The sequence below is a fragment of the Sinohyriopsis cumingii genome, chromosome 9, assembly GCF_028554795.1.
Source record: "Sinohyriopsis cumingii isolate HCF-2022 chromosome 9, ASM2855479v2, whole genome shotgun sequence".
In the NCBI taxonomy this organism is placed as follows: domain Eukaryota; kingdom Metazoa; phylum Mollusca; class Bivalvia; order Unionida; family Unionidae; genus Sinohyriopsis; species Sinohyriopsis cumingii.
This window is the reverse complement of record NC_142969.1, coordinates 48,800,509-48,872,597: the sequence shown is the minus strand read 5'-3', so window position 1 is coordinate 48,872,597 and position 72,089 is coordinate 48,800,509. Positions and strand designations below refer to the sequence as shown.

The 72,089-nt window shown below is 35.0% G+C and overlaps 1 protein-coding gene across 1 annotated transcript; it reads right to left on the bottom strand.

The window, feature by feature from the left end:
• Positions 1–54,848: 54,848 nt before the first annotated feature.
• LOC149791772 (uncharacterized) lies at positions 54,849–68,811 on the bottom strand. The gene is made up of 8 exons (XM_089970276.1): positions 68,520–68,811; positions 66,932–67,114; positions 66,238–66,324; positions 65,275–65,451; positions 64,514–64,627; positions 63,881–63,982; positions 62,707–62,854; positions 54,849–57,903 (listed from the first exon to the last, which is right to left on the bottom strand). Exons 1-8 carry the CDS (start codon positions 68,587–68,589, stop codon positions 57,738–57,740), a joined length of 1,047 nt encoding a protein of 348 aa, XP_089826402.1. The 5' UTR covers positions 68,590–68,811; the 3' UTR covers positions 54,849–57,737.
• Positions 68,812–72,089: the final 3,278 nt, after the last annotated feature.

Genomic DNA, 72,089 nt, shown 5'->3' with positions numbered 1-72,089 from the left:
CCACAGGCATGTCAACACGTGATAAAGTCAAAACACTTGCACATCGCCATGTGATAAGCACATACTCCGACAGAAAATTAATTCTCAAATTCAGCACATTGCTTCTGATGCTGATATTCACTTTCACAAAAGGCCCGAATGGACTTTATTCTAATTAAGTCTATTAAAATTATGCATATGGCAATCAGCGTCAACCGCCTGTTAGATAAATGTAAAGATGCAACTATTGAACGGCCACCATATTGTTTACATCATCGTCCTCTGTTGAAAAGACATTCCAGGTCTGATAAACTTGGTGTAATGCTTGCTTCACTTATGTACTTTTACAATGATACAATGCTGTTATCAATTGACCTATAACTCGCGCTATCATCCTGATAGTATAGGGCACGACTTGACATCCGTAGACGTCATTGCACTGATCCATAGTTTTACGGTATCCGCAAACAGAGCTCTCTGACGTCATTCATAGATATGTAGCTCACACCCTACAATGATTAACATGTTACTTTTAGTATACAAAACTTTTGTGATAACAGGTCAGTCCATTCAGAATTATGGCAGAAAAAGGTCTAAACACATGTAAAGCTTTCTTCTTCTTTAATCTCAAAATGATACAATAAAAAATTGAGGAAACAGCACAGGACAGACCTACAAATGTCATTATGAAACTCAGTTTTTGAAATTTTAACAATATCGCCGGAACTTTTGCAATTTAAATTTGAAAAAATAAGAGTACGGTACAAGAGTGCATAATCACCAACTATTTTTTTAATGTGAAGTATGAACAGCATTAACATATTTTAGGTTATAGCTTTAATCGTTTGGTTAAGATAAAACTAAAATCCAGAAGGGCTTTCATTGCCCCAAGCTTATGTTTTACATACTCATGAAATTCGCAAAGAACGCGCCGTTTATCCATGTAAAGCGTCCCAGTGACGCTTCCCATTTATCCAAGGGGGCTCCCTCTTTTCATATTCTATCATGTTTAACATCGTCGTATGAACAACAAAAAAAATATTTTTTCAAAAGCCCTGTAAAGAGAACTTGGTTAAGAAAAGATTTGACATCTTAACATTAAATGATGCTTCATGAAGGGACTAGAACTGAAGCACTCTTTGTAAATTACTGTGCCCTCATGGCCCATAAAGAGATTCACCTACAGGCAGTCGTGGTCAAATTCTCGGAAGTCTCCAATCTATTTAGACTCACAATTAGCCTAGGAAAGACAGACGTCATTTTTCAGTCCGCCCCAAACACTGTCCCTTCATAACCCTGCATCACCATTGCCGAAACACTGCTGGAGAAGGTGGACAGCTTGAAATAGCTAGGCAGCACAATATCCAGTGATGGCTCCCTGGGCAAAGAGATCACTGCGAGGACTCAAAAAGCCATTCAAGCACTCGGACGAACCAAGGTCTTGCAGCACATGGACATACACCTACAAAGACGGTATACAATGCAGTTGTCCTCACGTCTCTCTTGTATGGCTGTGAAACGTTGACTGTGTACCGTAGGCGTATCAGTCAGTTGAAACAATTGCACCAGCGCTCCCTGAGATCCATCATGCAGATTAAGTGGCAGGACCTAATCCCCAAACTGGAAGTCCTTGATAGAGCCAACACAACAAGCATCGAAGCGAAACTAATCCAGGCCCAGCTTCGATGGACTGGCCATGTCATCCGAATGGATCAAAACAGAATCCCAAAGCAGCTGTTCTTTGGCGAACTAGCCCAGGGCAACCGAAAGAAAGGTCGACCTCGCAAGAGGTACAAAGACAATCTCAAGACGCACATAAAATAGGCAGACCTTGAACTCCACTAGCTCGAGCTCGCTGCCTCAGACAAACGTCACTGGCGAGCCTTGACCAGAAAAGCCAGTCACATCTTCGAGGCTGAACGCTGCTAGTGTCTTGCTACAGCTCGTGAGAGACGTCACAGAGCTTTGTCCCAGCCATCCCCAACCACCGGTGTCCCATGCCACACATGTAACCGCTTGTCTGCAACAGAATTCGGACTCCGGAGCCACATGCGAGTCCACCGTCGATAAGATCGCACAACTTTTCTTCAGCCCGAGAGACTACCAAGACAAAGAATTATACTGCATGAGAAAGAAGGTAATTGATTTAATTTTAATTAAATTTAAAACGTAAACACTAAATGTGCAAATCAGGACACGTTTCAACATAAAGAAAGCAATTTTTGAGAATTTAAAAGTTCTCTCAATATTATTATACAGCCTTGATCAGTTGATTGAAAGGGCGATTAATACTATCTAAATGTGTCGTTGAAATGCGCCAACTGAATGAAATGTTTTACTCAAAATCAACATATTTTTATCACAGAATGTCTATGCACGTCAGGATGACGTCACATAGTTTTAGTACGGTTAGAGTAACAGCGGACGTTTGTCAGTTTCATTTCTAAGCAGTTCAATTGTTGGATAATCATGTGAAAGGATGATTATGGATACAGATATTTCAGATTTACAGTAATGTATTTGTGACCGGATATTTGCATCCTTCGACTTGGAACACATGGACAAATTTTATTTTGGGTCGGAACTGCATTGCATTCTAAGAGCTTTTGTTGTTGTTGTTGTAGGGTTTAACGCAATTTTTCAGCACACGATTGGCTATACATGGTGGCCAGTATTAATGGTGGAGGAAGAACCAAGGAAAACCCCGGAAAGAACCACCGACCCACGAGAAGCTACTGGCAAGTTTTCTCATATACCCACATTGGCCGAATTCGAGACTTGAACCCACAAAGACAGAGGTGAGACGGCATTGAGCCAATTGGGGCCCCTCAGTTTGTAGACTGGTTTATGTCCATATTCATCTGTAAAAAGATAAGAGATTATTTACTCCTTTAGGTTAATATTCAAACTACTATCGTGTATAAGGTGAATTTAATGTTACCGATGTACCACCAGTTCCCTATCAATTGATCAGTTCCCTTAGTTTTACTTGTTGTTGTTGTTTAGGGTTCAACGCCATTTTTAAGCGCTTGATAGGATGTACATGGCTTAACGACCATCCCTCCCTTTTCTGGGTTAAAGTGGCCACATTTAGAGAGAAGTGACCTTTCTCCCCCCTTCTCGTTCCGTCAATCAGTCCGAAAAGAAATTCCTGTACTTATCAGAATAGTATAAAGTGATATTTTAACATATTTTCATATAAAAAAAAATGTGACACTGCACATAGTATACATAAAATATACTGACTATGAGATAATCATTTATAGTGTTTAAACATTTGCTTCTCTGCCAGGAAATGCACACCGTAGTATAGCTATAGCTGTGAGGCATGGCAATATTGAGAGGCGTGCCATTTACATATTTGTACTGTATTGTCTGTATTCCACACTGGATTATAATATGTTTCATGTTTGACCAAGAAAATACACAGCGTGAATATCTTGCAGATGATTCTGTCCATATGCTTCTTGAAGAAAGTGTGTAATCAGTGTGCACACATACTTGTGCAAAGTTTTAGAAATATTGTTCTACATTTATTCTAATTGTAATATTTGCTGAAACTAGTCTATGCTGGATTATATTGTGTCAAATGAAAGTAAAGGGTATGTTGCAGTCAGTTCTTGAGGGTCAGTGTGAGGTATACAAGTTGCGTTTACTTTCGTGTACTGGTTGTAGCTGACAGAATTAATGACATTAAACCTGGCAAAACGTTTAAAATGTGAACAAATGTTGAACAATTTAAGTCTTCATGGTTCCAACTTTATAATAAAAAACATACATTATTGTTCTTTAGTAAAGTTGTAACTTTAAATCTTATTGCAAGGCAATAGAATTGCAATTTCAAATATTTATACATCATTACTTAATGTTGTAACTTAGTACAGTTATTTATCTTTATGTAAGGCCAAGTCTGTTTAATATCTTTGTGTGTGTGCAAACTGTTACCCAGAATCTTCTAATTTGTTACAAACAATGGAATGAAAATATGAAAATTCATTGCTTCAGGGTGCATTATGGGACTCTTATGTAGATCAGTTTTATGATTCCATCAACCATATCAAAATAACATAAAAAGCTAGCTTGTCACTAGTTTACCTTATAAATGTAACACTAACCTACTGAAGTTACTATTATGTACACTTTGTTTACATCATACCTTTTGGATGTGTAATTTATGTTTCACGGTATTTCCATTAAGGTTACGATTATTTAGTAACATTACCTACAAATATGTCACGTCTTAATCTCAGAAGTCATGAAGACATGGTATACAAAGAGCAAACTCCATTTTTTATTCATTTATTTATTACCTAAGGTTATGTCAGATAACGTAATGTACTGATGCAGTTCTCAAGGCCAATGTCATATTTTCTTGATTGGGGTGTAGCTCAGAATCCGTTTAAATAGATTGGATGACGTGTCTTGAGCCAAAATCAATATACAGTAAGCAAAGGTAGGGACACATTTATCTCAAGCTTAATTGTAATGTTCATGTAACTTTGAAGTTATTGAATGTTGTATTATTAAACATTTTATTGTTATGAATTTCGTAATCAAAACGTATTGAAATTAAAGCATCTAAATATAGATGCAAAATTGAATGTACTTTAATCAATGCTGAGTTGAGCCTTTTATACACCATATTCTGAGTTCTTTATTCAAGGTCAAGATACTGTATAATTCTATCCAAACTATAACAGTGACGCTGTTTAAGATATTCGGGTGAACGTGTTTATTGTAACTGGTGAGTGTATGACATAGCATGTTCTAGATTATTTCTCAAGGTTAATATCAAAGCAGGAAAAACCTACATTTAACTCAGGTATATAGTCAAATTTTGATATGATATGTAATGCATTTTATAGGCCCGTAATAGGTCTCACTTAGGATGTTACAATATTGTTCATCCGTCTGTATGTATACTCCTCTATTAACACTTGCTTCTGTAGCCCAGCCCATAATTTTGCAACCGCAGGAGAGGTGTTAACAAAACTCTGCCTGTGCATAAGTAATGGTTTCACCATAGACAACCACCACCGCAAAGATAGATTCACGGCCAGGCGATATAAAATGTAAATACGTGATTTGTAAATTGTATGTATTATAACTTTTTAACAACTGAAGATATTTTATCGAAACTTTAACCAGTCATATATAATTAGAGTGTCGCATACCTCATTACCTCAGCATCGTGGGTATGATCACAGCCGGGGAAACTGTAAATCAGTGATCTCTCTCTTTGTACAGGAAAAAAATTGGAGCAAGTGAATTAAAGGTAATGCATTTGCAAGTACAATTATTGCTTTGCATGTTGCTGGTTTTTCTTTTATTTATTTTTTTTTTTGGTTTGGTTTTGCTATTATTCTGTTGTATTTTTATTGAATATCGATTAGGCTATTTTATTATCAAAAACAAATTGACATGAGAGTATCTTTATTTCCAAAATCAGATTTATTCACCACCGAAGCGAGAGTTTCGAGACCTAATATCTGGTCAGCCTTGATAAACTACCATCAAATGTATCCAGGCTAGTCATTTTACTCTGTTTGCCTTGACAATAAATACGAGTCAGAAAAAAACTATGAAAGACTGAAACGAATAACATTGCATGTCATGGACGTTAGTTTTCAAAACCAACTTATTGTCACTTTTATTAGAACTACTTCAGTTTATGCATGTAAGAAACCATTATACCCGTCTTGGTACTGTTAATACCAACAACTCTACGGACAGATTTCTCTCCATTTTCATAAACTGGACAATTGGGAATAGTTATTCCAGTTTAAGCTCGATTTAGTGGAACTTGACATTGTTACTGAATGGGAACACCATGTCAACATGTCATATATCAGAGCAATTTCACATCAACACGCATATTCCTGCAGAAAATTAATTCTCAGATTTGGAAAACTCTGCATATTGCTATTTATACTTCTACACTTGCACACTAAACCCTAACCAACTTTATTCTACTTAGGACTATCCCATACATATATAGGGTAGTCAGCAGCAACTGGCTATGAGTCGGCTGTGAGACTGCAACTATAATTAACGGCCACCTTAGGGGGCAGGGTCCAGTTTTTATGTACAAATTTAATGCCGCAATCAGCAACCTAGTATAAAAAATCATAAAAAAGCAAATACACAAGCGAGGTCAAAAAGGTCCATATTTTTAGATACCTATATTAAAACAAAGCATAAGAATAGTATTCACTTGACCAGAGAAGTCAATGGCAGTTCACAGCAGAAGAGGTTTATGCACCCCAACCCCTATTTTATACATGCATTTTTCACATCCAAATGCCATTTTTGAGAGCATGTGGTGCTCACAGTGCAAACGCAAGCCCTTTCCCTGGATGAAAATTTTGAAAAACATTGTCTACTAAATAGTTTGATGCAATTCAGAATAGTTGTCATCCAAGCCGTTTTTGAGATACTCTTGTTGCCTTGAACCCACGTGTCTACTGCTATGGGAGGCTAGCTCTTCTTCCTAGCCAACTATTGGTATTTCACTATCAACATCCTGCAGAGCAACTATGGAAGGTGTACATGCCTGACATCAATTTCAAGAACAACACAAGCCCAAAACACCTAGTTCAAAAATATATCCATATCTATAAATACTAAACAATAATAGCTGAAAAAGTCACACCATAGCCTTAAGTTAAGAAATTTGCCAGGGGCCAATTTACGAAACTGGACCCTGCCACCTTATTGCTTACATCAACGTACAGTGTTGACAACAGCTTCCTTGGGCAAATAAGTATGTTGTAATATTTGTTTCACTGATGTTTTGTTACAGAGCTATGGCCTATTACATGTGCTATCTCCCTGCTATTATTAGCAACAATAGTTGGCCTAGATTAGACATCAGACGACGTCACTGTCCTGTGCCATAAATATATATTATCTCTACACAGAACTAGGTGACGTTTGACCATAAATATATAGTTCCCACATACAAATCTTGGTGACGTCATTCATAAATATATTGTCGCACTTCGCACCTTCACACATATCTATTACTTCTCGTTCCACCATTGTAATATATGCTCCAGTAGAAAACAATATTTAAGGGTAATAACAGTAGAACATAGGAAACTCAAATTTACCAGAAAAATGAGACCAAAAAACTCACTTTCGCATTCCTAAAGGTTTTCTTATATTTTTTATAATTTTGATTGGGGATATATTTTGTCTCGAAAGCAAAAATAATACAATTTGGAGAAAATCATCATGGTATTATAATAAAATTACTCACTTGTTAGTAAAAAAATAGCCTAGTATCAGATTTAGCTTATGACCCACTTTTAAAAACATTAATGGGCAATGGGTATATGCATCCATCATAACTCATTCCTTGAGAAGTGCAGATGATCATAGACAAAAGACAAAGTTACAGGAGAAGATTTTAATTTCAATATTTTATCATTCTTAACTTTATCTTCAAAGGAACTAAATTATATAGGTCAGATTAAGTTAAATATCAAGATTCTGTTAACTGGATTATTGAAAATTGACTTTTAAAGTAAAATTGCTTTTATCATCAGATTTAAGATCATAGTACTTGCATACATAACAAATGTTGTTGTAGGATTTAATGCCATTTTTCATCACGAGATAGGTTATATATGGCGGCCAGTATAACTGGTGGAGGAAGTACCCTGGAAAACCCCGGGAAGAACCACCGACCCACAAGAAACTACTGGCAAGCTATCTCAAGTACCCACGTTAGCCAAGCCTGAGACTCAAACCCACACAGACAGAGGTGAGACGGCACGGTGATCATAAACGATGAGTACTTTAGACACTTGGCCACTCGGGGCCCCTAAAACAATTGTAATGGACGCTGATACAGCTATGAAATGTATCATACAAGTATTTGTTTCTTGTAAATATGCGCACATTACAGTAACAAAGAACCACCTAAAAAATCGGCTACAACAGCTCCTCATGGAACTTGAGATTTCATTACAGTATTCTGAACAGTGTTACTGATGTAGGTGTTCACTGTCTGTCACATTGCCATCACATATTTAGTAGCTGACTGTTTTAAGAAGAGGTTAATTTGCCTGATCGAAACCGTTACTAAGTACTTTTATGAAAACTTTACTGATTCAAAACAGGATAATTAGTGTAATGTAATTTTTATGGCAAGTAACCTTTTTGTCGTTGAGAGGTTCATTCTCTTGAGAACTGGCAGGTTATGACTTTGAGTCAAAACAATGCAAAATCAAAATGGGGTAGGATGATACTGTTATTGTATCTGCTGTTTTTAGACTGATTTCTTGTGCATAAAGCAGATTAATATAGCTGCAATATCGAAACTTATACATCATAGTGTTAGGAACGATTTAAATTACAACCTTTGAGAAGACATAATAAAATGCCCTTGAGATTTTGGAATTAATTGTTAGATGGCTCTTTAGTCTGGAAATCTGTTGAGAACCCTGCCTCTGTGTGTAAGGAGGGCATACCTTCCTTGTCAAAACAGTAGCATGATTGTTTCTATCTTGAGATTCCTTATCAATGCTTTCTACAGAATCAAATTAATAGTGCATAGTTTTTATTACATATGCAGTATTTAATGTGTTTTTATGACTAGCTTTATTTGAATCTTCAATGATGTTCATGAATTAAGTAGTTGCCCTATTGCAGACCCCATTAAGTGGTCAGTAAAGAATTAATATTTTAAAAGCACTGCTGCATTAATCTTTCCAAAATTAGAAATTAATGCTTGAATGATGGACTACTATAGCATTATGGTTGCTAACTGAGCAACATAACACTGTTACCTTAGTCCTACTGTGTCAGCTGTCGCCTCTGACATGTATATTGGGATAAGGGTTGGTAATTTGTCTTACTTCCTGAACAAACCGTGCCGGTGGCCTAATAGTTAGAGCGTCCGCCTCAGATGGCGGAGATCGTGGGTTCGAATCCCGGCCGAGTCATACCAAAGACTTATAAAAACTGTACTAACAGCTGCCTCTCTTAGTGCTCAGCATTAAGAGGTTAGTGCTAGCACTCGTTGGCCTGGTGTCAGGATGATGTGACTGCAGGGCAGGCCTTAGTCCGATTGGACTGAGTTTAAGTTCAATATCATATATAATAAAATAAGTTCAAAATCATATAAAACTTGTTTTAAAGTTTATTTTCCAATACCTTGTTCACAGGGGGTCCCGCATGTAAATCCAGGGGGCTCTGCCAAAATAATCCAAATCAGGCACCACGTTTGCTAAGGCCGGTGCTGTGTGACTGGGTTGGACAAGATGCTACATGTTTGTAGCATGATGTCCCAGTGCTAGACATCACTATAAACTCACTGCAGACAGCATTGCAATATGACAGAATACATTTTAAAGCTACATTAAAAATTGAAATCACACACACACACACACACACACACACACACATTTCCTAAACAATGTCTGCTTCATACATGTTCCATTGTTTAATTGCTTTGGTCATACGGAAGTTACCATTACGCATTTTTCCTTGTGCAAGTATATCCAGACAGAATCAAGTAATTTATTTTTTTTTAATTTTCGACCACCAAAAGTTATTAGCCACTTTGTTATAAGAAAATTTAAACTTAGTGCAAACATATTGGGCATATCTACGCTTCCAAAACTGTCAATCTACTGAAATGATAGTCAACACATTTTGAAAAACAAAACTACTTGATTTTATCTGTATATACTTCTGTAAGGAGAAAGTTATCATAGTAAATTTTGTATTATTAACACAATTAGAATCAAATTTGACCAGTTTTATCGATATGGGTTGTCTAGTATTAGAGAGATTCTTGAAAACTTGTCCTTGTTGTTGACTGCTGATAGGTTATGATATAGATCAGTAATTGTTCAGGCAGTAAATGGACCATCCACCAGTATGTGTCAGGGTTGATGCCCTACATGGTATGACTGACTGGTACCCTAGTAGCAGCTTCTTATAATGTTTCTAACTTCTGTTGCATAGTAAAAACGTGAATGGGTTGTTGATGCAACCAAAGACTGATTATCCTGACTCTTTGGAAGATACCAACATTAGGGCTGATAAATGGTCCTTTAAATAATGAAATGATGAAAAGCACAAAGTTTAGGTATAAATGACATTCAGCTTGAATAAATGGCACTCCCGTTAATTGGTTTAAATATAATCACTTTCATTTTAATAACCTCATTTTACATATTGATCATTTTTTCGTCCCATTGCAATCCAATATTTCTCATTATTATTGAAAATAGCTGGAAGGATCATGGTGTCATGGTGCTATCCAAAGTCTGTCCGATTATTCTGCAGTTTTGTTTTGTCTATTAATATGTCCTCTTGCTGATATTAAATCCATATATGCATCATAGCTAGACAGAGTATCATGTACAGCGAACTGTGTTATATATATATATATATATATATATATATATATATATATATATATATATATATATATATATATATATATATATGTAGTTTTCTTAGCTTCGGTAATATGATGATAACACTATATGCAAATATACATTATAGTTCACCATTTTCACATATTTGATAGGTCCCTTATTTAAAGGTCAGATTGTAGCAAGATATAAGACACATACCATGTTTATTTACTTTGTTATAGCATTTTGATATTGAAAACAGTTGGCAAGTATCCAGTTCCTACAGTGTATTTAATATAAAATATATCTGAAGATTTATTCTTACAGATGTTATTGAAGACCTTCCGGATGATGGTTCAGAGGAGGGAGAAGAAGAAGAATGAGCTCTGTTACAAGTCTATGCTCTTATAATAAGTAACAGAAAAGAGTGAAAAGCAATAAGCTTTGTAAAATTCAACAAATAATTTATTTCCCTAGAATGCAAAGTGAAAATGTAATTAAAAGAAACTTATGGTATTATGAATTAAATCCCAAATAATCTTAGAATTACAGACACAAGTCCTAATAATTTAAAGTCCTGAATAAGTTAAATCCAAAGCTGAGGGTGTTGATGTGTCTGTAGTAGCTTGTAGAGTTTTGATGTTCCAACAGTCTTTTGTTGAATCACAGTAATATATTTCCAGGTTTGAATTCACTATATATTCCAGTAAATGTCTCTATCCAAGAATTTTATCAGAGCACCTTTGTATTTCCAGAGAAAATAATCACTTGAATAATTTGAAGAAAATGATTCCAGCCCAAAATAAGATACCGAACACAACTTATAATTCAACTTGAAAGTGCTAGATCTTGAAGCATGACTGAGAAATCCTCTCAGTTACAAGATTGTATAGTTTTCTACTTGACTTTAAGTCACTATTAGCATTTTCTAAAACAAAACCTCATATCTAATGGACAATAACATTCTAGAATGATCATGATGTCCACAAAATAAATATGTTAGTTATTATTAGAAAGCAGAAGCTGAACTATGTGAATTACACTAAGGGAATTTCAAAACCAAACAAACATATTTACTTCTTCTGTTAATAACGATCATGATATTAAGCTCATACACATTGAGAATATTTTAGCTATGTATTATTTGTTTACAAATAAAAATTTAAAAAATGTCAATTAAGGTCAGGCAAAAGATGAACTCAATTTTGGATAAGGTCAAGTCCAACATACAATGTTACATTACAGTAGTATTTAATAAAATACAAAATTACTAAAAAAGCCACTAACAAACAGTGCAAATTAAATTTACATAACAGCGGAATTTTGTGAAGGTAATATATTAAACTTGATGCCCCTGGAGATTAGCAATTGAAATAAATTGATGTGCAACGCTTTTTAAAAAAAATTCAGATGTGATCACAAAAACCACTAAGGCTGTGAATTTCTTTCATCATGCTATATGTCTGCGGCATGATGCCCCAGTGCTAGACATCACTATAAACTGTCACACCGCAGACATCTTAGCGATATGACTAAAAATTGTTGATGGTTAGCACAAACAACCAATTGCAAGATCCCATGATAATCTGTATTGGAAAACGATCTCACATATTAAGGATACCAATTAGTAATATCTATAAGTTTAAGTTACATTATTATAACATGCTATCTAAATGTATCATACTAGATTGCTTGGGCTTTTTGTTGTATCAAAATAATTATATTGCAGAACATTAGAGCACCATCAGAAATATGTTTTTTTTTTACAAACCACAAGCTTTTCACATAAAAAAAATCACTGTTAATGTTAACATTGTAATTTTAAGATTGTTTAACAAAAATTGGTGATAACTTTATCCCACAATATTAAATTGAGTTTTATTTATGCCAAAACTAATTGTTCCAGTATATCTAAATCATATTTAGTTAATGGCGCATTATTCCATTTTTTATTTGATGTGTTCCTAGAGATGTTAACAGTTAAACTTGTTTACTTTCTTTTACTGGCTACAACTCATAAACTGTATGGCTGTGATACTGAGGTTAAAACTTTTACATTTACTGTGCTTGTAGATGGTATCATCTGGTAGCTGTTGCTGTTAAAATAAATTAATAGTATGTTACAATAATATATTTGTCAGTGTGAACTCAATATAATAATGTTTCCTATTGTCAGTATTGGTTTCTTTACATTTTTAGGGCAGTTACATTTAAACATACGTGGTACCCAGAGAAGGCAGTGTTTTAAAACTATATGCCACGGTACTTAGATTTCACACAATTCATATCAAAATCATAACAAAAAATTCTAAATTGCATCTTTGGGTGAGTAACCACTTTAAAAGTGCTTTCCCTGGATCCCATGTACGTTTTAATGAACAGCCCTTACATGGTAAACAGTTGAACAATTCCCGTTTCAAATGGTATTAATGTTTGGGGAATGTAATCTGAAAGTAAAAGGGAATATTTTGTTTTAGATAAAAACTGCAAGCCAAGTGTGAAAGCAAAAGGGAAGAAAAGACTAGAATACCATGGTCTAAGAAGGAGAACGCAGCTGTAGAAATTTATAGTAACTGCTTCACCTATTATGGCAACGTGTCCATGGAGTCAGATTAAAGTCTATTAAAAATTCATAATCTAAAGTTATGGTCATATATGCAAACCATTACGCTTTTGGCGTAATCGTTACGCTTTTTACCACTAAATTGCATCTTATGCGTAAATGTATTCGAATTACGCGTTTTCAGTCTATCCCCCTCCAAACCAATTAATAATTTGTTTTCTCATGTTTATTAACAACCCATTAATCCCACAGACGGTATTATAGAAAAGACGGCTTCTATGTAATTACGATATAAGAGTACGCATGTCCGTAGACTTACATGCACCTTCCTAATAGTATTATGTTCTATTTATAGCAGTTACCCTGTTTCCAAGATGTATGCTGGTTCTACTTTCAAAGTTTTGACCTTGGTTTCTATTTATAGCATCTGTATGGCTTAATTAGGAGAGAACAGACTGGTCCTCTAACTTGTAATCTTTGCTTGCAGATTCTTTGTTCAAACTGAGAACTGTTACAGAATCAGTCTGTAGGTATTTGGCGCTAAAAGTCCAGTCGGATTTATACTGTCGATGTGTGTGTTAGAGCAAAACTGTTTTTCAAATAATTTCACAGATGGTTTAGAAAAGATGAAAAATCGATTCAGAGATGTATACACGAACTAAATATTACAGCGTTCAATTCTAGGGCAGCTTCACGCCCCTTGCATGCTGTGTGGCAAGGATGTTAATATTGGTCATGGTGGTAAAACAAACAAACCTTGAATTAGCTTGTTTACTAACTCCAGTACTAAGTTAACTTCTTTTTTACAACAGAACTAAATTGTGGACACGAATTTCATAAATGCAGAGGCGTTATGTACCGAGTTCTTAAAAGAACACGGACTACCCCTAACAGAAGCAGACTACATTGGGCCTTTGTTCAAATGGACATTTCCTGATTCCAAAGTTGCAGAACATATGCATGTGCAAGAACAAAATCATCTAATATTGTTAGGTGTTTAGCAGAAGATACTTCACTTAAAATTGCAAAAGCCATGAAAATTGGCCGTTTAGTATTACAACAGACAGGAGTTGTGATTATGATGACAAATAAGTTGTACAAGGTCTGTGTAAGAGTGCTCTTCTTTCATTAACAGAACTAACAGCAGATTTCACTGGAGAAAACAATTTTTTGTTTGCTTGATAATGCTTTGAATAAATATAAGTTGGCAGAACTGTATGGGGTTTTCAGCTGATGCTGCATCAGTGATGACTGGAATTGATAGAGGAGTTGTATTATATATTTTGACAACTGTCTCCATCATTATTCATATCAGGTTGTCTATGTAATATGATGCACCATGCTGCAGGAAAGGCTGCTGATATTTCATGGGGACAGAGTTGGTTTTTCATCTTATGTGCCAGCTAAAAGACCCAATAACTGGAAGATATAAGTTTCATCTTCTTTGTGAGGTTATGAAAGGAATATTGGTTATTTACCATTATAATGCTGACTGTGAGAGATTGTTCAGTATTGTTAACAAAAGTAAAAACTGAATTTAGATCCAGGCTCTGTAATAACCCAGCACTTAGCGCTCTACTGGTGTGCAAAACATTTATAGTCTCAGCTGGTACAAAGTGTTTTGAAATGCAATATGATAGTCTGTTGCTTTTATAAGCTCAATGTGTTATATACGAAAACTTGAAGAAGTAATTGATGTTAAAAGTCCAGAGTGATAAATAAATCATTTTGTACATATGCTCATTGAATTTTTATCATGTTATATGTGGATTACACTTTTTCCTCGCCAGGGGTTGGCATGTATGCATGTTAAAGCTAAAATTCTAGAAACTTTACCTACAAAATTCAAACAGCGGGCCTATAAGTTTATACTTTTGGATCCGAAAGTCTGGACTTTATCTTATACTCCAAATCGGCATATATATGGATTATGTAATTCAAATCATGTTATCGTTCATCATGTACTTTTTTATTATGTACACAAATATATTTGTCTCCAAAAGTATGGAAAATAATGCGTCAAATAATTTTGGAAAGATAGCGCGTACTAAAAAATTAGCACCCAACATTGAGAAGGATTTTAATATATCTACATGATTTTCTATATTAAATTCATGTGCATCAGATACAATTGCGCTAAAACAGTATGTACTAGTAATATATGTTGTTTTAATTTGATTACATATATGTGCATTAGAAAATGACTAACCATGACAAAGAAAGGTATGACCGCTCAGGTGGCCAAGTCCGCCTCGGATGCGGGAGGTCGTGTGTTCGATCCCCGGCCGAGTCATACCAAAGACTTACAAAAATGGTACTAACAGCTCCCTCACTTGGCGCTCAGCATTAAGAGGTTAGTGTTAGGACTGGTCGGCCTGGTGTCAGGATAATATGGCTGGGAGGGACATCATGCTACATGTCTGCGGCATGATGACCCAGTGCTAGACATCACTATAAACTGTCACACTGCAGACATCATAGCGATATGACTGATAAATTATTAAAGCTACGTTAACAATCCAAATCACACACACACACACACACACACAGAAGCACAAACGACAGGTATTCCATGGCATTTTTCTTCTTGCATCTCGTGATCAAATAAAATATGCTCTGATATGAGAGAGAGGTTTGTGGACAATTGTAATATGTAGTGTTAAGTTAGTTGACAATAGTGATCATACTCCTGTACAAAGGCAATGCTACATTCCATTATCAATTGATATCACTGTGTCAACAATTCCTTCTAGTTTTAATTATGATATACATTGTCTCAAGAACAAAACAGCTTTGCTGTGCTATTTACATGCTAATTAAATACACTAATGCTTGAGTCAAGTCATTCCAGTTAAAACCTGTTTGAGGTTAATGTTCGGCAGACCAGGTCAAATCGGGAAATGAGACTACCCATAGGGTATTATGAATACAGTACCATGTAATGCCAGGTGCATACTCGTGCATGTTTCTCAACCAGTGACACATTTTGTACTATATGACAGATATGTCATTCAGACTAACCACTATCCTGAGCGAAGATGAAAACCACATGCCACTTAACTATAGGAAGTGTACATGAACTTTTATTTTTTGGGAATGGAGAGTTCATTGTGCATACAAAGAAAATTACACAATAAGATTCAATGGGCATTGTTAGTATTTCACCTAAATGGAGTCTATATGGATATAAATATTGTGAACATTTAAATTTGAAATTGAAGGATTATGGTATGTATATTTTTATACATTTACTCTTTAGTTTATTACTGTTTTCTCTTTCACAAACGTTTCAGATAAACAGGGCATTAATGTACAAAATAGCATGAAATGCGATGGAATGCACAAGCCTCTCATCAAAACAGAACCCTGGAAAAGACATTTTAGCATCAGTGATGCAATTTCCCTGTTGCCGGTAATCTGAAATATGTACCATTAATGTTGTTGAATATGGAAGTTGCCAAAGTACATTTCACACAGCATTGCGAATTTTATCGTATCTGTAAGTCATTAAATTTTCACTTCATCTGTAGCTAAAAGTAGCAAATATGTTTTAAATATTTTGTGTGAAGCGAATTTGGTACTTTTAGATACATTTGATGGTGCTGATCTGCAAATTTATGGAAAACTCACGATGGTATGTGGAACAAATAGTAGTGAAAAAGACAACATTGTAGTATTGTTCTGGCCTGTCTTATTACTCAGCATCTACTCATACATGGATGATAGATAGAAACTGAACAAAATGTGCAAATTCGACTTAAACTTCACAGTAACATATAGGCCGACAAATCGGGTAAATTGTTTACAATGTGTTCTTAGATTTCATTTTGGTTATTTGATTAATTTTAATTCAGGGCAAGGAATTTTAAATTGGTGTTCAGATTTATAGTTTTGTTATTTAAACCTTTTCATATTTTTCTTAAGCAAAACTGTTCCTGTCAGTGAAATAGTTCTTGTATATTTGTCATTCATTGAAAAAAAACATTGAAAGTATTAGCATGTTTCAAACATCTACATTTCAATATTTCCATCAGAAAACAGAGTGTTGTCTCTGAAGTAAAGATTACTCCAGTATAATTATGCATTACCGTTTCTTAACATGCTTTTTAAATTTTGCTTCTTTTTACAAATATGCTATTTCTGAACATATTTTTATATTAGACTTAAAGAAGCTTGGATTTAATTTCTTTACCCATGGCAAATTAAGACATGTATACTTTGGTAAGAAATGTACAGCAGTTTTTAAATGGGACATTGCATAACTTAAATGCAAGCCTTGTACAATTGTATTGCTCCAACCTACGTTTGTCTGAATATTCTGAAGCCAAAACTTATTAAACATCTGTCAGATATTTAAAATGTCAATCAACGAGATTATTCCACGCCCATATTCTTGACTTGTATTGTAGCATCTGTTTTTATTGTGCTCAAAAGTCTGCTACCCACTTCTAATTGTTATCAGTCTTTTGGACTAGGGGGAACACATCTAATTGGAATTATAGCATAGATAATTTAAACTTTGTTTCCTTCTGTCTCTGAATAAACAAAGATGAAATTATTTGAATTACTCAAATATATTTACACTTTACAAAGGAAATTGCCTTGCTTCTTGATGTTCCTTCCAAAACCAAATTGACAGTTTGACGTTTCATCAAGTTTGGAAGGAACTACCTTATCTGATTATAATAGAGATTGTTCATGCAGACAGTAAAGATAACTACGATGATGTTTTCATACAACAATGCAGCAGAATTGCATACGTCTTCTGTGATGGGATTTTTGTCAAAACTCCTCCACCTTAGATGGAAGTTGATGTCTTTTCGTTCATCTGTCAACACCCTTTGATTAATCTCAATGGTACATTACTTTACTTTCTTTCACTTTAATACCATTGTAACCAAATTTTTGAATATTGTTCATGAGTAGGCTCAGCATGCAGGCGGTGGCCAGCTTCTTGTATTTATCCAATAATGACATACAAAATGACTCAAATGACTTTATTTGGCTTGCATCTTTTATATTAAACATTTTTGTTGAGATGAACATTTACTGTATGCAGTGAAATATGGCATATTCATACATGCTTATATGGATGGCATAATTAAATTATAATGCAATTGAATCATTTAGTGTTTTTTTCTTTCTTTTTCTTCTGAATTTCCTACTGTTATTTACTTTTAATACTTTGGTTTGAAACATTATTGGGTAGGTGGCCATCCAATGGTCATGAGCATGCTATACTGGAGAGGAAAAATAAAGCCGGACTTCACATCACTGTTCATCAACGTCCAATACATTCTGGTGGATGCGTTCGCCTTGCTCCTCCTAGTACATTGTTCTCCGTGAATTTATCAAGATGAGCATCAATGATATGGACTTTGAGGGACATATTTCAGCCCATTGAGCTGTAGTTAATCAGTCTCAACCACATAATTTTCGGCCTTTTGATTGCCCAGAAATCCTCGAACCGCTGCAACAAAGCTGTTCCAAGCCTATTTCTCCTTACTAGTGAGCTTCTTCGGGTGTTCATTGCACGCCAGGATCTTCTTTATCTGTGGTCCAACGAAGACACCGGCTTTGACCTTAGCCGTTGAAAACTTAGATAAGAAATTCTGAAGACACTTAAAGGCTGTCGACCCCATATCTAGAGCTCTGACAAATTGTTTCATATGCCCATGTGAATGTATGTGCAGTGTTGGTATCGGCACCTTCCGGGGGTCCACCAGAGGCTCCCACTTGACGTTGATCCTCCCCACAGAGAACTCAGTTCGCTGTGGCGAGTCTCGCCTGTGGTAGTATGTCTTAGTGTACCTGCTGTCCCAAAGACAATGATAACAAGGAAACATGGTGAAACTGCCATGGAGACCCATCATGAATGTAACCATTGTGAAGTCTTCGATGACCTCCCAACCGTACTCATCATATTTCAAAACGTCCAGTAAGATCTTAATGTTGTTGTAATCCTCTTGGAGTTGCACCGAGTGAGCCAGGGGAAGAGATGGGTACTTGTTCCCATTAATGAACAGCACGGCTTTAAGGTTCCTGGATGAGCTGTGAATAAAGAGGTGCCACTCATTCTGGTTACAGGCGATTCCGATTGCCTCGAACATACTGGTCACATTGTGGCAGAAGCAAAAAGCTTGTTTACACCTCCTCTGATCTGCGACTTTCACACTTTCATCCAGTAAGTTCCATTGGATGAGCCTAGACGTCAAAAGCTCGTCATTCGACTTGGTGAGAACAATATATCTGATCAAGTCGCTTAGATCGTTTTGGTTGTGGTAGTATGGGTTTCTCTCCTCAGCTCCACCTCTGAAATTGTCCTCTGGATCTACAACGTCTTCCTCGCGTTCTGACTTGCTGCTCTCTTGTAAAGTCGGCTGATCTCTCTCCGGAGGAGTCGGTACGGGGAGCTCAGGGCAATAGGGCACCGGGAAAAGGAAGCTGGAAGGTCCGGATAAGTCATAGCAGGTGCATTCTTGCAACCCAGACGTTTGAAAGGGTCCACCATGCAGAAGTAGCAGTTGCTTGAGTGGTTAGTAGGTTTCTGCTAAATTCTTTGGATAGCAAACGTCATGGCTCTCATTTCCCCACTGTACCGTCCTGCGAAACTACATTTATTTCACCCATGACTAATGTGTAAGAGATTTTACATGTATGATATATTTGTTCTATAACATTGAACATTGTAAAACATTTGAAAATTAAAAACATTTGAAAATTCAAAACATTTACAATTTTAAAAATTTAAAAACAAAATTGTATAGCACAAAATTCCGAGCAACAATTGTCCATTTTCTCTTCCAGAGTCGTTTTGCAGTGCTCGCAGATGAAATGAGGTGCCCAGGTATTGTCTTGATCCCCGACAGGTATGACCAAATATGCCTTGTAGGTCTCACACATATTAGCAAATTATTCCACGGAGTACGTTTTCGCTCTTGTCTTGATAGATTATCCGCAGACATAGCAAAATGTGTCAGCCTCTTGATGCAATCTCCGCAAATGCACATACATATCCGCTTAGGCAGTTGGAACTAAACTGAACTACTGGGCTTAAGGCCCTTCTATTTAGCCTACTATTTATATTACTGGAAATTTCTAGAAAGTTCTAGAATTTACTCCAGGATTAATCAGCAATGAATCTATCCGGATTGTTCTGGACCATATGTAAATTTCAAAATATTATTGTCCTGGTCACGAAAGCAATGTTTGTAGGGAATTATAGCCATTTTCGATATTTTTGAGGCATAAGCTGTTAGGAAATAACACTTACTACTCAGGAACAAAAAATATAAAAATGTGTTACATTGTGTAATTAATGTAACTATTTACGTATTTATCGAATCTGATCAACTCCACTACTTTTGATGATTGGCGAATACATATAACCCTTGTAATATAGATGAATACGTAAGAAGTTTTGGAGAAATGCCCTATATGTCCTTAGTTAATTAACAAAATATTATTTTTATTTAATTTGTATTATTTGCTCGCTCTTCTTAATGTTTATATGTTAAATACATTTGTATTTAGCACTTAAACTTGCCCAAAATAGAGTTCACTGTGAACCTGACTAGGCACATTTAATTTGTAAACAACATAATACATAGCTAATATTTCTCTACACGTGTCGATTAAATACTCAGATCATTTTAAGTTGAAAGATACAGTCTTGATTCTGACCTCAGAATGTTCTAGAAAGGGAAAATTATTTTTAGTGATAGAGCATTTTCAGAAAATATTAATTGTGAATTAGATCAAATAAAGGACCATATACTCGTGTTCATCAAAATATTACTAATTCTTGCCTTAACATCTTGAAGTAGAATCAGTGCTACGTAAGTGGTCAGTTTTTCATTTGGATTGATTAATTATTCAAATATTTATTGACTGGAAATGCAAAGTGCTCATGAATAATATTATTGGACTGGAACATAAATTTGGAATTGTAGTGAACTCAGACACGAAGATAATTTGGATCATCTTCTTGCGATACATCAACGGACTTAGCACTTCGCTATAATACAAGCCAATAGCAAATTAGCACATTCGAGATTCCAGGTACAGTGTTAGAACATAATGAGACACCATTGAAAGTCAATTGCAATTTTAAACATTTGGATTTTTGATACAACTTTTAAAACTATTAGGGATTTAATACTCAATACTGTAAGTTATTGTTTTAAAACTTCACTTTGTGGGCTAGGGAAATAAAGAATTTGTTGAATTGTACAAAACTTGTTTGGTTTTCGCTCTTTAATGTTATTTAGTTTAAGACCGAAGCAGATTATGTTCAACATTGTAGGTTTGGAGATACAACCGGTACAAACCAAAATAAAGTAGAGTTTTAACATTTTTACATCTTTATCCGAGCTAAACCGGTTAAAATCATATTGTCGCCTTTTCCCCGCCACTTATCCATTCCTTAAATTAAAGTTTATAGTTAGGAACAATGTAATTTTTAAAAGACGAGCGATTATAAAATTATAATGTCTATTTTTGATTTAATGAATCTTTTATGATACGAAAGTTAGCAGAAATCTATTTAATCCTAAAGCAAATTAGAATGTTTAACTATAACATTGAGGAACAAGAGAAAGACTTACTTTCAAAGCATTGTTAAACACAAAGGGACTCTCTACCTAGCCGTGCAAACACCCGTGTGAGTTGGACTTGTTTAATGCTATTTCCAATGACCTCAAATAACAGTAGTTGTCAACTTTAACGTTTTTAAACTTGCAAATACCAGTAGCAATTTTCCACGCATCGCCGAACTCTAATTTCACATTTGCTTGGATTTTTCGAATTGTTTTCCGTTTATATGGCTTATTAGTAAACCTTTTCCAGCTAAATATTAACCCTTGAGGGCATGAGTACAAAACAATACCCAACAGTCTAATAAAAAGAAGTATTCCTATCTCAAATTACTAAAGACGTATACCTAAATTATCAAAATAATTCCTTACCGTACAAAATTACGGAGGGCTCATTTTACGAACATAATCATTGATGTCGTAAAGTATTGTGAATGCTCTACATAATGCTTCTAATATATATATATATATATATATATATATATATATATATATATATATATATATATATATATATATATATATATATATATATATATATATATATATATATAATTTGGCTATTTTCATTCACAATGATGTCTTGACTTTTGTGAACATGACTATGACCAGGAATTGAGATTAAATTGAATATTTAGAAAAGCTAACTGTAGTAAAAATTGTTTGTATCGTTCATCATTATCAGTATAAAACATTATGATTTTCACTAAACCTGCTATATCATCTTCCCAATTAGGAATTTGTTTATCAGTTAAATAATCATGTCTTCATCTGTCACATCATTTGATAATTAGAGAGGATGCTTACAATAATTACAAGCTATGTTAAATTGCATTACAATAAATACAAATTATGTTAAATTACTTTACACCTTTGTTGTTATAGTCATTTTAAATTAAATAGTTGTTCACCATATCTAATTACACAGAAAAATACTATATTATATTTGAAAACAAACAGGACATTAATAAACAGCATGAACTAAGATCTGCACACTTTGGTTTCTACCATACCAAGAAATTATTTCAGTTCAAGACACTGTTGTCCACACTAATCTGATTCTGCCTAAATATAATGTCGTACTGTACTCTGCATTGGTCCTTTCTTAAATCAGGAGTCCCTTTTTATGATCACATGTTTGTACACATCAGCAGCCATATCATAAATCTGTATACATTAGCTACATAAATATTTACTTGTCAGTTTCTTTGTGGGTGCTATATTTTACCACAATACTCTACATGATTTGGGAATTATCCTTTCCAACACACACTTATATCTCATTCAGATTTACTGCTTTATATTTCGTTTTCAGAGTGTTTTTGGTTGTGAAATGCGCTAGTGAGGGCACGAAACAGAATGCTGACAAACTGGCGCACTTCATGGTGTCTAGGAAAACAATAGCTTAATAAATGAATTTGTTATATACTTATATCATAAAAACTGGTGTCCGTTAACTGTGAACAAGCAACTTATATGCCAGTGGTGTCAATGCATGCTTTTCCCGTCAGAATCATTACTATTCTTGCTCATGCTGACGTCAATTAGCGCCAAAATCATGTTAGAGAGAGAGAGAGAGAGAGAGAGAGAGAGAGAGAGAGATTTTGGGTGGACTGGTGTGTTGTGAAAGAAAAGTTAATGTCCTTGTACGCGGAAACTAGTCGATCCGAGCAGATCGGATTGTGGGAAACAAACCTACACATTTCTCGTCATGAGCCCAATATGTTAACAAAATAGTCTTATCTGAAATAAAATTGGGTATGGTGTAAACATTAACTAGATACAATGTTGATCAAAGTCAGTTCTCAAAGATGTACATAACGTTTGGCTGTATTAGTCAAACAATAGGGCAGGATGATACGACGACTTCATTAATTTCCATTTAGTAAAATTAATTATATTTTTTTTAAATGCCATTGCCTCTTTCTTACCGATTTAGCTTTTTCATTCGTTATACTGGCATAATTACTTTTAGTGACAATAAATCCAGAATGGCTCAGTTTTAAATCGGGCACGTTTCTAGTCTCCATTTGCAGTAGGACCTTCCTGTTAGCGGCTCCATCCCAGTTGGAATGTGATACCACGTATTAACAAGTCCACATTATTGTGCATTTGCTCAAACTTTGCCAGTTTAGCCGAATCATCGCATTCCTTATATTTTGGACATTTTTTGTCCATAATGTAAACAATATAGCCTATGTACATGTGGTACAGTCATGTTTTAGCATTGTTGATTAGTACCAGCTTCAATTGTCCGTTTGTATATCATTACTATTACCAAAAGAAGTTATCTAGCTTTCAGTTCATCTTCGCTCAGCATCATGCTATTTGATTTTCTTACAGCTAGTTGTGATTTAGTCCTGTAACTGCATAAGAAATTTCGGGGCCATTCTCATTACAAATGTCAACACTAATATCATCAATACATATGCCGCTGCAATATTTTAGTAACGTGTGATTCAAGCAGTTTCTATATGCGTTAAAGTAATAACATTGGAAGTGGGTTTTTTCCAGTGGCAGAAATCGTGAGATGCTGCAAGTGTTGTGTGCAACTAGCAGGAGTCTTAACCTATCGCAAAGGTATGACTTTAATCAGATTCGATACATACTTAAACACAATGGTGTGTTTAATGCATATCTCACTATTTCTTTTTATTCTTGCCCCTGGCAATGAATTTCATGATTTAGACTATTGTACCGGTCCTTTAACGAATGCATTTGCTTTTCTTCTGAACAGTAAATGTTTTCCAAGTGAGTCGAGAATGTACATGAACTAAATGGATTTGTAATTACTTTTGTTTTCTTTCACCAAAACCTGTAAATGCTAAGGTGAAATAAATTCACGGAACTGATCCAAAAGGAAAATATCATTTTGGACCGAATTTGATTGCCCAGTGAATTGTCGTTATTCTTACCGTATGTTTGTGGCTCGTATCAATATATTCTAGCCTTCAAATTACTAACGCCGTGGCCTCTTTTTTCTCAGGTTGTTAATATTATTGTGGTATCGACGCCACCTGCAAGGAAGAAATTATACCGTTTTAGACAAAATTGAGTTAAACTTTTTCATAGTCGCTTTTCCTGTAGGAATCCATCTTGTATTACGTGGCATTTATGTTTGTACACATGAAAAATGAAATAAGACGATAGGTTTTAGCAATATTACTTCGTCTAATATGTGTCTGTGTTGTTGTTGTTGCTTCTTCTTAAAACGTCAATAAAATCATCCAGGCTCTGCAGACAGTATTCAACAGTATTCAACAGTATTCAACAGGTCCCAGACTTATGTTATTATCTATGTTAAGCATATGCTAGCAATTTAATTTTTGAAGAGAATAATAGTTTCAAGCCTTGAACGTGCTCCGTTTTGATTCATAATTTCTTTTATTTATTTTGATTTCAAGTGAGTGTTGTGTAACATTTTCTCGTTAGTTTTAGCAATATGTAGCCTTGACTGAGACGACGTTTTATACATCACTTCCTGCTACCTTATACTCTCTTATGCTTATATCAAGTGAAGACGATAAGCCTTACTTTAAAGACAATCTCACTCGCATCATATGATCCTCATCACATGACGTGGTGCCGAACTCAAATTTGTAACGGTCAAGCTTCAGTATACCAAGACATATCTATGTCACCTTTTTGCCAGGTCCTGTAAAAGATTGGACATGGAAATATTTCATGGAAGACTTGAAAGGACTTTTGATGTTAACGAAATAATAACCCATATGAGACCTGAAATATTTTATATTGTTTTATTTCGCATGTTTTTCTTTGGGAAGCGGACATTCGATATTTTGCAATATTACATTGTTCCATATCTTTCTGAAGACCAAATAATGTTCTTCCTTTTTTGATCGGAACGCTAATTTAGATATGCTTCTTCTATGAAATATATTATTATTATTTGCATTATTCAACGAACAATATTTAATAATGTCAAATCACTGGATGAAAATAAATGGATATATAACGTATAAAATAATTTTATTTTAAATGTCCAAGAAAAGACCACTATAAAAATGAAATAACCATATGAAGAGTGGAGTATTAACAAGATAAACAATTGATGGAAAATACAGATTACATCAAAATTCTACGGAGAACACAAAACATTTTGTAGAGGTTCAAGTTTTACAAAAGAATTAAAAGCTGCACGCTTCGGTGGCCTATTGGATAAAGCGTCCACTCCGGATGCGAGAGGTCGTAGGTTCGTCCCCGGCCGAGTCATACCAAAGACTTACAAAAATAGTACTAATATCTACCTCGCTTAAGACCTCAGCATTAAGAGGTTAGAGTTCGAACTGATCGGCCTGGTGTCAGGATCATGTGACTGGGTGGTACATCATGATACATGTCTGCGGCATGATGCCCCAGTGCTCGACATCACTATAAACTGCCACACTGCAGACATCGTAGCGATATGACTGAATAATTGTCAAAGCTACATTAAAATCCTAATCACACACACAAACTAAAAGCCTATTCAACCTACTGGTGATACTGTTAGGATTGTAATCCTTGATCCGGTATGTCCTGTTTACTGGAAAATATTGGTAAGCCAAAGTTTCCCACCACCGGCAGGGATGCACTGTTCTTCAGACATTTCCTTTCGGAATCAGCCTTTCCTCATTCGTCTCGGAATGTTCAACTGTATGAAATTTGTAAAATTTTGATACATCTCAGACGATTGAAACAGGATGCAGTCCATAATTTTATCATTCACGTCATCCCGAATATGAACCAATTAGAAGCTTTTATTTTAGATTCGTTTAATTGTATTCGTTTAGGTGATTGGTTGACATTTCTTCTCATACATCATATTAGTTCGACATTATATGGAATCGATATAGTAATTTGTTATTGTTTCCTATACATATCAATCATTTCACAGTATTACAGAACTCACTGCTCAAAAGTTCCAATATTTTTTAAATAAAATATAAATTACAAGGATTAAGAATTCAGGTTTTCGACTAGTGATAAAATCTAACAAACATGAAACAGGAGTTACGAAGCGGCAGAGAACGCGAGCAGACTTTTGCTGAAACGTAACTTTGAAAACTGAAAACCTCATACGAAAAAAATAAGGTCAGTAGCCCTAAACCAAAGCATCTAACTTACCGATTGTTTCTCTCAAAGAGTTTCTATCCCAGAGTCTCTCTTGAGGTTTTCTTTTTTTTTGGTTAATTTATTTTTGTCGGGTTTATTTTCTTCAAAATTTTGTATGCGCGTTTTCGTTTACCCATATGACTGTCATTGAGGTCGCGCCTCCTCTGCTGCTAGTAATTAGATCATTATTATATCAATAATGACACCGGGTATGGACTCTTATACAGTTACATTAGCTAGAGAAAGATTAGAGGCAATATAAACGTTTTTGCCTGTCTGTGATTCTTTTAGACAAAAACTACAAGAACGTCAAGAGTCACAAGTTGGATACGCAGAGGGTACAGCAAAATTATTCAAACCTATTACGAAGGTTACTGAAAGAGTCGCAGAAACTACTGAAGGTATTCTTCCAGCAGTAAAACAAACTGCTGAGCAAACTAAAGATAGCAAGAAGAACTACACAGACAAATAAGATTTTACGAAATCTTCCAACTCATAGCTGCTGCTGAGCCTCCTCTTGCTAATGTAGGTGGTGCTGAAGGTGGAAAACCAAAAACAAAAGAAAAGATTAAATTATTTGATAAATTTCATGAAGACATTGTTGGTATAGTAAGAAAAATGAAAACAACCAAGATAAATAGCTGAATTTGCTATTGCGAGGTTTAGTAATAGAGATAAATTGTTAAAGCCTGAGCATACTGATAAACCGGTATCAAGAGACACTTGGGTAAGTTGGATATTTCGATTATATAAGGGAAGTAAGCAAGCTAGAGAAGACGATATTGATTTTATTGCATATAAAGAGGAAATATATATTATTACTTAAGCAACAATTAAAAGAACAACCTAAATATGTACCTCTTCCTCTTCAAGATACATTTACGAAAAGGGGCTTTAATGAAATCGAGAATGCAGATCCGGAAAATGTTTATGATATTGCTAAAAATAATAAAAAAGTAGGGGTAATTATTTGAGAGTAAAATAGTTGATTCTTTTACAGAAGATGATTGGATTAGAGATCTCATCTCTAATAAGCAAAGTTTTCTCAAGGTTAATGATTCTGATTTTCAAGAATTTAAAAGAGAATTGAGAAAAATGAAACAACAAGGTTTTTAACTAAATATCAATCACAATCTCCTCATCAACAACTTCCTCAATTTCCAACATTCCCTCCAATTACTCCACAGAAAAAGAAAGCATCATTTGAACCTGAATCTCGATCTCGACCACAATATAACAAAGAACATTCATACTTATTCGGACTGAGATAATGGATAAATTTACACTTACTGGTTTACAAACTATCAGGAATAATGATGGTTTTAGTATATTCAAAATTGCTGCGAGTTATGATGAAATATAAATATTTAAAACCTGAAAAGGAAGTTACAGAAGAAGAATGGATTGAAGATATGTTGATTGTTGGTATTGGTGATAAAGAATTTTTTATCCAGGATGTCGAAATTTTTTTTATAGATGTAGAAGATATGAATATCTTCAATCGACACAAGAAATAGATTATTTTCCTGATAAAACGGGTGAAAAATCAACTCAACCAAAAACCGGAAGTAGTTTAGAAATTTGTCATGACAGTGTTCTTTCTGATGTAGAAAGATTAGAAGTCCTTATTGGAGGAAAACGCGCAGGAAACAATTCGCCGGAAATAATTAATGAAATCTCTGATATTTGTCGAAGATTATTTACTGGTGGTGTTATGGGTCGTAATATTTATCGTTTTCTCATTAATGAAATTGTTGATTATTTTCACAGCGACTAAGAAAACAACTAATTAATCAACATGTAATTAAAAAATGATTATACACAATGCACAACGTGGACCTGCAATGGTCAGGGTAGTGAACTCAGGATTATCAACTTACAAAGCGCTTGACGGAGATGGACTTGGTGATGTTGTTCAAGGTCTATGTAAAAGGATAGCCCAAAAAGCAATACCAATTTCAAAACTAAGAATGAAGGCTATTGAATCTGTTCGTGATGAAAGTATTAATGCTATTGGTAATCTTGCCAGTAAAACGTTCTCGACAGTCAATGATAGATTAGCTCGATTAGTACGAAGAAAACCACAACCAGTAAGATTACCTAGCACCGAAATTATGCCTGCAAATGTCAGTAAAATAATGCCGCAAATAAATACTATCAGAGTTGGCTGGTGAAGCCGAAAGAAATATAACTGCAAATTTAATAGCAGGAAGTGGTCTTCGTTTTAGACGATGATAAATATAATAAAATGTTTAAACGTGTATCCGATCCAGCGTTCGATATAGACGCAGCAGTTCTCAATGTTGAATCTATACGTGCTTATCAATTTTATTCTCACGACGCAAGACAACCAAATCAGCGTGGAAGAATCGAATTACAAGTTCAAGATACAAGTAGATAGTTCTTACCCTCCGAAGCAATTATTGAAGTAGAAGGTAGAATTTTGCAAGCTGATGGTACATCAGTTGCACTCGGTGATTTTCCTAGTTTTTTTAAACAATGGTATTATGGAGTTGTTGGACAGGGCCACGTATATGACTGATAGAAGAAATATTGAATCAATTCAGATGGACGTCGAAGTTGCTACAGCGATAATCGGTTCAGCAAGATATTCAGATGATTATACAAGATCAGCCGGCCCATCAATGATGTTTGCTAAAGATGCATCAAATCAAACTGAACGTGCAAACGTAAGAATGGATGCAGCTGGAACTGAAATTGAATCGATGAACAAAAATTTCAGCTTAGGCTTTCCTACACATTGATCTATGTTAAATGATAAAGAAGCTTTATCAGGTGCAATTCAACTATCTCATATCTTTGGATTTTGTAGAAATGTTAGAAAAGTTTTTTTTTTGGAACTAAACATAAAGCTGTATTTGCAAGAAGAGCAAATGACAATGATGCAATATGACGTCCTGCTGCTGCTCACAATTGTATGGTAAGGTTAACAAAACTTTAATTATGGATGCCAGTGATGACTCCATCGCTTGCTAAAGAACAAAAATTAATTTATGTTATGGACCAAGGTGGTAAATCATTTTTATCATGGTTGACAATGACAACATATATCATTCGAAGTAATAATGTTGGGTTGTTTACATGGCAAATAGCATCACAACAAGGAGTTTCTGCGCCGAGGCACATATTTATCGCCTTACAATATACTAATCGACTAGATTGATATTTGACACACTTGCAGTTAGTGAAATTTCCTTACGAATAAATGGACATCAAGAACCATCTGAAGATATATTTTCAGGTTTTGAACACAATCATGTAGCATGTGCGTATCATCGTTTGATGACATTAATGGGACGTGGTCAAAATATAGATAACCGGTTACAAATATCGCAGTTAGATTTTATAAATCTGTATGCGATCTATTACTTTTCATGTGAACATCTTGATTTATCTAGACAATCTGTTGTTGATATTCACTTTCGAGCTCGTGTAAACCCAGTTGGTGGTGCTAATAACAGAGCAATTGCAGCTATTATTTCAGATAAAGCAATGTTACTTGAAGTTGGTGGTGGAAGAATGAGAGTTATTGACGCACAAGTAGAAAACGTAATTAATTTGCTCATGATATTTTAAAAAAGGTAGTTTAGTCACTTTAGAGTCACTCTCACTTCCGGTCAGTTAAAAAAATTACAATTAAAACTTGCAAGTAAATGCGGAATAAAAAATATCACTAAAACAAGATCAACATTCTAATGGTGGACCAAACAAATTATCATTAACCAAGACTCAACTCAAACATTTAAATAAGGCTTTAGAATCAAAACCCGGAGTTCAACTTCATCTTTCTCTGAGCGCTATTAAAGACTCAGTTAAAACAGGCGGTATATTTCCATTTCTTGCTGTTATAACAGCGTTCATAGCCGCTCAAGCCCCAGTGCTTGGTGCTGTTGGAACCGGCGCTGGAATGGCATTAAAGGGATATAAAAAGGGAAGTGGTCTAAGATTACCGGGAACCCCTTATCGGTACGGAAAAGGTTTAAGACTTCGAGGAACACTTCGTTAATCCATCCAACGTCGAAATTTGATTTACTTGATGCTGCTAAAAAATTAAATATTACAATTTCAGAGGCGTTTTTATGCCTGACCAATTACCAAAACAACCAAACAATTTTGAAACAGGTATTATTAATCTTGATGATAATTCAGGGCCTGGTACTCATTGGGCTGCATACGCAATTGATCCACGTGGATTCGTATTGGTTGGCTCCGCCAATTGAATTTTTAAAATATATAAACACAATAAAAACTCCAGCATGGTATTCATCATTACCAGCACAAACACGAACTGATCCAGCGATATGTGGTCGTGAAGTAATTAATGTACTAGACGCTATATCAAAATCTTCCAATGCACGATTATACTGTATTAACTTTCCAGCTACAATGTCAGTGAAAGATATCTCACTAGCGCAATTACGAGTATATTACAGCTGGCCCAATATCAGATCAAAATCATTTGGTGGATTACAGACGAATAATTCGCTTGTATTTGCAAATAAAAATAACGGTGAAGAATTTCAGATGGATATCCATGGCGTCATTATGCAGATGATCGTATTAAATTTCCTAATGGCAGCTTATTTCCTAAAACACAGTTTTCAATAATTTATTTTGATAGAAAAACTTCCGATTATATTGTTTATGAAAAAGATTTCAGATTATTGGCTATGAAATTAAAACCGAACATACAACTACATTCACATCATTAGAGCAATTATTTAAAAAGTATATTTTGTAGTATCCTAATAACGATCTAAGAAAGAAAATTACTGAAACGATACAACATCTAAACCAAATTGTGTCAGATACTGAGTTTGCTAATCGAGTTATTATTGAAATAATAAATGCCAGTATATATCAATCACTATAAAATAATTGAAGCAGATTTACTAAAATGTATACTTCCTGGATTTAAAACTTACAAACTAGAAAGATCACTTAACGATCTTATCAACCAAAACTTTCCTAAAATCGTTGAATCAATGAGTAAAATATCGCAACCAGCATCTGTTCTAAGACACAATAATAATCCGTATGGTAAAGATCGTCATATTTCATCATGAATCGTTAATATAACTTCAACGATTGCAGTCAATCTTATATGTGATGTAATCGATGGCAGTTATCGAATAGATCTTGAAAAATCAAATCAGGCTCAGCAAGGATATATTTTATTTACATTTACTTTGCAAGAACATCCTAGATATTTGATTGTACAAGAACCCATTAATCCTGTTTATCTTCTATGTCATAGTTCGTTATTATCAACTGACCAATCCGGACCTTTTTCAACCTCAGCGTTAAAGATTTATTTTTTCTGACAAAAATTACTAAAATATGTGAAATAACGAAGAAATTTGACTAATTTTCATTTTTTAAAAATAACAAAATTCACATTATTTCAGAAAAAAATAAAATGATTATGATACAGATATTGTCCTTATATTTTTTGATCATGCAGAGTGGTTTACAATTAATCAAAATCAGAAGGTATATTATATAATGTACCCACACGTAAGGGGGCCCCGAGTGACCGAGTGGTCTGAAGCGCTCTCCGTTACGGATCACTGCCATCTCACCTGTCTGCGAGGGTTCGAGTCTCGGATTCGGCTAATGTGGGTATCTGAGAAAGCTTGCCAGTAGCTTCTCGTGGGTCGGTGGTTCTTTCCGGTTTTTTTCCGGGTTCTTCCTCCAACATTAATACTGGCCGCCATGTATAGCCTATCGTGTGCTGAAAAATGGCGTTAAACCCTACAACAACAACAACAACAACAACCAACACGTGAGGGGTTTTATACATGACAAGTTGGAGGTACTTGAAAACGCCATCAGACCAATAATGACAGTCTCCAGTCAAGACAAAACAATTTAGAATTGAGACAGTTATTGGTGAATATGGCAACGAAGATTTTTTTATTGAGGCAGGAACAATTAAATCAATTACGGCGAGAGCATGTTTCCATGATCAGGTGTGATGAAGATCATATTCTGAATTATGCACATTCCTGTATTAAATTTGATCAACTGAAAAAATGTTGTCTAATTCTGAATAAAAAATCATTTCATTTATTTTAAAAATATAAAAATATAAAATATATATTATAACATAACATTTTTAATGATTTTTTTCTAATCACTCACTAGTGAAGTTGTTACTACACTGACTTTCATAAGTGACATATGATTTCACGATCTAATAAAATGTTTTTAGTGGTCTTACGCGTGTATTGATGATTCTTTTTGTTTCATATTCGTTAGATAATTGTGATCTAATGTTCTCAATTGTGATCGAAAGTGTGAAAATTTTTGTATCTTTAAAGATAAAGATTGTAACATAATATGCTGGATGGTCTTGATCAGTCGATATTCTGCTGACAGTGTATATCCACCTTGAATAAGTTCAACATATGTTTGCACACACACACAATCAACCCCCGGAGAGCACAAACGATCACTCAGCATGCGCTGATGTGTGTGTGTGTGTGTGTGTGTGTGTGTGTGTGTGTGTGTGTGTTTCTGTTAAAGTTCGAGGCGGAGCTGGGCACCCAATTTTATATAGAAAAATCACGAAATATTCGCAACCATCGACAGTTGTCAGTCATGGGATCGCCAGACCTCGAGTATTAGAGCTATATGTTTTAGCAATGAGCTACGGAGACATCTGACAGATATGTGTCTAAAAAATTATAATAGACTATGTCGGATTGCTACAGTACTGAGTAAAATTACATAGTTAATTTATTTTCTGTTTAGAAACACACTGTATGAAATAATTATATATAATATATAGTTCTGCCTTGACAAAATCGGATTTATTTCTGCGTAACAGATCTATTATATTGTACATGCACCGCGTGTTCTTCTGCCTTGATTTTGTTTGAAAGTTAGAAACCATAAATTAACCTTCTACTAATTTGAACTATTTTACTTCATTGATATTAATTATAACATAGCTGGTTAATTAATGAATGAACATTACAAAATGAATTACGATTAACAGACAAACATATATTACAAAGTTATCTCTCCTGCCTTCAGGCCAATGACGTTAAATAAGGGAGGTAACTGCTAATTTACTATGTCAACGAGAGGAGAGTTGTTTCCCTTGAATCATACTTTAATTTTATTTAGATATCAAAAACGATAATTAGATAATTATTCTATCTTACATGATTTGTGAGTTGGGAAACTTCCTTTTTCATATAATATATAATTATAAATTATTGAAGTTTCCTCACCAACGACAGAAGTCTTGAAATAGCAAAGCAATCGTTCTATCATAAGTATTTCTATCATAATCGGTAAATTTACCCAAGAAGGATCATATAATAATAAGCGACATTGTACAAGATTGATTACAGATGATGCTGAGTTAGATTTTATAATTGCTTGTACAACGGAAAAAATACATTTGTAAATCGAATGAATGTTAATTTATCAGACGGAACCAACTTAAGTACAATTGTGAGTTATATGGATGGCGATTCGCCGCGTGTGTATGTGTGTGGTTTAGAATTTTAACGTAGCTTTAACAATTTTTCAGTCATATCGCTACGATGTCTGCAGTGGGACAGTTTATAGAGATGTCTAGCACTGGGACATCATGCCGCAGACATGTAGCATGATGTCCCACCCAATCACATTATCCTGACACCAGGCCAACCAGTCCTAACACTAACCTCTTAAAGCTGATCGCCAAGCGAGGCAGCTGTTATTGCTATCTTCGTTTAAGTCTTTGGTACGAATCGGCCGGGGTTCGAACCCACGACCTCCTGCATCCGGGAAGGACGATCTAAGCACTAGGCCATCGAAGCGGTCTCTAGTCACAGCCGTTTACACATTTAAGATCTTAAATGATCACGTACGTTTCGATAAATCTGTTATCGATGATAAATAGGGTTCCCAAGTTTGCTGTCACAGTCGATACGGATTCGTTTTATACCAATAAAAATATTCAGGATTGTTGGACAAATTAAGTATCGGCACTCATGCATCATAGGTCGAATAGAGAATAAAACAAGAAAATATACTTGATTTATCTGAATCCGCTGATGTTTCGATTAAAAATATTACAAAAATGATCAAATATCAAAAATGTAATCTGCACCGTCAGTGTATGATCCCGTAGCTAGACATAAAACAATTCATCTCAGTGGCCTGGTTGTTCTGGTAAAACAACTCGTGTGATTGAATGATTTCGGAATTTTAATATGATCGTTTTAACCCCTACACACAGACTCATAAGAGAAATGAGAGAGAGACAAAAGTGAATGCGGTGGTAATTGTGTCTTCATGAATTATTTGTAATTGTTCACGTACAAATCCACGTTGAGGAGAAGTTGAGTCTAATCTGTAGATTGCTGATTTACCCGTGGATTTTACCACGCTAGAAATTGTATGGGTCGTTACACTCCAAATAGGATCAGTCGCTCTTTTTTTTACCACCTTCAAGTTCACCAGGTTCATATAAATATCTGACAGTAACATTACATAATACTAGTTGTTTTGAAAAATCATGTTGTATTGGTATATGTTTTTTTGTAGTTGCATTAATAGGTTTCGTGGCGGTTCTTAGAGTAATTTCATTATTTAATGCAGCTATCACACTTAGTAATCTTGCAATCCATTCACGATATCTCGTATCTTGAATTATTTCCTTCGCCTACTGATATCCAAATAACCGCTCAACAAGTGTTTGATTAAATCGTTGAACAATTGCCTTATCACGATGTATTGCAGTATGTCCTCGACTGATTTTGACGTTATGTTGTTTCATCAGAAAGGATACTGCACCAAGAAATTCCTTGCCAGGACCAACTTGTACTATTTGTGGCCATCGTAAGGGTCCTTGTTGATAAATTCGCTCAAAAGCAGATACAACTTCAGTTACTGTTTTAGCTGATAGTGGTTCTGCTTCTGTATATCTACTTGCAACGTCAACGACAGTTAACGCATATTTACATGTTAATTAATTGACGTGTTCCAGTTTTGATAGTATCGTAAGTTAAAAATAAATCAGTCTGATGAACTTCATTAGGAATGCTAACATAAAATGTGCATGCTGAATTCGTTTAGGTGGTTGTAGATAAATTTGCCATATTGCCTGTCGTGCTACTCATTTTTCAGCAGTGAAACGTGTAACATTTGCTGCATCAGCAAGTTTACTAATTGCAGCTCTACCTATCCAATATCTCCTTGGGCTTTAATAAATTGATTCCATTATTTTAATAATTGGTTAATTAATTACCAGTCCCTATTGCTATTTTATTTTTCATCGCGGAGCTTACCATCAATTGGCTAATGATTCTCTGATATATTTAATTTTTTTATGGAATTTAACGAATTAATCAACTTCACCTCTGCAATATGACTATCTTGTAGGATTTACTTTTATAAGCTACATCACGAACGTGACATGCTCGATCAATATCATTTATAGAATATTCTCCAGATCTTGGTTGATCTTGGTTATCAAGTCGGATATCAAGTCCGGTACCAGGACCACAATAATTATATCCTGGAAGATGTTTTTCTCCTGGGTATTTAGCCCATGGTGTTGTAATTTTCTTAATGAAGTAGCGATATCACCACCAATTTTACTGGTAGAAATAAATTCATATTTTTTGTGCCACATTTTACAAATTTGCTGCAAGTGCGCGTCTTTTATTTTTTGTTATTACTGTTGTCAACATACTGGTTAGAGTATGTGCTATACATCGAACACAATACAGATTCATGTTATTTATTATATTTCTACAACATGGATGTCATTGATTTCTCAGCGATACGACAACAAGAGCCAGTAAAACACAAGCATTTCTTAATTTGATAACGAGCTGGTTACAGTGAGTCAGGTTATATTTAGTTGCACCATCAGTTGATGATCAGAAATGTTATGATGTATTTAACGACTTAAGTGAAAATGCAAAATTGTTAAATGAAGATGGCGATGGCATTAATTTTATAACTGATGATGAAGCAACGTCCGTAGTTGAATTAGACTGGTTTATTAATAATCTCATAGTATACGATGTGATGCTGGACAAGCAAACCAATCCAGCTAGAATATTTTCCAGAGGCAGACATAAAAATACAGATATAATTTATGTCACTCGACGATATAAACAAACACCAAAAGTGATCAGAGAAAACTAAATATTTTAGTTGTATTTAACGAAGTTGATGCACCTACTCTGAGAAATGTTCACCAGACTTGGTGCAGCGGAGATATGGACATAATTAGATTTAGAAACTTTTCAAAAGCACAAACTGCTCCACACGGATTTATAACAATAACTTTACACGATCCTAGAACAAGATGTCTTGTAGGTCTTGATAAAATAGTTGGTTCATAATTATACAGCAGAGGAGGCGCGACCTCATTGTGACGTTAGGCGAGTAAACGACTACAAATATACTTTTTTAAAAACCGCTAAAAACAAAAGTAAACATAAAAACTAACCCAAAGATACTCTGGGAGAGAGACTTTTGTAGAGAAACTCTCGGTAAAGTTAGAGGCCTTGGTTTAGCGTTATTGGCCTTTATTTCGTATGTGTTTTCAAAGTTACGTTTCAGCAAAAGGTCTGTTCGCCTCCTCTGCTGCTTGCGACCATTATTACAAAGCCCCGGATCAAGAGACGTATCTATGAATTTCGTTAATATTGTTCCACTATTACATCTAGTACAAGTCGTATGTTTCGCTCGTACTAGTAATTTATTTGTTAAAGTAATGTGACTATGATACCTATTTGAGGGACTAGACTATATAATATTTTCGGCTTGCTTCATTTTAGTGAACAAATTTAAAATATATTGAAAATAAGAAACCAACAGGTTACTTTCTGCTGACGAAATGATACTACTCAGGTATGCTACGAAACAAAATATTCAGGCTTATTTCGTAGACTTATACACCATAATTTATTTTCTGATGTGCGAAAGGCTGCATAATGATAAGATGTGTTGTGCCTGCATTTATTCTAACGTATTATCCATTAGGTTAAAACTGATAGCTGGATAACAAAAATTTGCATCATGTATAATTGTCGCTGTATTCATTGTTCTTACCAAAACTGCAAATGTACGGAAGTTTTCTTTAGCGTCCTCTCTCTTCGCCATAACATATCTGCAGCTGTCTTCTCTCCCATTGACGTCTGTTTCGTATGAAATAATATGTATGAACTTTTCTTACACAAATTTTATAGAGTGATAAAAGCACATAAATTTCATCCAAGGATTAGTCATAACATCGACCATAAACTGCAAAGTTTTGTCTAGCACATGCTTTTAAAGCAGCTTTAGTTAGGAATGTTCTGTCTGATAACATTTAATCACTTTCAATTAAATGATGTGGCACAGCATAGAATTAATTCTGACGAATTCTATTCCATCCAAATGACTGATTTGCTAAGGTCGAGAATGATTTCAGACATTACAGTACAAAGTTTCCTATTATTTGAAATTTATCAATGTCGTGGTGGCAGGAACACCATACAATTCCGGAAACCTTGTACTATAATCAAAATGTTTGCTAACCATTTTGCACAGTAAGTCTGAATAACTTTGAAATACTTATATTCTAATTGCAAAAAGTCACAAGCGATAATATTTAAACATTGGTAAACCTCTCTATAATTATATAGATATATATTTGTGCGTATGTATGCGTGTGTGCAGTAAAACTCCTTAATATCGAAACCTCATTCTACCAGAATCTCATCATAACCGAAATCTTCAGGAATCCCTAATATCTCCCTCTTTAATATCATGATTTTTCCTTCAAACCTTTGGATGCTAAAATTAAGGATGTCTCAATACTTAACACGTGTACTACAGAGTAAGGATGACACTAAATGTTGACTTTCTAAACATTAGATTCATCATCTGTATTCGCACCATAATATAAAGCAGAAAAGAGGGCGACCTCTAAACATTACGGTCAGACTGACAAAAGGACGGATCCTGCAGAAAAAGATTTATCCCCGGTAAACTGCTTGCCTTTACCATACAACCAGATATATGAAAACACGAAGACGCGATCAGGAAATTTTACAGCAGTGTCCGTCCCCTGTCCAATCAAGCAATAAAATAAAATATAAGGGGCACCTCCTTGCTGCTCTTCCTTCCACGTTAAAATTAATTAGAAACATTCTGATATTAAAACATGATTGGAAAGGATCAATGCAAATGTCTTTACATGGGGAAGACAACAAAATGTGGCCACCGATGCTGTTCCATGTCAAGTATGCTACGTTGATTTCTAGGAAAAAAATCCATATCTAGCGCGCATAGTGGCCGGGTTAAATGATGGAAACTTTCTTACGAATCATCCAAAATGCATATCGAGGAGGAATCCTGTTACAGATATTAGCTCATAACACGCAAGAAAACCGTGCAGTTATCAATCGCGACTGCCTGAAATAAAGATGGTGTAATACAGTATTATCGATCGCTTCCGTCTTAAACATTCCAGCACAATCTATTGATCACGTCTGCCTTGAAACAGACTGAATGGGGATTAGGTCACTAAGCTTGGCACGTCGAAACTTGCATTATTTATTGTGTGTCCCTTAAAATCTCCGGAATCTTTTGTTAGAATGTACCTGTCCTCGGTCAAACTTTGTTGTTGTTGCTATAGAGTTTAACGCCATTTTTCAGCACAAGATAAACCATATCGATATCTAGTTCACATTGTAACAATTTAATTTTATCTTTTATGTTTCCTAGCGGTTAGTTATGTGGAAATGTCGGCGAGTTTTATTTCGGATTATATTGGGCGTCCAAGAAAGTATTACTTAACTGGTTAAATAACATTACATGTTCGTTGTAAGAAGATAACAGGCTGAATTTCGGATTTATAACTAGAACATTTTTGATGGTGATACAAATACAATGTTTATTGATGAATAACTTGAAATGGAAAAAGAACTATGATTAATACGTGCGTGTATAATAGCCAAATATTGGACAAACGAACACAATCATCACGAATCTAATAATGTAATATAAATGTGAATACAAATAAATGACCTTACACAGAACAAGGTCAAAAGTTAATGAATCACAGCAATTTCACACGACGAAAAGAATGATTTGTTTTACTCAAATAGTAAAATGTATTCACAGTAATTTCGCACGACGAAAAGAATGATGTGTTTTACTCAGTAAAAATGATGTACTTTATTCGTAGTAAAATGTATTCACTCAAACGGTGAAAAATTAGGTACTTTACTCAAATAGTAAAATGATGAAACAATGGAACAGATATCGTACAAAATATATTTACAGTCCCAAAACACTCGGTATAACAACCCCAAAATTAGCCCACGGCTAAAAAAATATATATGTATGGAGTTACACAAACTCCCGTCACCAGAATAATTGGCCACCAGAAAAAACTGGTTAAACTGAGCAGTCAGCATTACACGTAGTCAACGACCACCATTCAATTCCTTGGTGAATCAAGCAGCGCCCACCAATCGGTCAGCAACGCCCGATCACCTACTACTCAACCAGCAACACACTGTTCAGCCAGCTCTAAGGCTGTTATTGTCAGCTTTACAGCTGCTAAGGCCAACTTCTATGGTCAGATCTACAGCTGATACGACGTAGACTGATCAGCTGAAAATAAATCTAACACCGTATACTAATAATGACACAGGCATATACAATAACACGTAATGACGTTATGTACGGTAAGCTATACACACATTACATTATCGGCACAATATTACAGCGCAATAAACAGGTTCAGAAGCGAACCTACCTGTGTCTGATAAGAATCCTGTGGTACTAAACGTGTCTTAATAATATGCAACTTTATTGCTAATACAGATTTCCTTTTAAGTCATATACATGAATAGAAGATATTTGCATTATACTACGCAAGCAGTAGCTACATAGAAAATATACAAAACTAAACGTTGTAGTACAATAGTTATAACTTATAATATACATAATAATAAATAACTCAAAATACCTCTACAGCTGAAGATGTGCAAGTCCTTTTGTAGACTCATCACTGACAAGACGTTCCGTAATGTAAAGATTTCGTCCTATGGTGTGGTATTTAAACACAGACGATGTTGCCCTGCATCGTCTGTGCGCTTGGTGAACATAGGATTTTCCCATCGAAAGCACTTCGCACCTGCGGCATAGGATGAACCGAACTGACTGATTCTAAATATTGTACAATATACACAAATCACCCTCGGCTATTGTTGTACACAAAAAACGAAACCCGAGTACATACATACGTGTATTTAATAAATGGAGAGATTAATACAATTCCGTGACATTCGTCATAATTTTCTTTAAGCACGCTAATTTCCTTGTGGCAACGTCATGGTCTCAATCTTATTTGCACACATAGGCTGTTTAGTTTTTGTTCATATTGAGCTCTTCCGGCAATGTGTGTCCGGCTCGTGCAGCTCAGCTGTTTATTTCTTCGCTGATCATCGAGCATCCAAAGTCTATGTCCTTACCATTTTTGTTGATCTCCGCGAAATTACCCACGGTTGACCCTGGCATTCTGGTGATAATATCGTATTACATATATGTCGCGGCGCAGAAATACCTTGATGTTGTGCAATCTACCCCGTGAATAGTCCAGACGCTGCACTTTGAAATGTATCTGTAGTCCATGAAGGCCATGACAGTGAAGAGTGACCACAGCGGCCGCCATTGCCGTCTAGGGAAAAAAAACTAGTAAGCGTCGTTCTTCTGCAAGTGACGGTGTCAGCGTGTACACCCACAGTGAGAATTTTGACAATGTCACTTTTACTCACCTTAAGCCTGCCAATAGCTTCGTCGCCAGCGCGTCATCGTTTCATAATAACTGTGTGGTTGTTCCCAAAACAAAACCGCCTGACTCTTTATAATACCTAGTAGACAGCGACAGTGGAGTTACGCATGGCAACTGACATCGGTCGTTAATTTGCTATTGACGTGCTGAGAATCCCTGGCTGGTGTTTGTGGAAGGGAATGAAATAATAAAGGAGACAGCTGGTTTGTCAATTGTTTCCGCTACATTCTCAGCAGTTTTGGCTGCTGAAGCGATAAGGAGTGATACCGCCGGTTCAAATCGCCTGTCCACGGCATTATCCGTAAAGTTGTTAGCAAGCATCATCGTGGTACCTCTACTGGAAGACTAACCATCAGAGTATCGTGCGAACCTAAATATTGCCATTGCCACGTCAACGATGTCCAGGCATGCTTCGATTTCCTTGCCGTCTATTATGTATTGGTCGCTGTTAAAAAGAGAAATTATTCCATTGTATACAAATCCATAGCGTTTCCAAGAGTACCATTTGTTTTGTGAGTGTTCCTTCAATTTCCAAGAAGACATAAACGGCAAGAACTATCTGCTTGTATCCTGAACCTGTAATTCTATTCATAAGCATACTATTGATAATCGCACACAAGCTCTTCTTTAAGCACTGGCGCGTCCAGGTCAAATCTGATACATCTGTGGTCATTTTTATTATATTTGAATACATTTTCTTCCAAATTCTTTCATTCCAATTGATCAAATGGGGCGCGACAGTGTTTAATCACTGCATATGAGTCCCCTTTTGGGGGGAGTGGGCGGGGAAGCCCGCTTACCGCAATAAGATTCGTGGTTATGTTGTGCGGCACTGATAATTTTCCTGACCTTTGCGGACATATGTTCTGCACACAGTGACTTTGGCAGACCACTAGTGGTCCATGACAACCGCTGCTCTCTCTCCGAATCTGTCTTAGTGCTAACAGTGATGTAAATTGCAGTAATGAAATTGCTGGAGCAGTTGTACATGTAATTACCCGCTGATGTGGCTGACATATCCCTGCTGACAATTTATATTTGGTAATTAATCCAGATAATCTTGTTTTCTGTCAACAACAAAACCTAACAAAATGGTTAGCACCAAGATAGGTAATCGCCCCCATCAACTCCGTTGCCATTTTATCTTTTATATTCCCGATTGCCAATCACCTAAAAAGATTTGCAAGTGAAATATTATGTTCACACACCACGTAGGCAACTTTACTAAATAACCTTCGGATAACATCGCCAAGCCTATTTCCGTAAAACACATCGGGCGCACGTAAATTTACAACTGGTACTGGAAGTGCAATACATTGATATGTGATCATCATGTTTAAGTTGATTTTACTTTTGAGTTGTACGACGTTTCCTTTCCACATAAGTATGGTTATTTCACGCACAATACTGCCACACGTAATACTGTATAATCAAGAGCAAAATTACCATAAGTACTTATTTTAGTACATAACATAAATGTTCAAATACAATTATGTTGAGGAATGCATATTTGATGATATAAAAGGTTAACACAATTATAATTTTTTTTTATATTTGTTTTAAGATTTGCTTTATCATTGTATGCTTTGCATAGTGTGTATTTTTAAAGAAAAGAATTTCCCAGGTTTATCTAACGGGTTGTCCAGGTTCTTTGAAGGGGGGGGGGGAGAGAAATATCTTTTGCATCTTAGATACTGTTAAAATATCTTTGAATTCCCTTCATGTATGATTGATGGGTGTAAGTTGTAGAGTAAACAGCTGGGCGTTACCTCAGATGTACACCTATCAAAAAACGGCTATCTTCGCCTGGTCATTTTAACTTCCTGTAATTCAAAGGCAAATTGGGAAAAATGAACAGATAATGATTTTATTTTACCTCGCCGAAACTATGCCTTTTAATCGAATCATCATATTTTTTATATTTCTGACATTTCTCATACATAATGTGAAATATATAGTAAAAATTATGTACAATTCTAGCAGAAAACAATTGCTCTCCTGAAAATGCTTAGTCTTATAATGGAATACATGTACTTACGACACTAACGTACGCATGTAAATAACTGATATTTGGGTTGCTTTTGTCTCCGAACTTTTCCAACAGTTAGATTTAGAACAAATACATTTTATAACATTCCATTCGGCCACCACGTTGTCATACGTGACACATAAGAAACACATGATTAAAGGAACATAAATATAATTATATGTGTAAACTTCAAAATTAACTTGAGAAAAATACAACTGTTTTGTAAAATAATTAACTTTTTTTATAGAGAAAAACGAAAGCATGATGTTAGTATGATTAAATTCGAAACAAGATGACATTGGATTCTCAGTACACCCTTACCTATGATACTGACGAAGTAGCGGTACAGCGAAAAAGCACCATAGCACGTACCACCAGGACAAAAATACCGCGGTAGACCCGTTTACCAGTAATACCGTGCACCACAACCTATAAGAGAGAGAGAGAGAGAGAGAGACAAAGAGAGAGGACGAAAGAAAGAAAAGTCAATTTTCCGCTTTCCTAAATTTCCCTCCCTTTGTATCTTTCCATTCAATTATTGTTTTCACTCTTTCATCTTACTCTTGTAGCTCATTATTCCTTTTGGAAAACGCCCTTGAGCAAAACACTGAACTACTTTTAATCAGAATTCTTATATTTTAAATATATATTGTGAGGGACGTTATTATATGCTCATATTTGTCTCCGTTAACTTTACATTGTCAGAATTGTGCAATATTTACAATATTGTAAACCTTCATATTGCACTTACGAGCACGACACGTATGCCCAATAGTAGTATAGTGTATTAGGAACTACTTTGTAAACAAATAATGTACACTCGTGTAGTTGACGCTTTACGGTTTTTGGTTAATTAAATTTGTCTCTGAATGAACTAAAGCGGATGTTTCGTGGACTACCACATACCAGCTGTTTTGCAATATTCCGCATTAACATTTTTGGTACAATGTTTCGGATTTAGGCTAGCGATAGACGCCAGACTTTTCATAACATTACTGGGATCCCTACAAACAGCATCCAAGTGACAAGGCATACACGTGTCTTCTTTAGCTGGTAATAAGAATGGCAAAACATATACTTACAGTTTTAGATCCTAAGTTTCCTCAAAATGTACTGTCTTAGTTCTGCAAATCCGAATTACATGAGCTTAGTCATGGGTTCTACAGTTTGATTCCACGTTTCGAAACTGTACTGTAATTTCGCCTACATTCCAAGTGCAATAACATCCTCCTAACTGAATTCAAAATGAAATGAACATTATATTCCATAGCGTAGTATATTTTTGTTTATATAATTAGGCCTAAGGTAGAATAAGAAAATGAGCATATAAAAAGGTTACCGCAGTTGTATGGGAAAATATGAACTCGTTTTGTCGGATGGATATACTACACTCACAAGTTCGTGCAGTATTCCATCCGAAAAGCTCGTTCATATTTTCCCATTCAAATGCAGTAACCTTTTAATATTTTGGTGTCATTCAATTTCAGTGATTCTCTCAATTTAGCATACTTCATGGTACAAAGTGTTTATAAAATTGCCAATAGCAATAACAAGCAAACCTAATGTGATGGTTTCACCATGCCTTATCTAAAAGACGTGTGTTTGCGTAGTATGCTCAGTTAACGCAGGCAGAGGTTATACCTTTAGTACATAACACTGCTTGAAAATGAGATACGAGATAATTTCAAATAAACACAAAACATGAACCAAAACGTTTCTTTGAAATAGTTTCCACGAGTTCATTAGGTAACCAGTGGATATTAAATCCGTTTTCCAACATTGTCCTTGACTCCAGGAAATATGTTAGTTTACTTGGGACTCTCCACGTTTTTAAAATATTCTTAGTACATATCAGTTGAACTCTTTATATGACTTTCAGCTTTATCATGTAATTTTAATCTACATATACATTTTTGCAAATATCTCAACTCTGTCCCCGTGGGTTCGAGTTTCAAACTCGGGCTATGTTGGTATGCGACAAAGCTTGCCATTAGCCTCCCGTTGGTCGGCGGTTCTTCCCAGGGTTTTCGCTGTATTTCTCTTCCACACAATATACTGGCCGCCAAGTATAGCCTATCATATACTAAAAACATGGCGTTAAACCAACAAACTACAACCACTAACTGCATAAGGCTTTCTATTCAGTAGTTATTTAAGGCTTTCGTGTTGGTATTTGCATAACGCTTTCCTGCCAGTAATTCAAAATGTTTTCCAGTATGTCGTTACATAATGCTTTCCTTTTGAGAATTACATAATACTTTCCATTCGATAGTTGTTCTTTTATTCCGTTGGTAATTACGTAATAATTTCCTGTCAGTAGTTAGCTAATGCTTTGCTGTTTTTATTTACCTAATACTTTCATGGCAGTAGTTAGATAATGCTTTCCTGCTGGTAATTACATAATAATTTCCTGACAGTAGTTATATAATCTTTTATTGTTGTTAATTACATCATAATTTCCTGACAGTAGTTAGATAATGCTTTCCTGTTGATAATTACATAATCATTTCCTGACAGTAGTTAGATAATGCTTTCCTGTTGATAATTACATAATAATTTCCTGACAGTAGTTAGATAATGCTCTCCTGTTGATAATTACATAATAATTTCCTGACAGTAGTTAGATAATGCTTTCCTATTGATAATACATAATAATTTCCTGTCAGTAGTTAGCTAATGCTTTTCTGTTGGTAATTACATAGTAATTTCATGTCAGTAGTTAGATAATGCTTTCATATCATATTGCTCCATAATACTTTCCATTCAATAACTGCATAACCCTTTCATGTCAGTACTTTCGTAATGCTTTCCTATCAGTAATTTCGTAATGCTTTCCTGTCAGTAGTTTTGTAATGCTTTCGTGTTAGTAATTACTTAACGTTTCCTGCAGTAAGTAGCAAATGTCTTCTGTCGATAAGTATATTCCCTTTGCTATTTTTAATTACATAATTATTAAATTTAATTTTCATGTATTCGCATAATCTTTATCTTTTTGTTTTTTAGTATTATTGTCTATGGGCACTTTTGATCCTGTTTACATTAAATAAAGGATTTGTCTGTTTAAAACAGAGACTAAAGGTTGCTAATACAGAGATAGGGATGGATGGACATGTAGACGGACAGCTGTCAACATGCGAGATTCGAATGTATACTATCTGGGGCAAATAACAATTGTTATATCATTGAAAACGTTTATTTGAACACATTGTTTGTGAAACATATTATCCTCAAAGATATCCTCTGTTCACAAAAATGGAAACATTATTACAACAACAGCATCTACTACTACTACTACTATTACTACTACTACTACTAATAATAATAATGATAAGGACTTTGTATAGCGCCTAATCTTTAGAAGCTCTAAGCGCTTTACAACATTAGACAACACCTATCAGATAATAAACAAAATAATATGATTACAAAAGCAAACACCATGAAATTAGAAAACATTAAAAAACATTCTGAGAATATTTAAGGTAGGAAACATTACTAGGTCTTTAAGTTTGTTCTTGCAATCTAAATATGCCAGTCTGTTCGAAAAATAAAATTGTCATAATTACAATTTGTTTTATGTGCTTTAAAATACATTTTCAATGATATGCTTCTTTGTAAAAAGAATGCAATAATAACAAAACATGAAACAAAATTATTTCTCCTCAGTCACTCTGCATATTAGAAGAGAAAACCACATACATTTTTCAACCATTTTTGAAGGCTTCACTTTTGTATTTCAAAACAAATACACGGACAAAATTCATTCTCACAAATGGCCGACAATAAATGGCAAAATGAGGAAAACAAAACGAAAGATTCGTGATTTGTTGAAATCCGTCAGCCAACGTCGTTAGGCAGAAACGTGGTAAATATAAACGAACATGTTTGAACAGTGTGATTCAAACAGTTGAAAACTTCCTTAATTATGATTTGACAGGAACAGCATGAATACAGCGACATTGTGTGTACAGTATTCGAAGTAAAAACAGTTATAACTTTTTGCATCCCCGGTAGAATTTTGTACTCTATAAAAATAATGTAGTCAGGTCGGGATTACCCATTAAGCACACAAAGCAGGTGCTTAGGGCACCAGACCAACAGGGATACCAGAACAAATTCAGATTAAAATTGAATGAATTAAATATCCTTTTAATTTATATGTACTTGGCTTTCGATTTAGACTGATTGCAAAACTGGTGTTTCCCACCTTCTTAGCTTTCAATATTTTTTTTAATTTCACATTCTTATTGGAGCAGGGACACCATAATATTTTCAGTACTTAGGGCGATGGAAGGCCTCAGTCCGGCACTGAATGTAGTCTTTCTAAACTTTACATTGCTGCGTATCCAGACGAGAGTAAACTTCATTGTTTAGGTGTAATGGCCAATACTGGCATGATACTTTCCATATTTCTGCGGGCCCCGAGTGGCCGAGTGGTCTAAAGCGCTCTCCGTTACAGATCACTGCCATCTCACCTCTGTCTGCGTGGGTTCGAGTCTAGGATTCGGCCAATGTGGGTATGTGAGAAAGCTTGCCAGTAGCTTCTCGTGGGTCGGTGGTTCTTCCCGGGGTTTTCCCGGGTTCTTCCTCCACCATTAATACTGGCCGCCATACATAGCCTATCATGTGCTGAAAAATGGCGTTAAACCCCACAACAACAACAACAACATCCATATTTCTGCTTCACGGCGTAAAATAGTGACCACTTTAGACCTATATCTTAATGGAGATTACTTTGCATGTACTAATGACTGTAAGCTACCATATCTCGCCACGGCCGTGGTTTGTTTTCTGGGCTAGGGGTGGAGGGTTTCGTGGGGGAGATGTGTTGGGGGATGTTGTTGTTTTTTGTTTTCTTTTTGAAACATACAAAGTTCCTATTTAATTTCATTCAATTTGCAAATACTTTCACTTATGGATGTAACATGTGTCTATCCACATGTCGAAAGTCTGAAGAAGGAAGAAAATGTTTGAAATTATTTAAACTTTAAATAACTCTAATGCTCACCATAAGTGGAGAAAAACAGAAGTTGTCAGGAACCATTAAAATCGGGCCAAGATAATATGATATAGGGAAATGAATAACTAAATTGTTATTTGCTGAATCAGAGGACGTTTTCTATATTTAAAAAAAAAACTCTCTGTTTTGTATATAAAAAACCTCTCTTTCTCTCTCTCTTTCACACACACACACACACACACACACAAACACACACACACACACACACATATATATATATATATATATATATATATATATATATATATATATATATATATATATATATATATATATACAAGTTCAGCTAATGTAGGTAAGATAATATTGAAAGATTTCATATAATCTGCACTGACTGTCCTTGGCATCGCTAAACGTTCCCGATGTTCCAATTCAGATTTATGACCTGTCATGCTCTGTATGTCGTGGAAAAATACTCGTGAATGCTACATTTGGTCACTCTGTATGTCGTGGAAGAATACTCGTGAATGCTACATTTGGTCACTCTGTATTTCGTGGAAGAATACTCGTGAATGCTACATTTTGTCACTGTATGTCGTGGAAGAATACTCGTGAATGCTACATTTGGTCAATCTGTATGTCGTGGAAGAATACTCGTGAATGCTACATTTGGTCACTGTATTTCGTGAAGAATACTCGTGAATACTACATTTGGTCACTCTGTATTTCGTGAAGAATACTCATGAATGCTACATTTGGTCAAGTTGCATGTATAGACGGCAAATTTCGAAGCATGTGTGTTCTCCATCCCATCCCACATCTGCCCCTCTCTCGTAATCACTGTATGTATTTATTCAGTTTTTGGTCCATTGCGTATTGAATGAACAGCATATAAAAACATAGTGTACCTGTTTCTCCTATACCTTCAGAACCCTAAAAGACACAGTAAAAAACTGCTATAAACAGTAAAAACCACCCCAACGGCATAGCATATTTCTCCAGCTCCCAAGGCTTAATTTGCATTGTCGAGCAAAGTCAAACTAGAATTTCCCTGACCTCCACTCAAGTTTGGTATTATGTATTGACCCACGTTTGGTTCGTAGACAAATTAATTTTCTTCTTTTACGACATGTACAATATAACTACAGTTCTGAGAGAGGCAACTGTCTCCGTCTTTAATCATAAAATTGCAAGCAGTTTTCATACCATCTCCCAATCAAAACGAGGCGACTAGCTGGCCCCTGTTGAATTTTTACCCTCTTGGACTTTTCGAAGATTCCGTTTTTACGTACTTTTTTCTCACTGCAATGGCGTTATGTCAACGTTATGGATGTACTCTGAACTAGTTCATGACGCATAAGGATGATGATTCAGTAGCTACTTTATTTTAATCTTTTCTATTTCACTTATATCCAGATTCAGTGACATAGGATTCAGGTGCTTAACGATGTCAAATGCCATATTTGGTTATAGTTGGTGGTTTTGTTTACTCTGAACTGGAATAGACTGGTATCAAAACCGTACAACCAATCGGAATCAAGTGTGGCTATCCGTCTAACAATCCGGTATTGGAGGGGCCAAAAATTAATTTGGCGGCAAGCAAGTTGGGTAGGGAGGGGTGCGTGAGGGAAGAGACTATTCGCAATTTAAGCCCATCCTTCTGGAAAGATACAAAATGTCTGAGTTACGAAATATATGAGAGAGACACACAGACAGAGAGACAAAATAATTGTGTACCCTCTATTCCATCAGTTATTCCCGTGTTCATTACATTGTTAAAGTAGGCCCACATCGCCACAGTCTTTATTGAAGTTTACTCTCTTCCCAGAGTATGCATCTACACGCATGTAAGGGCAAAATAAATATATTGCAAACTTTTAAGAATCTGAAAATGCAGGGTGTACAAACGTATGTATGAACGTACGTACGTATGTATGTATGTCCGAAATGAACACAACATAACAATTAGCATTTATTCAACCTAACCCATCTCAAACATTGAACCATGAGCGATAATAATGAGAATGAATGCATTCAAGATCATGCCACAAACAAGGGTCATGGGACTGTAAATTATAAATATGCAGAGATTTTCAAACAAGATGTTTACATGTGTTTACGGCATTTTACAAGCAGAAATTCTTAAATTCAACGACATACAGAAACTAAAAACCTAGATCTGTATTGCAACCTGTCCACATTTAGCGAGGTTTAATTTTAGTAATATTGGCGGACAGTGGAAACAGAGCTATAATCAACCACCACGAATAATAACGAATAAAATACTGACTCAAAGAGTGTTTAATCCATAAATAAAACCCATTAATACGTTACTTAAAAATGTAAAGAAGAAATAACAACCTAAATGAAAGAAAGGAAACAAATCAATTAAATATGTCACTAAAGATATACAGCACTAGCTATTTTTCTACGTCTGCCCAAGTTTATAGTGGAGAAGACTTGTGTATCTTTCTTTGCCACAAACATCTCAAACAAATAACAATGGATTTAAAGGAGAAAAAAACAGATGATTACAGGAAGAAAAGAAACAAGAACGGAATGAATATCTTTTACCTATGTCATCTAACGTCAATCTTTCAACACAAATATGGTTCGAATAAATAGTAAATGACGTAGAGGAGCTTGCGTGAAGACTAGTGCCTGATGGGTAATTATATTCGACAAAAATGCGCACCACGCTAGTATTGCACAAAAGAGACTTTTATATATAATAAAATTAAGCTAAGAACCTAAATCATAATCTCCGACAAAAAAGAACAAAAAATTTAGATGAATAGGGCTCAGCCCTGATCCTATATGACTCAAGGAGCTTGCAGAATTATTACAATCTTAGATGATTATTTAAAATCTTATAAAAGGTACACGGATATATTCTCATGCAAGGCGACCCTAACTATCCAGCTCGAGAGTAAAACAGTTTCCTTGCTATATAAACTTAGAATTAAATTATGGTACTCTTATCGTTGGAGCAGATAGTCATAAAGAGAAACTATGAAGTTAGTAACAATAAACAGTAGCAGATTCATGTGCTTCTAATCAAATGTGTGTGAATATAGAAACATGTCATGATTCGAATTAGATGTTGACAGGAGTAGAACTGGAAAATGATTTATATTTTGTAGTTTTATTTTCAACTTTTTCAGACCTTATACCGAATCTGCAGTTTCTAGAAGCAGGAGTATATACCAATCTAGATTTGTCGGAATTTACCTTTTTATGAATGTATTAGGACAGAATTTTTAAGTATAAGTAACAAGATTGAAATTTTCTCTTAATTTTATTAAAAGTAAGTTGATAAATTATATTGAAAGTAATGTTTTATTAAAATATATTGAGTTTGAATCCATTTATTTCGGTATTACAATTATATACTACTTAATACAGATTGCGCACTTATGATCAAGTACGAACCGTCTATACATACATTTTCCTTGTATCCTAGGGTCGGCGCACAAAAAACTACATGTAAATTACCGCACTGCGGAAATCTAAAAAAAAACATAAGCTATTACTAATCGCGCTGACTTTGTAGAATTGTCTGTCTAATGACGTACATAGATCTAGACGATAATCTGTAAGAGACTACGAAGCCTCACTTGAGATTCTGGCCTTCGCAAGGAGCTAGGAGCGCGCCATATTTGGCGTTGTCTTAAGAAACTGGTATAAAAGCCCCAGCCACGGGCCGACACCAGTTTTGCTGGCCAGAAGCTCAAACAGGCTTTGTCTTTGCAGGTAAGATAACCGTCTATGTACAATTTTTCATAGCATAAGACTTTTAGTGTTATAAGAATTTTTAGTGCTAAGATGTTAATCTGACATCAGTGTGTTTAAACATTAGATCATTTTAATATTTCTTTACTATTATTTAACCTAATGTATTAGAAAGTTTAACTGTGTGAAGAACTTATATTTACTTATAATTATATTATTGATTATAGTAAAAGCAACGTTCGCTACCAACTTCATACTCAGTAATAGTTAATTTAGAAATAAAATACTCTTTAAATAATAGAGTTTAATATGTTGACATTTTAGAATAAATTTAATAACATACATTTCAATTACGATATTAGTCTGAAATATTGAATTTTAGATTCTTTTACTATCGTGAATTTATTCGATATTTAATTATCTGTATTACATTCTAAACGGCAGTTATTATACAAGTATGATGTTGGTAAGTGAAAGAATATCGTAGTTTTATATGTATTTCTTATATCCGTAAATTGAGCTTGTTGTAGTTTGATATTGAAATGTAAGTTTATATGTTGAGTATTTCAATAAAGTTTTGCTGGCCAGAAGCTCAAACAGGCTTTGTCTTTGCAGTTCGATCCCGAGTACCTTCAATTCCCCAAGAATGTAGTCACGTCTTCATCATCGAGTGACACTTACATCAAATGACTTGAACTTCCTTTTTTTCTCTCTCTCTCCGCCTTCTCGTAAAAGTTGGCGGAATTTATTTTTCGTAAAAAATGAAACCTGCCCAAAGCGAACAGCCTAAACCTATATATACAGTGGAACTTAGCTGAAGATACCGTAGGGTTTAATGCAAGTCTTTCACATCTTGATTTGTACGCAAGACCCTAGCCCTTAGTGTTTAATGCAAGTCTTTCACATCTTGATTTGTACGTAAGGCCCAAGCACTTAGTGTTTAATGAAAGTCTTTCACATTTTGATCTGTACGTAAGGCCTTAGCCCTAAAGTCCACTTTTTACAAAATCTTCTAGGATACCCATATCTCTTACGCCTGAAATTTCCGATAATGGAAATGTATATATAGTATGCATCACCAAGACACTCCACAACACTATTCTTTACTACTTCTCAACCAAATTGTATATTTGTATATCCCAGTTAGATTCGGAAGTCTATAGTTAGTTCTCCTGGCGTCCTTTTGAGAATATGCATCGAAACAATTACAATAATAGTGGGTTTTCTTGGTAGATTGTAATACATTTAAAACGCCCTCCTATTGGCAAATCATGGATCTAAGAAAGCCAGGGTATCCTGTAAAATCGTGTGACGTCATGGACCAGAACGCTAACGATGAACTCAGCTACAGTCGAGTACTGTGCTGTTAAAGTAAGACCTGATGGTAATATGAATTTGCTTAGCTGGTGGGTTGGTGTGGTATGGCTAAATATCACGTATATAATGTATTAGGTGTAAGGATTGTTTATTAACTTAAAAGCTTTCATTTAAATACTTGTTCAAGTGCAATATGTTGTGCAGAAAATGTGTTTATTTGAGCTAAAATAGGTAATATGAAATATATTTTATACAAGAAAAGATCACGGCATTGAGATAGTATTGAGCTATTGCATTGTAATTATCTTGTTGTCATTGCATTGTAATTATCTTGTTGCTATTGCATTGTAATTATCTTGTTGGTATTGCATTGTAATTATCTTGTTGGTATTGCATTGTAATTGTCTTGTTGCTATTGCATTGTAATTATCTTGTTGCTATTGCATTGTAATTATCTTGTTGCTATTGCATTGTAATTATCTTGTTGCTGGTGCATTGTAATTATCTTGTTGGTATTGCATTGTAATTATCTTGTTGTGTGATGACTAATCAAGATGCAACGAGCATTATATTTTTCATATGCATTGGACCGGCCTCATGTACAATACACCTGGCAAGCATCATGATTCCAAACACGGCGGCTACCATATTGGTCTTCCCTTTACTGACAATCCTATTACACGCATACCCGTAGCATGATGGCTATCAAAAACGTTCTATATTGAAAGTACAGTTATGGTCTGCACTGATAATAGCAAAGAGAATTGCAAAACATTCTTGAAATACATACTATGAAATGACTGATTTGCTTCATTACATTTTATATCTGTTCATCACAACTTTTACGGCATGTACTTCTGTAAGTATTAATCCGCCAAAGCTTTAAACGTCGGGTATCATCAGTCTTTCGTTAATAATACCCTTATTGTGATACAAAAAAATACTTGAATTAACTTTAATTTTAAATAAACCATTTTAGTATGCATAAATGGGATGTATAATGAATTTGTTTGCAAATACAAAATCTTCTAGTTATGGTATGCATTTCTTCTAGTACGTGAGAAGGCACTTCCCGCATGACAAAGCTACAAACTGATCAGGTAAGATAATATCAGCAGTTGCATACTGTACAAGATGGTACTGCGTTCAATTCTGGTGGCCATCACAATTATCACTAATCGTTACGGTCAAACGAAGTATAGCGCAACATATGGCATGTATTCATATATATATACGTGCTTTTTAACATTGGATTGTATGGTGTGTCGAATGGGCCACGTATAGGAAAATATTTTATACTTATTGTTATGTATTTATGCCCTTACAAAACGTGACAGGGAAAAGTGAAGACAACAAACCTTGTAAACTTAAATAATTTATTTCTTTAAATTAAAACAAGGTAAACATGAGAAAAAGAACTTACAATTTACGAATCAAATCCACAATTAATCCAAGAATTTTAAAAAAAAAGTTATATTATTAAAACGTCCTAAATGAAACTGAGTTCGAATCCCTGTAAAATCCAAACTGGAAGACGATGACGTATGTTGTAACCTGTGAAGTTCTGCAGTGGCAACAGTCTCTTGTTAATCACATAATATATTATTCCAGTTTTTGAATTCTGTATAAATTTCGACAAATGTCCTTGTCCAATAATTATTTTAGAGCACTAGTATTTCCAGAAGAAAAAAAAACAATTGCTTGAAATCCAGATAAATTGAAGAAGATGAAATAGGCCTAATTAGCCCACAATATAAAGCATCTTTAAGGTACGATTGACAATTCCTTCTCAAAACATTAGTAATGTCTAACTACAACGCAAAACAAATTCCCGGTTGGAAGTCAAGAGTTAATCCTTCAGGGAAAACCAAACGTTTGTAACAATAAACACATGTTATTTGTAACGTACTCCAAGTAAAGCCTCGATTCAACTTTACGAATCTTACTCTGACAAAGAATAATTTTTTTAAAGTTGTTTACTACAACTGTCACTGATTTCTGAATCAAGGTTAGGAACTAGGTCAGCCGTAGATACAATGTCTCTATAAAGTTGTTAACGTCAAAACATTTTAACAAATCAGTCAGAACTGACCTCGTTTCTGGACAATATCAATTTCAGTAAATAAAGTTGCATTACAATAGCATGTAATAGAATTTAAAAAATTAAAACTAACAAACAGTTAAATTAAATCAAATATAAATTAAATAAAAAATACATAACAATATATTACAATTATGTATGTACATATTAGTGAAGATTTAGTAACATTTTTATGTATTTGTGTTAACCATTTATTGGCGGGATGTGTGTATGCCATTTCAACAATCGACTGGATAAATTATTTTTCTCAACGTTGTACAAGTGTAGTCATTGGCAGAGAGCAGGGTGCTTTAGAAACCAGAACATAATGAGGCAGTTTAATGTGACTGAAGGTCTACATGAAGAGAAAATATTATATCAAAATCTTGGATTTCGTACATTTTGCCAGGAACAGATTATATGGATACCAAGCAAGTGGTTAGAGATTCAAAGTCAAAATTCATTCATTAATTAAATTTAGAAAACTTATATTCCAATTGTGGTACAATAGATAGTTCAACATATACAGAAAGGCATGAGTCAAGAATTTGAATATTCTAGACCTATGATTGTGGGGAACACAATAAGGTTTTGGATTAAAATTTTATTTTTATTATTATTATTATTATTATTATTATCAAAACGCTTGGAAAATTGTGTTATTTTCTTCATGATAAAATTCAAAGCATTATCACCGCTAAGTAAGCCCATCTGCTAAGTGGTGCTTCACTATAAAATTGTGTGTGTGTGGTGAAACTCTTACAAAACAGTTCCTTGCTCTTAAGTCGTTATTATATCTCTTGGCTAAACCATTCTATCATATGTCTTGATTGATATTTGAATTCTTTGTTTAAAGAAAAAAGTCTTAACATGTATTTTCTAAAACGTATAATTTCCCTTGCTCATTGGAGCACAACCGTCATCAAATCTTACGTTTCGGAAGTAAAATTGAAGTGATCACACGGAATAAACAAATTGAAGTGACTACATGTAATGTATGAAGTTTGCAATTATCTTAACAGATTATTGATACTATAAATTAGTAAATTTCAACAAATAATTTATTTCCCTAGAGGACAAAGGGAACATATCAAAGAAAGTTACAGTACTGGAAATTAATTGCCAAATGAACATAAAAGTCCAAAAATAGTGTTCCGACTAAATTACTATGGTCTTTCGAACGAATTCCTATCTTGAATGTGCTGATGTACTCACAGTCTTGAATTTGCCGGTGTACCCATAGTCTTGAATGTGCTGATGTACCCATATTTTTTTTTTTGCCGATGTACCCATAGTCCTGAATGTGCTGATGTACCCTGGTCTTGAATTTGCCGATGTGCCAATAGCTGTGACGTATTTCAGTGATATAGTCCATAACGTCTTGAATGAGTTTTAAAGCAGTATTTTAGCCCAAGAGTTAATGAGTACCTTTTAATTCCAACAACTAATTTAGATATTAAGTTAATGCACAATAAGATGACCAGGATGTCGGTTATAAGTTTGCTTCCAGAACTTTCTATGTTCTAAGGCTATGTCAACATGTTTATAACTATTATCTTAAAGTATATCCTCCAGCCGTGGGCAAAAAAGTTAGCAATCTAAACATTTGTTTGAAAATGACCATTTGCTCAATCTGCAACCGACACCATAGAGAACTATAACAATGTATATACAATGGAAATGTTGCCTGCAAAGCTTTTAAAGAATTCAAATTTCACTCTTTTTCACCCTTATGGTTCACATTCATTTCTTTTTTTACTAAATTGCTATTTGCTCGTGTTAAATTGATATAATACATGTAATATCGATCTTTTCTAATTAATTTTCCCAGGAAAGGGTATACCATTTTCATGTCTTTAGCAAGATGGATGTCTTGTTATGATTCTTCATTACTTATTCTGTCGGAATCCAGTGTTGTCGCTCAGATATTTTAAAAACACATCTGTCTTGCTGTAGTTCATCGGTTTGATCGTCGTCGTCTGTGAAAATAACAATCATCCTCTGCTTTTTCCATCCCACATCTCGTCCGGTGTTTGTGAGCGTCGTGAATTTCTCTTGCAGGATACAAACATATCTCACTTTCGCTGGACTCTGTTTTGACCTAGAGCGGCTTGCTTTGCCAATAGTGCGTATTCATGACGACGATAGAGATCGGAAGTATTGTTATCTTATAAGGGATTCAGGGAAGGGGCAAAGGTCGAGTTGTAGTTAGTACTTTTAACCTTGTTTGCTGTACTTGACATCAAGCAGTTACTAGGCAACGTTTTGATTTCCGATTCTATATCCTGCTGTACAATATTGTCTGGTGAAAGCAGTCCTAGATCTTGTCTCCTCCTGTACGAGGGAAACAAAAAGAGAAATTAATATTATGTTCGAACAGAATGCACTTTTAAAAAGATCTTAAAAGCAACTCATTGCTTTAGCTTCCATACATCGTGTAATTATATCAATGTACAAATCTATCGGGAATAGTGAGATGTCAAAAAAAGAATTTGAAATTTTGTACGCACGAACGGATTATAAGATTGGTATCGAAGACCAAATATCACTATATTGCATGGTTTTCCCTGAAGGATTAATTCTTGACTTAGCCATTAATCCACAGCTCAGGCACAACATGGTGTGAAATGCCAGTCTGGTAGTTTAGCACGTGATCATTTAGTAGCTTAAACTGAAGTGAAGCAAAGAAATGCTACCCTAAGGCGACAACGATAAACGCGGTGGGCTGAGTGGCGGCAAATGTATTGTCAGCGCGAACTTTCGAGTTCTAGGTGCACTGGTAGACCGCGTGAGTCCTCTCTTTTTCTGTCAGTTACAGATCTAGCTTGACGTCCCAATGATTGGCAAAACCGATGCTGGAGTTTAGATGCATAGTTATCATCTTGATGATGGATTGAAGCAGGCTTTTCATGATTGTACGGTTTGCGTCAACTCATCTCGCTCAGTTTTGCCACAAGGATCAAACCACCTTCACCACTGAAAGAAATTAGAAAGAAAAACTGCCGACGGAAACTCATCCGCAGGTTGTCAGCAGCGATGTGCCAGCAGTGTGGCAGCAAGCAGATGTTGTATCAACGGCAAGACAAGAACGAAGTTTAACCAAGGTCGATGCGTATGTAGTGTGCGGTCAGAACTGATTTAGGTTAACTTGGACAAATGTCACATGTTGGTTCATGTTCCCCACCACACTACAACAGCTCAAGGTGGTTACATTCGTCCGAGTTTACGTCTCAAAGATAAGCAACTGACAGCTTAAACACAAGAAAAGCTTGTCGCGAATCAAAACGAAATCCGACTCACGTATGCACAATGACAGTCACCGAGCTCAGAGAAGTGTCTCCAGCGCAAGAACATGCCGAGTTTAGTACCATAAAAGGCGATAATCTCTTGGCCTGGACAAGGCAGCTTAAATGTACAAAGGTGTACTTTCATATACTACCGCCAAAATCGTAGAAAACGAAAACCATATAAACGCGTTAAACAAAGCGATACAACGAGCTCATGATAAAACAGCGCGATCAGCCACAAACACAACTTTGAGCTGAGGATGGGAAATTGATGGACCAGTGAAGATATCCAACGATTTACGAGGGAAATCTTTCAACCAATTAACCGCTATAAGGCAACTTATCGCTCAAATTATCTGCGAGGACACAACCACAACCCTCGCTGAAAATTTCCGAATCCTTTTCAAGGAGCAGTGCATCACAATCACTCGATTCTCTTAGCGCCCGGTTTTATCGCAATCACAATTATGCTCATTTTCAGAGAAGGCATAATGATATCTCCATCCGCGGCACCTAAACCATGCTTTATCAGTGTGAATGAATGGGGGAAAATGTTGAAAATGCTGGCAGACAATGTGGTGGCGCCTCTGCGCTGAATTTGTGTTCTTCATGAGACGTCTTTCAGTGCTGTCGGCTGGCTAATCAGAAATTCAGTAATGTTTGACATCACGATAGGCATGGCAATCTTTAGCTTTTTCCGCTCTCACTATAGCAACAAGATGACTAAAACCATGCCACGGAATGAATATTATTTCCTGTCTGCATCCTTAGATAAGCCGTTACGTTGTACAAAGTAACTAAATAAATGGATACCTCCATACGATGAACAACAGTCGTTACGTTGTACAAAGTAATTAAATAAATGGATATCTCCATACCATGAACACCAGCCGTTACGTTGTACAAAGTAACTAAATAAATGGATATCTCCATACCATGAACACCAGCCGTTACCTTGTACAAAGTAACTAAATAAATGGATACCTCCATACCATGAACACCAGCCTTTACGTTGTACAAAGTAATTAAATAAATGGATATCTTGTACATACGATGAACACCAACCGTTACGTTGTACAAAGTAACTAAATAAATGGATACCTCCATACGATGAACACCAGCCGTTACGTTGTACAAACAAAATAAATGGATACCTCCATACGATGAACACCAGCCGTTACGTTGTACAAACAAAATAAATGGATACCTCCGTACGATGAACACCAGCCGTTACGTTGTACAAACAAAATAAATGGATACCTCCGTACGATGAACACCAGCCGTTACGTTGTACAAACAAAATAAATGGATACCTCCGTACGATGAACACCAGCCGTTACGTTGTACAAACAAAATAAATGGATACCTCCGTACGATGAACACCAGCCGTTACGTTGTACAAACTAAATAAATGGATACCTCCGTACGATGAACACCAGCCGTTACGTTGTACAAAGTAACTAAATAAATGGATACCTCCATACGATGGACACCAGCCGTTACGTTGTACAAACTAAATAAATGGATACCTCCGTACGATGAACATCAGGGCAGATATTTACAACATTGTTTACTACATACTATTGCACAAACACAGCCAATAAAAGTTCCTGAGGAAATGCATACACGAGCAATTCATTCAAATCAGTCATGTGACGAGCAAATAACAGCATCAGAAACATTTGTAGCTGATTACCGCGAAATAATTCAAGGTGAAACAATTCCCCTGCATAGAGAAGATTATCGAACCGTTCAAGAAGAATCAGACTTAAAAAAGGTTATGTAAATACTGTAAGAGATGCTTAAACATGCACATAAAACTAGACGTTGAAAAGTATGACAGACAGGTGCAAAGAGTAAAATGAAATGATACAAATAAATTTCAAAAACTGTTAGCCAGTTTTAAAATGTGAAACAGTAACAAATAGCTGAACATTTAACAGTTCTGTAGCATAACATTAGGAACAATAATGAAGTAAAATTAAATCAAAAGTGAGAAAAAAAATTATCTGTTAAAATGATCGTCAAATTTAAACTGTAGTTTTAGAAAAGGGATTGGTATGTGAAATATTATTTTTCACTGTGATAAATTTTTATTTCTTTAAATACTTGTGGAACGTTTTGGGTAACAGTTGTTGAACTAGATTACTGAACAAACATAAGGAGCATTGCTGGTTAATTACAAGGAGCACTGCTGGGTAATTACTTAGATATGAATCCCGTTATTTAGTTGTAACAAATGCTTAAACATCAATTAAATCAGAATGCTTTACATTTCAACTATTTGTATCAAAATGTTTTGATCTAGTTACGAAGCTTACCTACTTGGGGTGTATTATATATTCATCATTCGTCGTTAACGAGCAAGTGTATATACTGAAATTACAATCACTGAGGCCTAGAAAAAAGAAATGATCATGTTGTGGTTTTATTCATACTGGCCTAGAATATATGCTTCTATATATATTTTTAAATACTCCAAATACATCATAGATTTATTTATCTTTAAAACTTACCATATTCGAGCGGTTGTAATAATTACAAGCATACTACATTCATTATACAGTATACATACACTGCTGTCGGGCATTTCTGCGCACCTAAGGTTTTCGTTTCCAATATTGAAGCAAAACGCATACCGAATTAGAGCGATTGAAAAAAATAAAATACAGCAATGCTTACCATTTGAAAAGATGCAATTGTCACCAGAATATTCTGTTCAAAATAATATTAATTTGGGACACAGGGGATTCCAACCCCCTGTTTGTTTGACTCGCGATATGTCGGCCTATTCTGCGCATAGCTTTAATATTTATCCATCTTGCTATAGAAATGAAATATAATACTTTGGACTGTGTCTGTCAGCAGTTCATTCGAGTAATTAGGTCACGTTAATAGCTAGTTTTACAAAATTCAACGTAAAAATGACAATAAATGGCAAGAGATATTAAGCAAACTAAACCGATCTTGTAAAAAAGTTAGTAAAGTTCGACATTTTCTGAAAAATAAGCTGTTACATGGAAGAGAAACAAGAACGAATAGGATGGAATGTGTTTACAACGTCTTGTTGATGGGTAAAAATTACTACAGAATTTTGAAACAGACTATACTCTGGTGAATTTCTTGAGAATTTAGATTATAGCGACATGCTGACACGTTGGGTAGCAGACGATTTTGTACGTGTGGGACAAATTCTTGCAAAACTGGAAACTTGGATTAAAATGCAGTTTTGTTTTAAGGTACACATTTCCATCTTTTATATAATGTATTTATTTGTATGATTCTAAAAGATGCATAGTAAATCGAATTGTCTGGGTTACAAGTTCAAGAAGGTCATCGAGTGGGTCTCCATGTTGACATTTAGAAATTACGTGCATTTCGAGTCTAAATGTGGAATATTTTTATACACTTTATGAATATCACTTTTCTTAATTAATTTACGATTCTTCTTTCTGGATACATAATGGATTTTTAACCCAAAATAACACGTGATCAAATGTTTACATAAATGACGTATCGTTGCGCAGAATTACCCGACGCGCAGAATAGGCCGACATGGCGGTATACATTTGTTTCTTTAATTGTGGCCGTAACAGGAGAGCGCACACACCACTGGAATCTATGCGCATATTTACCATTCGTACCGACCATGACTTTAATAAGATACAAAACATGAACAAGATGGGGGTTTAGTTTGGTATTTGAAGGTTAAACTGTGTTGTGGCATGTATAGTTAGTATCGTTGTCCAAGGACATATCATAATAACATATCTGGATTCATGCGATGGAAGTAACCAAACCTGCACAGACAGACAGAGAGAGAGAGAGAGAGAGAGAGAGAGAGACTTACTTTACATCAGAAGGACGTTTTGGATATTTGCTCTGATATGCAAGCTCTTCATTGAACTTTCTCTTCTTGTAACGCACGATGGCGATGATCGCTATGACAACAATAAGTAAAACCCCTAAGGTCGGCCCCAGTGCGATGAAAATCAAGCCTGAAATACAAAGATAGAAAGTTGCAGACATTTTATGCATGCAATTGTAATAAATAATCAGATCTGCCAGACCTTTATTTTACGTGCAGACATCGTATGCTCCAATCAGGAGATAAAATTAGAACGGACTAGTCCACTGTAATTTAGTACAACTTTATTTTACGAACTATATACATTTGCAAACATATTTCGCTTACGTTCTTTAGTATACATTCACATTTACCTGTATTGGCAAGGTATCTGAAATGCCTCAATTCAGAATTCAAAAGGATGCCAAATCTTAGCATATGTGGTCTGTCGACCAATGGAAAACCGCCTCAATTAAAACTAATAATATAGATTAATATGGTACAAGTCTGTACATTTGCCTTAAATACGTCATTTACTGCGTTAACAATAATCGTACGATCTCGGACATTTCTTGCTAACAATGGGAATATCACCAATTGTTCATTAGGTGCGGACTCATGATACGATTCAAGTAGCTCCATTAAGGTGATTACAGAAGCAACTTGTCTGGCCAACATTAACTTCACAAGAGCATGGCCCCTGATGAGAGCATGCTAAATCTCCACGTGACATAGAGGTATAACTCCAATCAGGTTAATTCGATATATGTAAATTATATTGTGTGTTTAATATACATAGTACTGTCACCTTTTTGTTTTCATCTCGCATTGAATTTGACGATTGACACTATTTTACAAATCTTTTCACAAGTGACGTCGCAATAAACAGATACTGAATGGATATTTTTATGGTAAACGTTTTCAAGAAGTCTCCTTTATATTTCTCTAAGAGGAGGATCTACATATATGAAATTATACGATAAAGCCGTGCTATATCTGACGCAAATCATTATATTAGGAATAATACAAGTCCGTGAAGTGAATCAAGAAGCATTTTATGTTTCCATTAATAGAAACAAGTAAATGCCTAGGTGAACCAAATTTATGGATCTGATGTAAACGGAGAATACAATCTCAGACCAACTGAAACTGCCTATTGAAGCGTCATTATTCTTACTACGTGGTTGCCGCTGGTTCGACGCTATTCTAGCCTTTACGTCACCAAGCGTAGCTATCGTCTCCTCTCTAGTTGTTAATGTTAATGCAGTCTCGACTCCAGCTGCAAAGGAGGAAAATATAAAACGTATTTGGCAACGATAATTTAATTTACCAATTGTTTTTTCGTTGTAACATCTCCTGCAAGTATCAAGAACATTAACTCATTTCTGACGAGATCATTGAACAAAACCCAAATGATGGTATTAGCTGCGACTGATTGCGTATCTATGTCGGTACATGTTGCCATTTTCTTCACATGCTGACGAGAAGTTAATGGCTATAAATCAAATCACACGCGAAAAAGAATTTCAGTACTACTTTCTTTTTACTCAGCAAAAAATATGAGGTAGCAATGTAAGAGAATATATCGTATCAGGTGTTAAATGTGCCCACATTTGATTCATGCATATTTTTATTTATTTTGATTGTCCGGTAAGCATCGGAAATTTTTTTCTCCACGCTGGTTTTATCTATTTGTGACCGTTATTCAGACGAGGCTTTTACACGGTGTTTCATGCAAATTTATAATTACTTATGCTTGCATTAGATGATATAATACAGATGATGAAACTTAACTTAAAGACAAACTTACATGCCCCACATATAACGGTATGAATCTCATCACATGACGTGGTGCCGAACTCAAATTTGTCATGGTCTAGCTTCACTACACCGATACATATCTCTGTCACCTTTTCGACAGGCTCTGTAAATGATACGGAAAGAAAATGTTTATAGAGGACTTGAGATTTCTCAGGCGTTAATTCAAATAATCTTCTACACAGAAAAGTGAAATATTATTTTGTGTTGTTGGCCTCTTTGTTTTTAGCTGCGTGTTGGATGAGACTGCTCCTAATATATCAGAAAATTAAACACTGTACTTTGTACACCAAACAAAATTCTGGATCGATAAAATTTGAAATGTTTCATTCATTCATATGTACATACTTCATACTTTATTCATATATATATATATATGTATATATATATATATATATATATATATATATATATATATATATATATATATATATATATATATATATATATATATATATATATATATATATATATATATAAGAATACATTGAAAATTAGTTTCTCACTAGCCTGAGCGCTTTTGACCCTGAGTCTTTTTGAACGGCAAAAACAAAACAGAGACAAAATAAAACAACAATAAACCACAAAAAGGGTTGTGTTTAAAAAAAATTACATGACTGTTTCCACAGGAATAAAAGCTTTTCATGTAAAAGTTTTCTTACCTTGTATATATTATATCAAATGATAGAGTAGAAATTCAGCAAATATTCTAGCGATTCCAATTTGATATTAGTGACCCTATGAAAAACATACTCAAACTGTTCTTGATACGGCTATAATTGTATTCCCCAATCCAATATGTCCTGTTCACTGGAACAACCATTGGAAGGACAAAGTTTTCCACCACCTGCAGGGACGTCTTGGAACTACGACATTTTTGGACGGCAGCAGCGTACGGTATGATTTCCCCACTCACCTCGTATTCGTCGCCTGTATGAAATTAGTTGAATTTTGATACTTATCCTACCATCAAAGCAGAAGGCAGCACATTTTATCATATATGTCATACTGAGTACAAACCAATCACGAATTGCTATTCGTTCGTTCTAATAGGTGATTGGCTAGGTATTTTATGTTATACATCCAATAATTTTGACATTATATTCAATCATTTAACAACGCTGATATTGTTTTCGATGTATATTAATCACTTCATATTACAACAGAATCCATTACTCGAAATTTCCAATATTTGTTTCAAACAAAATGTTCCATGATTAAGAGTTCCTGCATTGAACCTGGATAAAACAAAGCAAATGTTCTAGCCTACAGTAAATAGATGACTGTTCGCATAAAGCTCGTAATCAAGTGGATCCCCACTCTACTTTACAGCTTGCACAAGTCATATCGTTCTGTCCTCACTTGAAATTAATATTGTGACATACAAGATTACTAACTGACAGACCTTGAAAACTTAAAATATTGGACATCTTCCTTCATTAAAGAGAACAATTTAAACATTATAGTGACGGTAGGTAACAAGGCTAGTACTTTCCTCAAATGAAATGGCATTGGGTCTTGTTACAAAACCAGAACATATAGCCGCAATTTGTATACTTATATGACGGAACAGTTCCTCCTGATTCACGAAAGATCCAATAATGGCGAGGTATGTCCAGCCTACTTTTACTTTAGGCTTAAATCGATGGTAAAATATTTAAACAAATTAAAAACAAGGTTTCATGTATTATTTATTGCTGTATGCTTGGTTCTTACTTTTCTTGCAAAGGCACGTAAAATTTTCTCTAGTGTCCTCTTTCCTAACCGTGACATATCTGCATTTTTCTTTTGTCTCAGTGGCGTCTGTTTTGTATTAAAAAGAATAACGAATTTTCAGTACATTTTTAGTACAGACATGATAAAGCATAGAATAATTTCATCTACGAATTACATCTCAAATCTACCGTAAACAACAAAGTATTAAGAAAAGTCTCATTTTAAGCGAATTTCTGACGGAAAGTTGTTTTACAAGTATTACTGACATTAAAAAATATAATGAGTCATAGAATCAAGGAAGTATATCTGGTAAATATCATGTGACCAATATGGTGGATATTATTCAATTGAAAGAGATAGTAAAGTATGACAGATTTAAGTATCTTAACGTTTCATGAACAACTTCGTCGCAGTAGCAGGAAAAACAAAAACTTCCTGCAACCTGGTACGATAATCGAACTGTTCAAGCATGTTTCACAGTGACTCAATTTTTTTAATTTGGGAATATTTTTCTTTTAATTGATGTACGTTACCGGTATTCTAAAGTATTGTTTTCATATGATCATCATAACAGAATCAATCGATATTAGCGTGACCGATGGACGAGCGAGAATGAACGGAACCCATTTATTTATACCCAGCAATTTTTGCTGAACATGGGATGACAAAAACAAAGAAACACTCGTTTGCTTACTGATTCTATAGCAGTACGTGTATTCCTTTCCATCGATCCAAGCGAATTCTCCAACACGCAGCAATCCAAGAACACGTGCATCTCGTATACTTGGAAGGATGGCTGATGATGTGCTGTCACAAGCTTCTCGTGCCGCTGTCCATGACAATTGGTAAGGTCCTCGGGAGAACAGTGAGTCGTTTCCTTCGTAAAAGATGTACCATGTGATCAAAATTCGTGAGTACAAAGCATATGTTATAATGCACAATACAATCCTTTGAATTTGATTGCACCGACACAACCTCATATGACGTCAGACATATATATATTCAGACTAGAATATACTGTCTGATGCACGTGACTTGACCACAAAGAAAGATAGTTCGTATTCCTGTTTAAATCATGACTGCTAAACATCGTTTGTAACTTTATGACCTTGTATACAAGGTATAGATTCTTGCCCTTTTTTAAAATTATTTTATAACTTTTAGATCATATGGATATTCCTTATATACGAATAAAATGTTCCCTTCAGCGGTGGTTTAAGGGTGCATTTAAAATGAAATGATACGTTACTGTGGGTTTTTCTCAGTTGGAATAATAAACAGATTTAAAACGTGATCCTCACGTTGTCCCATATTTGATAAAGAAGAAGGTTCTGCAGCATGACAAATGCATATCATAAATTCAGAGGTGGATGATATGCGTCCATAGCAATGACCTTTGAACTGGTCATACCAATAGTATGCTAATATATGCAAAGAGTGGAGGTTATTTAATATTGCACGTCTTCCATTTGATTTGAACATTTAAAATAGTTTGCAACACTGCTATTTGTAGACACTACACTGCAAGTATTACTAGCATTCCATTCCGAAAGCAAAAGTTTAAAATAAAGCAACCCACCCACCCCACCCCAAAACCATGCTGGTATTATGTGACCGTATGTTTAGCTAACACAATGGAACGTATGTGTGTCTGTGTGTGTGATTTGGACTTTTCATGTAGCTTTAACAATTTTGTCAGTCATATCGCTCTGAAATATGCAGTGTGGCAGTTTATAGTGATGTCTAGCACTGGTGCATTATGCCACAGACATACAGCATCGTGTCTGGTCCAGTCACATTATCCTGATACCAGGCCAAACATTCTTAACACTAACTTCTTAATGCTGAGCGCCACGCGAGGCAGTTGCTGATACCATTTGTATAAGTATTTGGTATGACTCGACCTTGGGTTTGAACCCGCAACCTCCTGCATCATAAGCGGACACTCGATCCACTTAGGTCACCGAGCGGTCAGCAAATGGAACGTGTAAGACGTAGCACCGACACACACGGTCTTTTCCAAGGTGATATATTTTATAAATAATCCTATGTTTATACTTTCATCACATAAATACTTACCTACGTGTCCATTTATATATACATACGTACATCAATGAATATAAGAAAATGTACACTTAGACATACAGTAATATAAACAATATACATATAAAAATAGATACATGCAAACAAATATGTGGTCATACATAATGCAAAGTTACATAAATGTATACATACAGATAAAATCACGGAGAAACATAAAATATAAACAAAACCTATCTTACCGCTTGTTATTTCGGAATGCTTGCCAGCCCGTGGAAATTGGAAGAAAATTGTCAACATTACGAGCAACATTTTAACATCAATACGTCCCAAATGTACTTGCAGACAGATGTAATTGATGTATTATTATATCTGTAAAAATCTGAGAGTTTATTCAAGCCTCTGCTTTAAGTAACAATAACGATAACACGGAAATAATAATACAGAAGCTGAAAGTAAGGGCATACTGTTATCCTGAAACCCTGCAACATTTCCCGGTAATACCATCATGGAATACTTAATGACGTTGACTGTACAAGTATAATCTAAACGTAAGATGAAATTCTGACGGATATCCGGTATAATGCGTGGTCACTCAGCCAGGAAGAACAATAGTGTGATAGTAAATTACACTATGACTGAAGTGGTCTTGAAAATACGGATTTGTAAATATGGAAATTAATATTAAAGTTGCTTAGTTTCCCTTCCGATGATTTCATTATTTAACTTGATTACTCTGAAATCCAATATGAAAAAGGAGTGGTCTTGACGGATATCAGTGAGAAAAAAAGAATTGAAAGTAAATGAGTTTATAAACCAAATACCACTTTGAGAACGTTTTCGTTTGAAACTCCTAGTGCTATGAGTAACAATAACAATTTACTATTTCTGATTGGAATTTCCTCACACAGTATTTCTGTTTCAGTTTTCGAAACGGCTCTTAGGAATAAAATGTTGCAATAAACCCAAACAGATACGGCTTGCTCTGATTATATGACCAATTATACATTAGGTATGAAAATTACAACTGTCCTGTTGGCTGTAATTTATAAAAAATTGCCATATAGCGCACGCACGCACACACAGACACAGACACAGACACACACACACACACACACACACACACATATATATATATATATATATATATATATATATATATATATATATATATATATATATATATATATATATATATATATATATATATATATATATATATATATATATATAATTTATCGATGTGTAAATTTTATCTAATCACTCACAAAGTTAACATAAAGTCCGAAGTGATTAGGTAAAATTTACACATTGATAAATACCCAACCATGATCATTTAATCCTTATAATTCCAATTTCGTTCTTTCTTTCGTCAAATCCATTTATTTCATCAACAATGCATTCCAATTTAAGTAGCGCGTACTTTCCATTCATTCGCCGCATTACGTCGCCCCATAATACATGTCCTGTACATAATAACACATTCAGTCACATGTACCTTTATTCAGAAACTTCATACTTTACATATTAGGCAATGTCTACCGGTGATTTCAACACGTTTAATTTTTTTACAACATTCTTGTTCAATTTTAGTCAACCCCATATGCTACGTCAGATGACCATGACCTTACATAATAACAGCTGATACGGAAAGAACAAGTGTGCTAGATTAAATTTCCAATCAAACCTAAAGTCATTATGGATTTTATCAATGAACAACATGGAAATTTGAGCAAGATGATGCTATCCCTTGCTAACATAAAGGTTGCAATTAAATAAATTGTATACACGAATAACATTTTATATCATTCTCATCAGCGTTAATTCTTGTGAAGGCCCGTTCAGTGACATAATGTCAAATGAGATGTAACTACTGTCAATCACGTTTATTCGGCAACTTCAACTACATCTTAGGCAATTGCCTCCCCTGGTGTCAGCACATTTCTTTTCACATAAAAAATAACATTCTTTTTTTTAATTTTGATATGTCCTATACAGGAATAAAATTGTATATCTTTTTCATTAGCGTTAATATTTAACAAGACCCTTTCAGTTATTTTTAAATAAGCAAACAAATTTAATATATAAACAAATTATCATTGAAAACGCCAATGCCCCATTTGCCCCATTTTGTGTTTCGTTCATTAGCCTCTGAGTATTGATTTATTTCAGTAGCTTTTAAGTCCTCCTTAGATACTTTATCGTATCTTGCTTTATATCCCTCAGCGGCCTCAAAATTTACTAGCCCAGATCCCACGCTGTTGTTGTTGTGTATGGCTAAGGTGACTGAGGTCATGGGGTGCTGTGTGAGGGAATGTATCAATCTCGTAATCGGCCATTTTGCGCGACTATGTAGCAGACGAATGCCAAATTGTAAACTATGCATTTCAATTAAAGAATGTTTGAAAAAGTATCACAAAAAGAGTAAAATTTATACTAATTTGCTGAATACAAATTCTAAAAGATGAAACATTCGTTTCATTATGATGTGTATGCAATATTTATTTATAGTGCAAACAATACAAAAACTGAAAGTAGTCCCAGAATTTATCGATGTGTAAAAAAACTCCAGACCAATATCACGTGATCGTTTACAGCCAATCGTATTGCAGAAAACCCGTTTCATTTTTAAAATATATATATACAATTATCTATTGAGTACCCGCCTTTGCGTCTTAAACAATTTCTTGGACAGAATGATTTATTCTGAAATCGAAGAGGTTTATAGATACATGGTGTTTCCCTATTTTATTGATAATTTTGGGTTTGGGAATGCTGCGGCCGAGCAGAAACGAAAAGGACGTAACAGTGTCCTTGATTTTGTTGTTTCATCTTTTTAATTGCTAGATAAATTTATTAGTTGTTCCTTTCTTTCTTTCCGATACGTTTTCTCAGAGAGAGAGAGAGAGAGAGAGCTTACACTAGCGGAATGGTGGATTAAGTTGGAAGTTTCTTGTCTTCCATTTACACATTTTGAATTTAGGTAATATTAATCTCCTGAAGGTATTCATACAGCGTCTTGGTTTCTTTTGACTTTCGATTTTTTTTTATAAATAATAGTTTTATAACTCCAGGAACGGAATTAAAATTATTTAGTTTTGTCATGATATGTTTCTTCTAAATCCGTGTATATTTATGTATTCCTTTGTTAATGTTTCTGCAATTTTGTTACCCCTCCCTTCCCTATTGCCATCATCGCATCATTTTTCTTTTCATGTTTTATGCTAGACGCCAGAGGACAAATCGGAAGACTATATGTTCCTATGTAGCAAATAACGGCAAGATTGCATCCAGTAAGTGAACAATTAGCACTTTTACAAGTGGCGAAGGCACGAGTTATATATATGCGTTATATATTTTCACTCGGAACAAGCAAAATGTATATAACAGAAGCTGCAAATTTCTAACTCCATCTCGCGCGATAATATCAGTATCTACAGTGTTCTGTGTTGGGTTTTTATATATTATTTTTAATATTTTTTATTATTTTATATATATTTTGTTGTTGTTGTTGTTGTTGTTTTGGGTTTAACGCCGTGGGTTTTAGCGGTGTACATGACGGTGAATATAACTGATGGAGGATGGAAACGGAGAAACCCCGGTAAGAACCACCGACCGACGAGAAGCCTTTGGTAAGCGTCCTAACATAACCACATTGGCCGAGCCCGAGATTTGATCTCATGCAGAGAGCGGAGAGTTATCAGTGATAGGTAAAGGCAAACGCTTTAGACCACTCGTTCACCCAAACACCCGTGTGCTAAATGGATATTCGCACAGAAAATCTCAAGAGTAACATGCTTGTCCTTCCTTAT

Coding starts and splice junctions, on each gene's coding strand:
- LOC149791772 (XM_089970276.1), bottom strand. CDS start 68,589: ATGTTGCTCGTAATGTTGACAATTTTCTTCCAATTTCCACGGGCTGGC. Junction 67,115..68,519: donor GCATTCCGAAATAACAAGCG/GTAAGATAGGTT, acceptor TCTTTTACGAAG/GAAACGACTCACTGTTCTCC. Junction 66,325..66,931: donor CACGTACTGCTATAGAATCA/GTAAGCAAACGA, acceptor AATACAAAACAG/ACGCCACTGAGACAAAAGAA.